General features: G+C 36.5%; 5 protein-coding genes and 1 non-coding gene across 7 annotated transcripts; 4 read left to right on the forward strand and 2 right to left on the reverse strand.

Moving 5' to 3' along the window:
- Window positions 1-17,676: 17,676 nt before the first annotated feature.
- LOC113288056 (DNA-3-methyladenine glycosylase 1-like) lies at window positions 17,677-21,405 on the forward strand. The gene is made up of 2 exons (XM_026537001.1): window positions 17,677-18,984; window positions 21,007-21,405. Exons 1-2 carry the CDS (start codon window positions 17,912-17,914, stop codon window positions 21,035-21,037), a joined length of 1,104 nt encoding a protein of 367 aa, XP_026392786.1. The 5' UTR covers window positions 17,677-17,911; the 3' UTR covers window positions 21,038-21,405.
- Window positions 21,406-21,926: 521 nt separating this feature from the next.
- Window positions 21,927-23,704, forward strand: LOC113288066 (ABA-inducible protein PHV A1-like). Its single transcript, XM_026537011.1, has 3 exons — window positions 21,927-22,295; window positions 22,490-22,566; window positions 23,017-23,704. Exons 1-3 carry the CDS (start codon window positions 22,051-22,053, stop codon window positions 23,583-23,585), a joined length of 891 nt encoding a protein of 296 aa, XP_026392796.1. The 5' UTR covers window positions 21,927-22,050; the 3' UTR covers window positions 23,586-23,704.
- Window positions 23,705-23,747: 43 nt separating this feature from the next.
- TRNAQ-CUG lies at window positions 23,748-23,819 on the reverse strand. Its single transcript has one exon. It is a non-coding gene; the product is annotated as a tRNA-Gln (tRNA).
- A 708-nt stretch (window positions 23,820-24,527) lies between these two features.
- LOC113288076 (protein RADIALIS-like 3) lies at window positions 24,528-26,126 on the reverse strand. 2 transcript variants are annotated; one of them, XM_026537019.1, is made up of 3 exons: window positions 26,027-26,126; window positions 25,600-25,906; window positions 24,528-24,861 (listed from the first exon to the last, which is right to left on the reverse strand). In XM_026537019.1, exons 2-3 carry the CDS (start codon window positions 25,872-25,874, stop codon window positions 24,834-24,836), a joined length of 303 nt encoding a protein of 100 aa, XP_026392804.1. In that variant the 5' UTR covers window positions 25,875-25,906; window positions 26,027-26,126; the 3' UTR covers window positions 24,528-24,833. The 2 variants fall into 2 exon arrangements, with proteins under 2 accessions (XP_026392804.1, XP_026392813.1); XM_026537028.1 differs by having other exon boundaries at window positions 25,600-25,890; window positions 26,027-26,109.
- A 5,819-nt stretch (window positions 26,127-31,945) lies between these two features.
- Window positions 31,946-36,515, forward strand: LOC113288091 (U-box domain-containing protein 5-like). The gene is made up of 6 exons (XM_026537038.1): window positions 31,946-32,345; window positions 32,450-32,524; window positions 33,141-33,326; window positions 33,948-34,055; window positions 34,167-35,359; window positions 35,494-36,515. The coding sequence occupies exons 2-6, from the start codon at window positions 32,468-32,470 to the stop codon at window positions 36,266-36,268; spliced, it is 2,319 nt and encodes a 772-aa protein (XP_026392823.1). The 5' UTR covers window positions 31,946-32,345; window positions 32,450-32,467; the 3' UTR covers window positions 36,269-36,515.
- Window positions 36,516-38,194: 1,679 nt separating this feature from the next.
- On the forward strand, window positions 38,195-38,776 carry LOC113316994. The gene has a single exon (XM_026565181.1). It carries the CDS (start codon window positions 38,195-38,197, stop codon window positions 38,774-38,776), a length of 582 nt encoding a protein of 193 aa, XP_026420966.1.
- Window positions 38,777-72,089: the final 33,313 nt, after the last annotated feature.

The raw sequence follows: 72,089 nt of genomic DNA on the forward strand, positions 1-72,089 counted from the left end.
TTACTTTGGTAGTTTTTGAATAGATAGATCTAAGAACCTGACAAAGGAGTTTATTGGGATAAACAGGAGAGCCTTTTCTCAAACTCATATCACGTTGTTTGAAAATAGTTGTTACTGAATAGATTTGTTGTTCCTTTACTGTTTGGAATACGAACCAAAGGAATTGTTCCAAGTGCGTGACTTATTGCAAGTTGGAGGCGCATGGATACTGAGGGAACTAGGTGAACTGTAGGTTTAGTTGCTTGGTCTCAACTATACGAAGTTGGTTTAGATTTTGTATAGCGGGTTAATTCTGAGGATATTCAATTCTGAACAAGGTCCTGGGGTTTTTCTGCATTTGCGGTTTCCTGGTTAACAAAATCTTGCTGTGTCTTTTACTTTTCTATTTCTGCAAAAAAAAATTGTTTTTATTATAATTAGAAGTAAAATACACAAACGTTAAGTCCTAATTACTTGATAGCAATCCTATTGTGTTTGGTTAAGTCTGAACCTATTATCAAGTAATCATACTTCGTAGTTGTATTGTCTCGATTTTGTATCCATAGTCAATCACGCAAGTTATCTTGTTGTAGTATTGTCTCGATCAGTCCATAGACAATCACTTTCGGAGAAAGAACTTATAGGTGGAAAAGTTTTAGATTGAGGTATATTTGGGTACCCTCGTCTTTTCACGACCAATTCCTTCCACACCTAATAACATATATTGGTGTCGACCAATTCCTTACACACCAAATAGCATATATTGGTGTCGACCAATTCCTTACACACCAAATATGCATAAAAGCTCGAAAGTAAGTAGATATGAATGAAGGAACATATCCTATATACCACAGATGGAAATTCTCATTTTCCAAACATACAAATGGAAATTCTTATTTCCCAAACAATTCATAAAGACAAACAAAGCATTACAATTCCTTTCCAAGCAATGGAAAGATTAAAAGAATCAACAGTACTTTCGGAATTTAAAATAAAACAATGCATGGAATACACAATCAGGCAATGCATGAATTTGTTAAACATAAACTTTTGTAAAAGGAAACAATAATCACAAAAGAGTTAAATGTAAATTCCTGCCTCTTTTGATGATAAGCCACGCCTACCTCGAGATCCACAATCCATTGGTTCATCCTTTGAATCGATCGTTGTTAATAAAGACTAAATGTTAATCATACAAGAACTCTAAGAGTTTAGCCAAAAAGGCTCACACAAGACTCATAACATAATTTCATACAAGTTACAATTATAAACTAAGTGAACTATCTAATGGTTCTAAGCCCAATTATGACTCTACACCTTTTCATTCTCTATCTTTAGCATAACTAAGGTTTACTAATTAAATTGGATTGGTTATATAATCCATTATCTAAGACTTATGAACATCTACAACTTTGTAGAAGAAACCAAAAGTTAATTCGTACCATAAGGGGTCCAAAATATCAAACTAAGAATACATGATACTAAACCCAAGTTTACTAAACCGGCCCATTAATCTAAAGCCCGGTCCAACAGTGTCAACTAACGGTCAATAACAGTCAAAGGGTCGATTAACGGTAAACGTCCGGTCAAGGTCAAGTCCTGGTCAAATGGTCAAATCTAAATCGGTCAACTCAGATCAAGACATGAAACTCAGTGGGTCAATACGATTCAACTCAGTCAGACAACTGAGTCAGCTTAACAAATTGATTCAATTAAACTGACTGGGATGACTAGTAGGTCTAAAATCAAATATTGATTCACTTCAACTCTAATTATTACAACTTTAACTCAATTTCAACTTCAATCTAATATGCGTCAATTCAATCATCTTAAATAACTATATAATTTATTTCCAAATACAAATCAGCTTACCTTTAGGTAGCAGTTGCAATCTGATCTACCTACAACAGTTCAATCACAATCTAAAACCAACATCACCACATCTACTTTAGTTCTGCAGTTACAACTCCAGCATCTACCAACTCATCTGCAAGTCTGAGTACTCTCATCTAAACATATCCATTTCAATCACCACTTACAACTTCAGTTCCATCCAGTGTACCTAACCATCACCTACATCTCAATCTCTTATCAGTTGTACTCATCCACATACTGCCAGTAAACAACTTAATTTCTATACATATTCAGGACAACACCATTTAAACACCACTATACTAGTTGAGTGGCTGCCAAATCTACAACTTCAACTGCAACTCATTTGTAATTTAAGTTACACACCTATTTATCCAACATCCACACATTCAAATTACAACAGTTGCAACCCTTCTCCACAAGCTACAACAATACCTTCATTTCAGAACCTCCACAACCTCAACTTATGCCACATATACACCACCATAAAGAACTCAACCATTCTCTACAGCTTCTGTTCACAATTAAACATCAGCATCCACCAACTCCTATGAATTTGTATTGCACCTACAACCATTCCCATACACAAACCTTCAACCAAACCCTAACCCTTCAATCAACTTCAACCACAACGAATCAGTTCCTCTATTACAAACGCCATTCACCTCAATACCAATCCAGCTCCATTTCAAAACACTGAACATTAACAGTTCACTCATAATCTTCACCTGCATCAATTCAGATTCATCTCTAAACACACCCATATCCTCTAACTCAATTTATTCCATTAAGTTAACTCAACACATCACCTCCATCTATAATTTCTAACTCAAGAACCCTATTCCTTTAGATAAAACATATGGATCATGCGAACTTAAAATCAAACAAGAAACCTAATTCAAAACCTATTAAGTTACCTTCCCGCTACTTCTTGATGTTCAATCGAGGTCAGAACCATCATCAATCCCTTCCTCTAAATATTCTCAGTGGAACCCTAACTTCTGATTCAATTTCTCACACAACTGAAATTAACCCAATACATTCGACTAAACTTCAACTAGGAGAAAACCCAATATTAATTCAATCCCCTAAAACAACAACTTCCTCTTTTGAATCTTCCTTGAGTTTCTTTAATGAAACCCTAACTCTACAATTATCGGATCATCCACCGCCACCTCAAATGAAACCTTCATCAGTTCACAAAACCCCTAAAAGTTTCTATTCGATCTTCATCACAGCAGCACCAACCTATTCTTTATAAAATACAGAAACTACGTCTTCTTGATCATCTACACAGCTTCGCCAATTAGTTTCCTCAAACCAAAACCAATTTCATCTCTTGAAAACACGGCAGAAGAAGAAACAGAGCAGAGCAGAGAAGAGAAAAAAAAACGAGAAGAAGAAGCGGAAGAACAATAAAGAAAAGATAAGAAAGAAGAATACTTCTTCCCGATTGATTTTGATGATAAGACCAAGAAAAGGAATCAAGGCACCCGTCCGTCAGATAAGAGCAACCAAACAGGATATCCTGAGAAAATCCCGATTTCCTTATAAGCCCTTGACTGTGAAATGATGATTCTGCCCTTTATACTATTATGATGATTTCTTCTTCGTATGGTCTTCGAATGACACGTTCGAGTATCTCATTTCGCATAACTTTTCAGATCTATCCAGTGATACTAACTTCGTATCTAGATCGTTGTTAGATTAATTTCTATTCATTAAAATCTATATTAACTAATCGAGTCATTAGCGTCTAAATCGTATCTTGATCAACTCTAGACTAGTCAAGTAGCGTTGACGAGCTTGAGGGTTCTTACATCGTTGATACTGCTACGATGATGATATACCTTATCCAGGACATGGCATCAGGCCCAATGCCCCTCCCTGCTGAGTGTGTTCGACATATATGTAAACTTTCTAATAGGTATTCGGAAATGATAAACATTGCAGGAAAGTGAGCGCATGCATGAATTTAAACCAAAATTGTAGAGTTCAAATACAATCCCTACGACGAGGGAGCCGATAATGGTGACCCAACACCCCAAGAAATTTTTTTCTTAGATCAAAGAGTTAAAATGTTAAAACCAGCCGAATTACAACCCCAGGAGATGAGAAAAATAGTGACACCGCACTACAAAAGAAGAGAATCATGCATCAGAAGTCTTAGTAGCCAAACCGAAGCTCTTAGCAGTAAACCTAGCCCTCCTTTCCTCCAGAATCTTCTTCACGCCGGCCTTAAGCTTCTCAGCAAGTTGTGCCTCTTATCTCTCGCGAGCCTCGTTCACCTGACGAGACAACTCAGTGGCAAAATTGGCCAACCCATTGTTGAGATGAGCCTCAGACTCCTTCAGCTGCTTCACTTGTTCCTCCAGAGACTTGACTGTCTCTTGCTCTGCTAAAATTACGAAATAAAATATGGTTACATTCACGAAGCGAGATAGGCTAAAACACATGTGAGGATATGAATGACAAATTTCAAGTTTTCTTCAAATTTAAGTAGAGAAGATTCAAGGGCGCAAATCTTGAAAACCATTTCATCATACTTCTGCTCATTAAACTCATTTGTGGGGCGTGCTCTTTATGCTTATTTGCTGAAGCTTGTTGGTTCTTATAAGTTATCTGAAGACCCGATAGTTGGAGCCGAGTCCATTCCCGATCACGACTAATCTGGTTACGATGTTCTAACTCAGAATTTAAATTATTGATGGTTGTTTCGATATTTGTTTTCCATCAGGAGAATCGGCGTCGGTCAGAGTGAAAATACTGATTTTGAAGTTCTAATGATGAACGCCTACCCTCTAAGTTCTGAACAAGAAGATATTTATCACCAACAACCCTATGTAATCGGGAGACCTCACCACGAAGCTGTACTATCTCATTTGAATTACGCTCAAGCCCCTCCAATCGAGAGAAATCATAACGAAGCTCTTCAATATCGCGAGCTTGGCGATCAATCTTGTCATCCTTATTGAAAATCTTTTGTTCATAATTGGCAACATAACTTTCTTGGCATTTAAATTCGAGTGACATGTGACGATATTCGGCGGCGAAATATCTCTTTAAACTAGCAATTTCGGCTATGGGGAAATACTAGGACTCGGGATATTGGCACTAAAAGCATCAATCAAAGCAAGAAAGGAAGATATAAAGTACCTTTTGACTCTTTCAACTACTTATGAAGCTCCCGAGATAGGGCCTGGTCCTTCAGGAGTTGAGTTTGGAGACGAGTCATCTCCTCCCGATCCTTCTCGGTAGAAGCAACACGAAGGCGAAGATGGTTATCCTCCTAGCAGAATGGGCAAAAAATACTCAAACAAAGAACTACAGAAGCTAAAAGATATAAGGGACAACAAAACTTACGATAAGGTCGAGAGAGATCTCCATAGAGGGACAATATGATGGAACAACTACCGACATCTCAATGGGAGGTAGCGAACTAAAGCTACTCGAGGCGAGAGCCCCAAGCGAGTCACAAGCAGCACCGAAGAAAGAAAAAACAGAACTGATAACCACATCCTTGTTTCGAGAGTTGATAGGCTACCTCTCAATATTCTCCACGTGTTCATCCCGAGGTTGCTTTTTATCTTGATTTCCTTGGAGACCTTGGTCGTCCTCACCATCAAGATCACCGTTAATTTGTTCCTCATCATCACCTCCTTCGTCATCAGAGTTGGCAAATTGGTCCATATCTTCGTCATCATCAGACAAATCGATATGCACTTTCAGCTCGGTAAGAATAGTCTTCTTACCCGATGTAGGAACTCCCGACGACTGGGTTTGGGGCACATCTTTTCTTGAGGTGGAGCACCCTTACCACCTTTGTCACCTTCAACAACAGAAATTATATCAGGTCGTGTACTTGATGACCCTTTCAATAATTGGACTAAAGTAAGGTTGTCATCGGGATCGTCACTACCTTTAACACCACCACTTCCACTTCTATCATCTTATTCACCCTCATCAGCTTTAAATCTCTGTCAGGAAGTTCCTTCGGATTCAAAAAAGGCACCAAATAGGGGAAAGTACATGTAGTTAAAAAAATGAAAAACAATTAAGTATTTGTTACCTTTAATGTCCCCTCATCAAGCTTATGACCACCGCCAATTCTCTTCAGAGTTTGTCGTCCCTAAGACTGCAAGATTAAAGACACAAAAATTTATTGCCCGAGGCGCGTGAACGAAGGAATCTATCGGGAGACATAACAAAACTTTACCTTAGACTAGTCGATATTGGAAATCCAGAGTTGATATGTCTCGGCAGAAAAATAAGGGGGATGAAGTTTTCCACTCAGAATTGGGCCATGAATGAGCAAAGAGACCCTTTTCGAGTTAAGGTCACTAGTGTTGTGAGCATGATTATTCTTGTTGACTCTCTTCTCGGGATCCTCATCCAACATCAACTTCAAAACCACCAGAGACACGCTTACGGTGTGGACTGGCAGCAAAGTTGGACAAGTTACTACCAGAAGATGTGTCACTCTTATAATTAGCATGAAAAATGATGGAGGTATACTTGTGCTTATCAGAAGGACCGTAGATTCAATGTTCGGATAGGGTGCAGATACCTCTTCCTCGCCTCTCCCATTCAACTATGAGCCGAAATGAGTTCTCATTCCACTGACCCAGAGTATGAGGAGGCTGAATCTAAGAAAAAACTTCGTATACAAAGGGACGTGATGGATGATAAAGAGGAAGGCGAAGTCCAACTTCGAGATGACCCTTGGTGATGATAGTCGCTTCGGCTGAATAATCAAAAAAAGTACACTTATCCTTCTCCAGAATACCCTTTTGACCCGAGAGTAGCTCAATCTCATAGTGGTGAAGATCGAACTCATCTTTTAGTTGGTTGATGAATTAAGAATCAGAAAGGTTGGAGTATTTGTAAACTCTCTTCTCAACCCTACAATCAAATAAAGCAGAGTTATCAGAAAAATAAAATCAAGCGCATGATGATCATGAAGTGATGGATCGACGGTGGAAAACAGAGAATCAATAAGAAAACTATCTTTATCAAAAAAACATATAACTTACACACCGCTTTTCAGTCATTAAGAAGTTGATGCCATCGATGATGATCACAGATTGATGATGATTGATCACGGGGTGATGATGATGATGATAATCACATGATAGTTAAGTATGAAAGCAATGAAAGTAACGAAGGAGTAGTAACTGCAACGATGATGAAGATGGACATCAACAACAATAAAAAGGAAAGGCGGAAGAATGAAAAGCAGAGAATGTTGGAACACTAATGAAGTTGCAGAAGAATGAAATTTAAGGCTGGCGAAGTGGTCGAGGATAAGAGGTACCGACTGAGGAGGTGGTAAGTCATAAAGATGAGTTTGTGGGAGACATGGCAGCATGGGAGATGACGTGGCACCAACTATAGAAGGTGAAGCAGTTTCTTCCCACCATGTCAACCACATAAGTGGAAAGAAAGGGGCATAAATGTAAGTGTGGATATTTGGCAGATGCACGTGGATACATCCTAAGCTATGAAGCACCACGAAATGAACAAAAGCAAAGTATAAGATCAAACCTATGGGTGTAGGTGTAGTAACTGAAGTATCTACCACATCCAATCAGAAGGAGAACTCGTGGAAGGCTCGATAAAGATCAACGGTTCAATTCGAATTAGTTGACAAGGAATTAAATGCTACTGACGAGGCATGCCCGATAACAGAAAGGTCAGATCAAGGTGGGCCCGACTGCATAAGACTAATGAGACACATGGTTCGTATCGGGAGACCCATTGTCAGCAAGAGAAGAAGCATTGGGACACCTATATCTCGAGTGGACATGAAGACCGGCGACAAGCATCACAGGAATTTTTCATGACCATCCGACAGGAACACCAAAGTTGATATGATAGATTAACACTGTAACTTTGATGTATGAAACCCTCTGCCCATAAATACCCAGCGAAGCAGTGAGGTAAAGGTAGGTTATGTACCTTTGAGCATTACCACCATTGTACCTTTGTGAGAAGTAATAAAGTTCATCATTATCTACCGTGGATGTAGGTAATAACGCTGAACCACGTACATCTTTGTGTTCTTATGTCTCCCTTTTCTTGTTTATCTCTATGAATTTCTTATTGAATGTTAGATGTAGGATGTTAGATTTTCTACAACTATACAGTCAACTAACCAGAACATTTCATTTCCCTTTAGGGACGTTTAGCTCGGGAGATACTTTCACGCGTGTCTCCACAGATACCCAGGTAAACTCAAGCTGATCAAGTTCAGTTCCGTGGTAGAAGAGCGTCAGCCGTCGGGTGTGCGTAAGCTCCACAAATCTACCTAAATGAGTGTTGGTCGGTGAATTTCAATTTCAGCGTCACATTATAACAAGTCGGTAAGTGTATTGTGTCAAAGACCTCACATCTCGCTTCTAATCTCAAAAAAAAAAAAAACAAAAAAAAAAAAAACAAACGTGCTTGTATTAATTTGTATAATGGCCATGTAAACAATACCTAGCTAATTTTAGGCCTATGACAATTATGTGAGGTCTGTCATTTTCTTCACCCACCTAGACAAGAGGGATAAGGGGCATGTAAAATGGCAAAAGTACTAAGTTACCCTCACTATTTAAATCTAAGAGTTTAAACCAAATTTATATTATTCCAACTTCTTAATTTTCCAGATTTATATAGAATCGGATAATCTAGATGTCCACATTATATTCAGTGTATGTAAATTCGTTTCTTGGTAAAAATAAATGTATGCATGATAAAATCTAAGTTCTTTTTTGCATTAGGTGTCTATCAGATATTTTATAATCTACGTATAAATCTAATAATTAGAAATATTAGTCATTAGAGTTGTACAAGAAGTTAGTTGGTAGTCGAGCGACAAGGAGCTCCAACACCTTTTTGAATGGTTACCCCTAGTCCATGAAAAAGAAAATTACCCACATTAACATTGACATCAATACTAGCTAGGCGATTTTTCAGTCTCTTTAGAAAAGTGATTATATCATCACCGAGTTTTCCAAGAGTGGTGAAAGCCAAGATACCAAAGTCGTATCCATGTGCATTGTATTTGTTGAGATATTTGTTGCGTTTACGAAGGACATCATTAGTGATAGCGCGACCTGAAATAAAGGTCCGAACACCGTCTCCAGTAAATGGTGAAAAACCGCCTCTATTAATGTAAATATTATTTTTATTGAGCAAAAACGACTTTAATATGTTGATTAATCAATGATTTAGTATTTTCTATTAACGTTTCTTTTTGATAAATTTCTACCTTAATCACCCCAAAAAAGAAAAAGAAGAAAATGAGAGAACTGAAATCAAAATTTGGGCAAGTCTAGACTCTTTTTTTATTATACTTACGAGGCCATTTATTTTGGTTTGAATCGATCCATTATAAAATCAGGATCTTACCTTGGTGGGTTAATGTGTTTGGTTGATCGCTAGTTTCATATGTATATATAGCTTCTCACTTGCACCCAACCTATATATTATGTTTATATATTTATAATTCAAAACTAGTCATAAAAATCCAAGGTGACCAAACTTGTGGTACAAAAACCCCACTCAAATGTTGAGATCCATTAAAACTCCATCGTAAACAAAATTGATACAAAAACCCCCAAATTTTTAAAAATTGATACAAAACCCCCAAATTTAAATGTTGGTTTCATCAAATTTTATTTTGGTTTCATCATAAAATTTGATGAAACCAAAATAAAATTTGATGAAACCAACATTTAAATTTGGGGTTTTTGTGTTAATTTTGTTTTGATGGGGTTTTTGTGTTACTTTTGTTTTGATGGGTTTTTTGTGGAAGGATGGTGACACCTCTGGGGTTATAGCTCGCGGACCTTTTATAATTTGTATATTATAATACAAAGCTTGGCTTACTTAAAAAAGATAAGGACGGATACTGATTTGCTCTCCAGTAGATTGATTCCATGAAATATGACTATTAGCCTGGGTCATAAGAAAATCATGTACTTTCAATATATATATATATATATATATATAAAAAAAAGGTAGTTGAAGCATTTTCCTTTCTCATTTTCTGTCTTCGTTGTCTTCTCAGTATTCAATGCCGTTACTATTCTCTGTGTTTCATACAAATTTTTTCACTTTCCGCTACCATTAATATATTCTAACTACGATCATAGAGAAGTAAAAATGAACACAAATATCGCACCATCAAGGAAAAGACCGAGTGATTGATAGAATCCACCCAGTAAGAATTTCAAATACCCTCAATTAGTTTTGATTAATGTTTTCTGCATTGTTCCCCAATTTGTATGGAAATGATTTTATGTTTTAAATATAAGTTGAGAAGAAAGATAGTAGTGGATCCTTTGTTTATATTCGTTTTTTTCTTCTTCTTTTAAACTGTGTAAGGAATTTTTTTGATTAGTAACTGTGAAGTTCGATCTGATTTGTGATTTTTAGATACAGGGACAAAGGATTTATGATATTATTTATGTGTTACAAAATATTGATGTTTAACTAGAAAATCTAAGAATTAGCATGCTTGGATTGGGTTTGTTGAAGTTCCTAAAAGGTAAAAGGATTTGAGATCAATTCCAGGGTTTCTTGATCAAGTATTGGGATTATGATTTAGAGGTTGGAATTCATGTAGCTGGAATTCTGGTTTCTTAAGGTGAACTTTAGCATTACTAAACCATTGGTTAAAAATTCATATATTCCTTCGTTAATCAAGGTTTTGTAATCTCGGAGTTCGAGATCTAGGTTGTAAATGGGGTTTCAATGTTCTCAAGTTAGGGTTTATCGGAGACCGAGTTAAACCGAGTCAATTTGTTCTCAAGTTAGGGTTTTAATTTCCGAATGCAACTGAAAATTTTGATCTTGTATTCAATTCTCTCAGAATTCAGTGAGGTTTGATCTATTTTCCTGGAAAAGAATTACTTGAATGAAATCTCATCTATCATGAAATCAACTACAAATCTTTCACTTATTGATCAGATAAAGCTCCGGGAAATATCCGATTTCAGTTTCTACACAGTAGCTAAGGAGGATCTTGATTTATTCAAAGATGGAGCATGGAGAATATCGAAGGTGTTCGATATATCAGATTTATTGGTAGGTAGTGGTTTGGTTTCTGATTTGTCTGATATTGTTTTGAACTTCAAAAAGGGAATAAATGTATAAAAATTCATATCTAAAGAATTTCTAGCCAGGTTGAGGAATGTTTTGATGAAGTATTAGATGTAGCCAGAAAAGTTTTTCTATACACTGATCCGTTAATTTCAAGTGATCATAGCGTGGAAGTGATTGACGATATCTACAGTGTTTTCAAAGATGTCCGCGTAATGAATCAGAACGTTTATGACGAGTTGTGCGACAAATTTGTGTATGAGCTGAGTGTCGTTTGTTCCATAAAGCAACATTTGGATTTTCATGTAATATTTAAGCCTGCAATGAAAAGAAAACAACAGATCCATTAACTACTTGTAACATGTTTATCTTGGGCTTCTTGTAACTAAAGTATAGTAGTTGTTGTCCTAAAAGCATAAATTGTAACTAAAACGCCACTTCTAAGATGCATTGCTCAAGTCTAAAAGGATGTCAGAGTATAACAAACACATGAAGGATTAATTCTCTTACGATGTTTCATACCTTACTGAGCCAAACCATAGGTCAGTATCCAACAATTTTCGATAATAAAATTTATTTAACCTTTCAGTAACAATAACCAAGAAAACCTAAACAATCATGTCATGTACCTGGATGTACAATGACAAGATTAGCTCAAGAACAAGGGTTATAAAAGCTCCAAAAGTTGTTCAGAAACGCAAATAAATGTCCATGAAATTGATTCATCGACAAATAACTATACCACTATGTTATCGTTTTTACTCTTCTTCACAACGACGTTTTTTATTAAAAATATTTAATAATCTCTGGTCCTCTATTTAGAAAATAGTTTTTTTTTAACATGTGGACACTACTATCGACATCCTATTGTACCATATATTAGAAATCTTATCCAACCTTTTTTTTTTCATATTTTCATATTAATTTTCTTTTAACAGGTGAGACACATGTTAATAGTTTAGTTAACATCTATGCATATAGTAAATATATACATTAAGGTATGCACATCAAAAAATCCTGAAATTAGTGTTAGATAATTGTCGGTGTTTTGGAAGGTTCCGGAAAATTCCGGAACATACTAGAAATCCTTAGTGTAGAGAAACACAAGGTTTCCTAGTTTAGGTTGATTTCCATATTTAGATAGGTTACCTAAATAACAACAGGTTTCCTAGTTGGTTAGAGTTTCCTTTTCCAAGGAGACTAATACTTGGGAATCAAGTTTGTGACTCCTATATAAGGAGGTCTAGGCTATGTGTTTGGACATGGAATTTTAGAGGTTTTCTAGAGAATTAGAGAATACACAATGTAGTTCTCTAAGGTTTCTAGGGATTCCATCCCACCTCTTGGGGTGGAGTTTAGAGAAGAGAGAGAGATCATTCTCGGGTGTTGTAATATACACCGTTGGTGTTGAAAGAGTACATCGTTATGGTTTTATGAAGATGTTGAAAACATTGTTTAGTGAAGAGAAGATCGCTTATTCGTATGATGGTGAAAAAGACATTGTTGGTGTTGGAAGTGACATCATTTAGAAGGAGATCATCTCGTTATGTGAGATAAGTATTATCTTGTTTGGTTAGACATTATTTGGGTTTATGGAGAGCTTTATCCAAGAGAGTTATTTTAGGGTTTATGATCAACACAATGTTGGATCGTAGTTTGTTAATTGATTCGTACGTCAATCGTTAAGTGTGTAATTCTCTATTTAGTGGTTCCATAATAATGAAGAAGTCGTAACCGTTTTGGTGGATGTAGGCATATTGCCGAATCACGTTAAGTCTTGTGTGCTTTACTTATTGCTTCTAATATGTGTTTGCATCGGTTATCTTTCATTCTACGTCGATCCAAAGATCTAGTTTCTTGTGGGTTAGTTCTTGTTGGATTTTTCCAACAAGTGGTGCGGTTAGTTTGGCTATCTCCCACAATAATTAGTACTACTCAGGATATTTGGAAATTTGATTTGGAAAAAAAAAACACAGGGTCATTAACTAATTTGCAACATCTCCTTAAGTAATCTTAATTAGTCAATACCTCATATCAAAATTCATTTCATTTTTTTGTTATTAGCTGACTCACCGATAGTGTTCGGGTGACAAATTCAAAATCAAATTTGGCAAACTACCCAGACTACCCTCATAGTTTTCTCCTTTAAATCTTAAACTTCATTGTGTAACTTGGAAAAACCGAATCTTGTCTTTATAGTTAATTTAATTCATATATTTTGATCAATAAATCAAAAGTATTTTCATATACTACTTAGTAATAGGTCTTTCTGAGTGGGTTTTAAGAACAAGGAAACATAGGGTCCATAAAACCAAATATAAAAGCATAGTTTAACTAAGGTTTTATCTTATCTTAGTTTTGTTTTTTTCTCTTCATATCTTCCTCATGTTATTAGCTTCAAGTGAAAGAAATTTCGCCTAGAAATCTCTAAGGTATTCATTTTACCCTCAGCCTTCTTCTTTAATTCCTTTTCTAAAATTGATTATGCTAGTTGTCTTAGTTGAGTAATCTTATACAAATTTTTTTTAATATTATATATTTTATTGAAATTCGATGGAATTATATTATGTTTTGGGTTGATTTGGGATTTTTATTATTGAAATTGTCTTTTTCATACTAATGGCCATGAAATTTGTTTTTGAGAAGTTAGGGTTTTGTTATAAGATTTTGTGGCTTATGCCTTATAGTGGTAATCATAAATAAATCGAGTGTTGAGGATCTGGAGGAATCTAAAGTTTTAGTTTAAAATGCGTGCGTAGTATTTGAAGTTTTCGTGGTTCTTTGATTTGTTATTGCTTCTGTGGCTATTTGGGGTAGGTCTGTATTCTTTTGTTGAAAGGTTCAATATCAACCAAATTTGTGCACCTCCTAATAAACCAGGGTGCGTATATCGGCCATGTCTATTGGCTAAAATTACTTTCAAGAGTGGTTTTTATTTTCTTCCCAAAAATACTTTAAAAAAGTAAAAGAAATAAATGGTAAATATTATTGATGCCATTGGCACCTTTTTCGTTTTTTCTTTCCTTTATTATACTAAAACCTCTTTTTTCTACCTCCTTTGCTAGTATGTTCTCTATTCCCCAGTAGAATTTTATTTGTTAAACAAACAAAAAATGAGAGCAGAATATATGAAAGTAAGGTTTGGAAAAAAATCAAATCTTATATATACATAGTCTGTTCTCTAGTCCTCAGTAGAATTTTATTTGTTAAACAAACAAAAATGAGAGCAGAAGATATGAAAGTAAGGTTTGAATTATATATATATATAGATAGATACAAATATAGTTTGTTTAAATCTTTTGATCGAAAAGATGAAGTGTTTCCTTGGTACGTTACCCCACTAGCAAAATCGAGTAATAGATTATTCAAGTTGATGAAAAATGGATAATTTTCATCTCTGAAACTTTAAATCTTAATTTTGAAAAAATGAGTAATGTTATGTCAGTAGCCAAAAAATAATAATACAAAAGCAAAAAGGATACTTTAACGCTTAAACAATGTATTGTGTCTGATAAAATGATACTATGATGCAAAATTAAAAAAATGCAAAGAAAATAAATGGGAGTTTCATTAGAGAATTAGATCATCTCAACCCATGAAACTATTGGTTTAGTAACGTGACATGGTGAAACTTGATTTTGTTTAATTTTAGGGTTGCAACATATGAATAAAATTTGATTTTCTATAGGAATTTTGTATTCATATACTCAATTATTATTTCTTCTATATTTTTTTAGAAAAAAATGAATTTGAAATGACGAGGGTACCAAGTACACCACAATCTTTCCGATATCAAGCTATATGACACACACTTTCTGTGATCTAATATAGACAAGACTGTCAAGAAGATAGCAACCACAAGGTGCACACTTGGTATATATGTTAGAGCAATGCTCGGTTGAACCCACAAGCTTGTTGTCAATATTAGATGATCAAAACTATATCTTGATTTCTAGTCTGCTAAAGTCAAGTCTCATACTAGTTTAGAATTTGGTAGTTGAGTATCAGACATCACCCTCGAAGATTGAAGATCAACCGAAGACATTTGAAGAACTTCATCAACAAGAGGTATGGGTTACTGATTTCATTTGGACTCTTATTCAATTATACCTTTCTAATCTATCGAAACAAGTGCTCACTCTATGGAACAATTCCTATGACGGTGAACATGCATTTATCTATGGACTTGATAATACTTGAGCCATGGCTTTAGTGATGATGACCTTTGTCCCTGGAAAGGTCCTTATGTTGTAGTGAATGATCTTACGAGTTCGACGAGCCAAGAATCACTCAATTCCGAGTTATAACGAAGAAGTTATGAGTAATTTATTAAAGCAACACTTATTTAGTGTTATGGTTCGTGAATAGGAAACACTCCACAAATTTTTTGTAACGGTTTACGGACTTGAGCTTGAAAACATGACTAGATGCCTTTTTTGATCAAGTTTTCGATGTTTCCTTATTTAGGCAAGATGGTTATTCTTCCACACACAATTAATTACCATATTAAAGTGTATCTGATGTTTTTAAACTCCTTTCCTAAGTTAAATAGTAATTTATTCTATAAAAATACAATTTATGCCAAAGTAGTTATTTATATAATTATTTATGCAAGAGTTGTAACTTAGGAAAGACTTTCAAAATAAGGAGGGTCTTTGTAAAAGGAAATAGCTCACGAACTTTCTTAGATTTCAAGCAACTGTCACTATAAATAAAGGGTTCATGTAAGCTACACAATTCATCTCTTGGAAAATTGGTGTAAGCTTCGTAAGGTTGTTTTCCACTACTTTTATTCTTCGCGAACAAGAGTGAGACAATAAGTCTTTGCATTGGGCATCGCAAAGCCGAGTTGGTAATAATCTCATTGATCGTTACGCAACTTGTAATCTAGGTTAATCAATAATTCTTGTATATTCTAAGGTCATTTTCTTCCGATATAAGGCTATTCAAGGATTGTTGATCATAAACCCTAGGTTTGATAGATTTCAGTTCATGATCATATACCGACACTAGTTAGTCGAAATTTGTACTAGAAAGAAAACTTCAATTGAGGTGTCTCATAAATTCCTTAAGAAGTTTTAACGAGATATCTCTACATTTATTCTAGTTGTTCTTGTTGTAGAATAATTAGGTTTCCTTCCAGTTTTGAAGAGTATAATAATCCCAAATCTACAAGTTTGTTTTGATATTACTTATCTAGTAGTTATTCAAAACAAACACAAGATTTCCAAAACCTCGATTCACATCTAAAGGGAAATTAAACCGATGTTTTGTGAAAGCAAAATATCAAAAAGTATTAACGGTGTTTTTGCATATTCTAAAGAGAACTAACGTTCCGCTAGAGGATTTTTCAAGTGCATCTTCTAAAGAGAATTGGTATTCTGCTAGAAGATTTTCGAGAGTAGCTTCTAAAGAGAACTGGTGTTCTGCTAGAAGATTCACAAGAGAAATTCCTAAAGAGAATTGGTGCTCTGCTAGAAGTTTGATGTAACAACTTGTGTTCAAATCTGGACGAGGTCCCGGGGTTTTTCTGCTATTACGGTTTCCTCGTTAACAAAATTTTTATGTGTCTTGATGTACTTTTTACTTCCGCATTATATTTGTGTTGATGATATAATTAAAGTAACAACAATTGATTCGATATTCAACCTAGACAGTTTTTAAAACTGTATTCGGTTCGTGTGCTGTTTCGGTACATACTAGGTTGTTCTTGGATATTGATTTTTGAGATCGCACAAGAGTTCTTGTATACAATCAGGTTCACGGATCTTTGATCTAAACTACTGATTGTACAAGAAAGATAAACCGTATATACATGTTGTTCAAGAATCATTAAGTTGGTCTTGCTATTGTATTAGGCTTTGTCTTATAGGCCCAAACAAAAAAGTTGGTGGTGTACTAGGTAGCCCCTGCGTTTTCAATTTCTATTAGAGCATACAAACACTATAAAGACCTAATAAGTCTGTGTTTGTAGCGATTTGACCTATAGGCATATTATCGTATATGGAACACACATGATTTGATTTTGTTGAAAATTTGAACGTAACAACTGAGGGAATTGTCGCATCTAAATCAATATCTAAACATCCACATGAAATCACCTCGCATGAATCTACTAGACTAGTTTCTCTTGTTAATGATGTATAAACTGTTGATGACTGGGAAACACACCTAGGAAAATAGTTGGATGAACTTTTCTGATGAAGGTGATTCAGATATTGATAGAGATGTAGATGAGGAAATCTCAGAGTATGTCGAGATGTTGAAACCTTTGGCAAAGAAAAAGTTGATGACTTTCTGTCTCACACCTTTGCTAACTCCTCTCTGTCGAGAAAACAAAAAATTGAGAAGGGTTTACAGAGGTCTTTATGGTTGGAATCACCATAACAAATCGATCCTCAAAGATTGTGAAGAAGACCTAAATAAAAGATTTCTTTTTGTTGAAAGAAAAACTTGCAGATTCTGAAGCAATGATTAACTCTCAACAAATTAGTTTTGAAGACAGAGAAGTGTGTATATCTATCAAAAACGCCTTGAGGCTGATCTAACTGCTGCTTTTAGTAAAATCAAGATGTTGGAAGAGGACTTGAAAAAATTCCATACTAGCTCGAACAAGTTAACCACGTCACTATTCGGAATTGGCAATCTCTCTATTTTGTCTTGTAGTGGGTCTTCCGCAAACCAAAAGGTGGGTGTAGGCTAGCGCAAACCCCATCGTCCTTTTTTGTTACCCAGTCTCCCCTTCTGCGTCTCGTTCTAACCAAAAAAAAAAAAATGGCCTAAATTCTTCGTTATTCCTCTCGATAATAAAGCAGAAAAAAGCACAATCTTCAGATCGAAAATTAATCAAATTAGGTTAGAATTAAGGTCCGATTTCTGAATCTACAACCACCACCAACAATGCTCTTCTTCTAAGTTTTGATCATCTTTAAACCACCACCATCGCCATTACCTACTTCGCTCCCACAAAATGGGTGAACAAACACAACCCCACCACCACCTCCCTGAATCCTCCACAACTACTCAACCACCAGTAATCGACACTCCATCTCTTCCTCCTACTCAAAATCCCACATCTTCTAAACTCCCATTTCGACCTAAAAAGACCAGGAAACTATCTGCAGTCACTTCTTCGGAAAACCCTAATGACAAATCTCTTGAATCCACCACCAGCACCACATCCGACGCAGCTGCCGCCACCAGCAACAAAAAGAGTAAAATTGTTGTTCAAAAAGTAATCCGAGTCTTACCAAAGATCACAGCAAGAGCATTATCATGCAAAGGTGAAGTTGAACTAGCTTTAAGGCACTTAAGTTCAGTTGATTCAAACCTAGATCGTTTAATAAAATTACATAAACCTCCAGTGTTTGATTCATTTCAACCACCATTCCTTGCTTTATCAAAATCAATACTTTATCAACAACTTGCTTATAAAGCCGGCACTTCAATTTATACTCGTTTTGTTTCACTTTGTGGTGGTGAATCACTTGTTTTGCCTGAAGCAGTTCTTTCTTTTACCCCTAATCAACTTCGTCAAATCGGTATTTCTGCGCGTAAATCTAGTTATCTTCATGATTTAGCTAATAAGTACCGCAATGGGATTTTATCAGATTCTTCAATTGTTAATATGGATGATAAATCCCTCTTCACTATGCTAACAATGGTCAAGGGTATTGGCCCATGGTCAGTACATATGTTTATGATATTTTCCCTTCATCGTCCTGATGTTCTTCCTGTCGGGGATGTTGGTATTCGGAAAGGCGTTCAGCTTTTATATGGTCTTGATGAATTACCTAGACCTTCACAAATGGAAAATCTTTGCGAAAAATGGAGACCTTATCGATCCGTTGCGTCTTGGTATATGTGGAGATTTGCTGAAGCACAGGGTGCTTCTGCAACAGCTGCCGCCATAGTACCAGTTGATGAAAGTGCAACCCCGCTACAACAGCTGCACCAGGAGCAGCAGCCATCTTTTCCCCAGCAGCAACCATCTTTTCCGCAGCAACAGATTATCGATCCTGCTACCAATATTGCGAATCACGGGTGATAATGTCTTTTCGTTGCAGCTAATATAATTATCTAATTTTCATTAAATCTGTTTATTATGGCATGATTGTGTTGGTATGTATGTTAGAATGTGGTGGTTAATAGTTTATGTTCTGTAAGGTTAGAAATCATGTCACATAAACAACGCTTCTAAGTTCTAATAATATTGTATGTTGTAATTTGAAACTTGAAACTGCTGTTGCTTGAATTTACGGCTGTGGATTTTGGGAATATCAGTTGACAGGATCTTTAAACTACTATAGGACAACTTGGAATGAAATAGTCAGTGTCATGGCAACGGATGAATATTTGAAATGTGCAAATTGGAGTACGACAAGATGGTTTTGCTTGTGAAAATAGAAATCCAATCAACCACTTTCCATCCATGTGTGTGGACAGCTTTATATCTACTTACTCTATGCTCACTGAATACAGCCGAGTGTTGGATAAACCCATAGTCTTCTTTGCTCCCTTTTGTGGTTGGCAATATTATTGTTAGCAAGTGTCTTTCAACCTCTAGTGTCACTGTGTCATCTACACAGTTTAGGGATGTTTTGGATCACTGACTTTTACATATTTAGTTATTTATTTGGATTAGTTCTCTCATATCAGTTTGTTGACGCTTTTTGTGTTTATCTCACTGGTTCAGAAACCCATGCTGTCAAAGTTCGTTTTGGCTATTGGCTTTTATGCCTAAGTTAAGATTATATTATCACGAGTCACGATCCTTTAGCTTCGTAGCATATATGTGGAACTATTTACGAGATGTGGGGTTCATCTATGAGGTCTTATGTCTAAAAACTAAAGTTGTTGTATTCCAGAACGTCTACAAATGCGGATGGGTTTTCACGTTGAATAATGAAAGTTGTGTCTGTTAAGGTTACCCGGAAAGTGTTGGGAAATCACTAGAGTAGAAGCATTACTGTTTATTGCCAACAGGTCCCCCCTGCCATCTCCTGTGGAAATGTAGTCATTTGGTTTGGATATTATTAATAGCACCTGACTTCTATTTGTCTGATATGTACCAAGATACTAGCACACAGTATGACACTCATTTTTTAGGCATAGCTGAGCCAATGGAGAGGCTTCATATCACAGATGTGCCAGAAACCTAGTGTCTGTTTAGGTTAAAACTGCGTAGTACGTCTACACTGTGGAGCAATGATAAATTTTCTTGGACTGATCTAACTTCTAAGAATATTGACACTTCTAATCAAGTGCAAGTCACACACTACACTGATTCACTTGCTTAACCTACCTTGGATGTCGCAGTCTGAGTGATTTGAAATTTGTCTTTTAAATTTCATTTTGCAAGGCTGTCAAAGTAAATCTTTACAGGAGGGTAGTGATCATGGGGGAAGGTAGAAAATGTAATTCTTGTCTCAAGTAGTCCCTTGCTGCTGACTGATGAATTTCTTAATTTCAGGTGGAAAATGTAATTCAGCTGCATCCTGTAGTATAACATATTAACTGTCGGTACATGTTATGCATAAACAATGTTCATTTTCGTCATCACCATTGACATGTATTTTTAAACGTCATTCTGTGTTTACCCTTTCGTTGGTGATTGCTTAATAATTACAAGATCTAGTTACATAGTCTGCAACCTTGGGATCCACCATTGCTCATAAACCTACTTCCACTGCTTCCCTGACGACTACCTGGTGAATGAAATGGCCTTCATTTTCTCATAGCACCTCTCAGTTTCACCTAATTTTTATGCTGTTTGCAACTCTTTAACCTATGCATATCTGCTTTGCGGCCATCCTCGTTAGAGTAGGTTGTGCGTAGTGCATAACCTCCCTGCTGTATGATATGCAAAATTTTCTTTCTTGCAGTGCTTTGCTTCAATGTCTGCGAGTCATTTTCTTTCTATTGCTTGTTCTGAAGTGACTTTTGCTTCAATGTCTGCAATGTTATTTCTTTCTACTGCCTGTTCTTACTTTCTATTTGTAGATGCACTTAACCTTACAGTTAATCTAGAACTGTTGACTTAATAAAAGCTTTATGAATTTTCAGTTTGTGGAGGTCAGTATGGGATCCTTTGTAGGCGAACAATGTTTAGCTTGATCGTCGTTGTTGTGGTAAATCGTCCTTGACGATTCTTATACAGCTGCTATTTATGCTAGCAATTGACAGAAAATTCCTTTTTACGGAGAGAAGAGAGATTTAGTAAGCAATTATGAACCCCCTCCCTTTTTTTCTTCTTCTTCAAATTGTGGGATATAATAGATTGCAGTTCATGAAGGCTTCCCTTCCCATTTTTTTTTTTCCTTCAAATTATAATCTAGCTATTTTCTCATTTTCTTATGTAACTAGTTGAAGATGGATACAATTGTAGATGCAGTTTATGGGCAGATTTTGCAGCCAATAATTAATCAAAATTCTTTCTCATTCCCCTTGGAACTGAGTTCAGTATAACTGAAATCAAGTCCCAACAGAACCCCCGACAGAACTTTCTGAAGTGCAACCAAAATAAACACTTCATTGTAGAAGATAAACTTTGCAGGCTCCCTTCAGGGAGGACGCTGCAAGTTCGACCTTCACCCCTTCATAGGCCTTCATAGGAGTTTTACTATCATAATCCTGATCCACCAAAGTTTCCCGTCATAGAGATGATCCATGGTCCATCTCTAGTTGCCCATCTCCGAAATCAAAATTCACGTGATGGCTGAGACAAATTGTACTGTGAGCTAGAGCTGCGTCAGTTGCAGGTTGCCGACAGTTCAAAAATTAACTGAAAAGTCAAGGCCCAAAAATGGATCATCCTGCCATTTTGCTTGTCTTTTATTTAGGAAAGAAAACGAAAAGAAGGTATAGCCAAACATAGATCGCGTTTCACTGAGAAATATGACACGTATCAAAACACAAAGGCTTACGTGTCAAATGAAGCGAAAAGCAAGTCCCATGTCCATCCACGTTATTATCCATCCCATCCCTGTGCAACAACTGCTTCTGAAATTCTAAGCTCTTAATCCACTTTTTCATTGCGGAATTCATCATTTTGCTTTGTTAATTTGTACCGTGTTCAGTTCCGGGTTGCAAAAAGAGAGACAGTAAGAAATGGAGAAGAGATTGGTGTTAGTAGTAGCGATATTAGCGTCCATGGTGATGATCATGGAACGAAGTCATAGTTGTTGTTATGCAGCAGATTCAATAATAGGAAATGCGAAAGAGAAAGTTAACTTAGCGGCAGATGATGCAAAAGTGAAAGCAGGTGAGATGAAAGAAGCAGCATCAGATACCATGAAGGGTGCTACGGATACTGGTGAATCTTGGGTTGCCTGGGCGCGAGAAAAATTAAATGAGTACTCTCTCTTTCTCTCTTTGTCTCTCGGATTAACTCATTGAGCTCGCATTAAGATCATGACTGGTTTGATTTTTGTGGGAAATCTCTTTATTCCCATAGGCATCGAAAACACTTGATTATCATACATTATCATGCTGACGAGTTACTTGTTTTAAGACTGATAATTGAACTTCAATGTGCATATGAATTCAGGGGACTTGGAATCAAGACAGATACGGCCAAGGAGACTGCCCAGGATATGATGAACAAAGCAGGAGATGCAGCATCTGGTACGCATACGTCAAACCTTGGTTGGTTGCAGTTTCTGCTGATTTGGTTACTCAGGTTGCACTTTTCCCCCGCGGGAAGTCCTATGTGCTAGACAGTTAGATTTCCCTGTAGATTTTGGGTAATTTTATTTTTATAAACGCCAAGGGATCCAAGTTTGGTATCCCTTGAGTTTCCCACCAAGAAGTTGGTAGGGAAATATGGTTGTACCAATTGTCAGGTAGTAGATGGCCGAATCCAGTCTCTTGGCTGTTAAATCATTTTGCCAGGGAGGGTTATTACATATTATGCCTCCATATTTGAAAGATTTCTTTTTGGAACGGCTCATTTAGCAGATAGTATATAGAACTGGAGAAGGCTCAGTCTAGAACTAATTTAACATAGATGCCTGTGCCAGGTCGAACAAGTTGAAAATATGTTGGATTCCGCTGAATATATGATCATGTATGCAGGAGCAAAAGATATGGCATATGATAAAGCAGGACCAACGTTAAAAATGGCTTCACAAAAAGCTGGACAAGCATCAGACATGGCTCGTGAAAAAGCTGGTCAGGCATCAGAAATGGCTCAAGAAAAAGCTGCTCAAGCATCCGATATAATCCGTGAGAAAACTGGCCAAGCATCAGGAATGGCTTACGAGAAAGCTGGTCAGGCCTCAGACGTGATTCGCGAGAAAGCTGGCCAAGCATCAGAAATGGCTCGCGAGAAAGCTGGTCAGGCATCAGAAATGGCTCGCGAGAAAGCTGGTCAGGCATCAGAAATGGCTGGGGACGCTGCAAATTTAGCTGCAGGAAAAGCAGGAGAAATGAAGGAAACAATGAAAGGGAAAATGATGGATGGTAAAGATTCAGCAAATCAAGCTTACGAAGATGCAAAACAAAACGTAGGAAATATGTATGACACTGCTGCTGCGGCTACTGGTTCAATGAGTGAGAAAGCAAAGTCTAGTTACGAAACTGCTAAAGAAAAAGCTTCTCAAGCTACCGGTGATTTAGGTGCCAAGATGAGAGCTGAACTGTAAATTGTTCACCACTTCTTTGTTTACTCATTTTTGCTGCCATGTTTTTGATAGGGTTGCTGTTGTTGCTGTTCTTCTTTCTTTAATGCTTTTGATGGATTGAAAACATGCATTAGGTCCAAGTTGGTATTGTTTATAATTAAAAAAGATGGCATAGAAAAAATTAGGTTCTACCAAGACTTGAACTCGGGTTACTGGATTCAGAGTCCAATGTCCTGACCACTAGACCATAGAACCAATTTGCCAAGGGATGAATATTTAAAATACAAACTAGTTTCCTGTTGAGCACCGTAGGCTCAGATTTCTTTTATGGAATCATTTTCCCGCCTCCCCAAACAACTCGGATCTTTTCTAAACTCTTGATCCAAACCCTAAAATCCTCTCGTTATCGGTATTTTGTTCGATCAATGTCGATTCTGATTTTGGTAGTGTACCGCCATGTGTATTGTCCATTCATGGTTCTCTTGGGTTTGGATGCTGGATTTGACGATGCAGCTGATTTAAGATCTTTACCTCGGAATGCTCTATGCGGCTTGCGGGATGAAGCTCTTGCTTCTATGCTCAACAGGTTAGTTTCGCCTTCGAAAACCCTATTAGCTTTTTTTCATCATGAAAGCCCTAATTTGTGATTTGATTTTGCAATTCTTCTTTTATAATCAGTGCTTTTTTACCTTGTTCAACTGTTCAGCATTGTACAATTTGTTAGGTTGGAATAAAGTTATTTATTCATATTTAAGAGGCTTATAATCGCTTGAATAATTTGATACTGATTGTAGTGTGGAATATCCGTATGTTCTGTTATGTCATGAGTATTTTGGTCAATTATGTTGCATGACTGCTTTTGGAATGTTTCGCTTTCCGTTTTCCGATCATTTGCATGTGTTCCGCTTTCGTAAACATATTTGTGTTCGTTTTAAATGGAGTAATCACTTGATCTCAGAGTCATAGATAAGTAGATAATGCGTCGTATATATATATATATATATATTACAGTTACATTAGAAATGATATAAGAAGGAGAAATCACTGCTTAGCTCGTTCTTCCCTGCCGTTTTTGCCGTACAGGCAAAGGCTTAGGGAAGAGTAGGAGGTGAAAAGAAACACACAACAAGAAATACTGGAAAATAAAATACTGGTGAACAGTATGAGAGTGATTCTCATCTTCATGCCACTCTACATGTATGTCAATATGGCATTGACAATTCTGTTAAGTAGATCTGCACTTATTTAATAATTGCTAAGGTTTGGATTTCACTTGAGCTTCAGAAACTTGATAAGCCTGTGAGCAGAAAATGAGAAATAAATGTGTTAGTACATAAGGAATCATGACATGATCTGAGAGGCTTTGAGAACATTAGCTAATCGTACAAGGAATATTATACGATCTGTTATCAATGTGTGCTCCAAATTGAGAACATCAGTTAATGGGAATCTAGAATAATTCTGGAGTTCCCGCGTCAGGAATCAGGACAACTAGGATTTTATTCAGTAAATCTAGGAAGAAATTTAAGAGTGTACTCAATGAAGGAAAACTCGAATTGTGACTTTTGGAATAAGATTGTACAGGATCAGGTATTCCGGTAAGTTTCATAAGTGGGATCAAGTAGACGACGGATAACGAACTGCACTAAAAACCTCATAGTGCTCGGTTTGGTACATGAAATGCACGGATAAGTTGCACCTTCAAACTGTTTATTGGCTATCCAAACATTAGAGTAATGATTGTGTTAGCTGGAGTGATCATAAGACTGTGATTTGAAGTGGTTGTTTCTATAGATCCTTGTGCCGGTGTTTTAACTGGTCATGGAGTAAGCTAGTAGCTCTGGGAGAAGTAACGTTAACGATGTTGTTAGATATTATCGTCTCTATATCTTCAATGGCTATGTATTACACCCTTAAACATAAATAAAGAAAAAATGTAAATAGAGGGGGCGTAGGTACACGAATTCAGTAACCCAACAGCCAAGTTAATAGCAGTAATAACATGTATAAACAATAAAATAATTGCTAGCAATACCTCGCCTCTTCATCACCAAGATTGTGTCCATTGCTTGAACCAGTTGGTCTATAGTTTGGGAATGGAACTTGACCAGCCTCTATGCGCTTGAGGTCATCTAAGAGGATTCTGTAATGCCTCTCCACTTCTTCTGCAGATTTTCCTCCCACAGCATTGGCTACATTCTGCCAGCGGTCAGGTGTGTCCTTGTCATATGTAGCTAGGGCCTTCTCAAAAGATTTGTTTTGCTTCAATGTCCAAGATGAGCTTGAGCTACGTTTTGAGCTAGATGCCATTGCTTACCTGGTTGTTCTAATAGACAGTGGTTCTGAATCAGAATCACACGAGCAAAAATTAATTTAACAGAGTTAGACAAATATACAGGAGAAAAGAAGTTGATAGAAAGATAGGATGTTGTTCGGTAGTGAAGATACAATATAAGCATTACCTTTTAATAGAATATATATAGACTCGTGGCAGAGTGGAGATACAAAGAGGAAGAGCTGCACAACAAACCTCTTACTCTCCAAGATTGATATGAGGAAGAGCTGGTCATATGATCTCTTATATAAGCACAATTGAGGTGGTGGGGTGGAGCCAGTTGAGAGAATATGAATTTTGAAGAAAATAAAGGGGTATAGTTTTGTTAGGTTATCCACCACAAAAAATGAAGCTTGGTAGGAGCAGCAAGATGGGAGAGGAATCAGTATCAAAGCACTGTTCTTTTTTTTTCCTTTATATTTTTGAAGCCCTCTCTTTTTCCTTGAAATTATATCTGTATATCAGATGGTACAAAATCTGTAGCAACATACGGGCATGATATATACCCTCTTCCTACACTCCTTATACAGCCAACTAAACAATAAGTTCAAGTTAGACACCCATGTGTTTAAACGGGTGTCAAGTCCAGCTGGTTGGTGCCAGTAGAACTGTAAAACCAAGAAATATTCACCAAGTTGAACTGAACCATGATTGTTATTTTATTATCTATTTCGTGGATAAATAATCAGTTATTACTGTTTGCTAGTAAGAATGACAGAACAGCCCAACAGAATGATCACTTATCACTGCTAGCAATGGCTTGTCCAATTTTAGTTTTTCTCTATATTACTCAAGGTGGTTAGCTGTTTGCTTTACTTCATGCCGAGGGAATTAAAAGTTTGCTTCTGACAAGCTTTCCTTTTTGTGGATCAAACATTGGTGGCTGGTGAAGGTAGTGGAAACTGGAAAGTTGATAATACTAGGTTTGTTTGCTGAATCAGCAAAGTCAACAGGTGTTTTCTCATGTAGGAAGGAGGTCCCTGTGACAGTCATCCATTAATAGGTTTTTCCACATTTCACCAATTATTTACTCATGCTGACAAACACCTTTCTGTTGTCCAGATGGTTAATGACCAAGACAACTGAGAAATAGTGGCCTAAAGTTACTTGGATCAGTTGGTTAGAGTTAAAATTGTTTTAGCTGGAAATGTTCTTTTTTGTTGCGTTAAATGGCAAAATTAAGCTGTGGATTAGCAGATTTTAGCTTCTTGATAGTGCTTCCATATGATATTATTTTCTTATACTCACCCGAGCTCTTTTTCCTTGTGTGTATTTTCATCATCACCTATCTCTGCTTGCAGGGACTCTAGTTTAATCTGATAAAAAGAAAAGAAACTAAGATCTAAACGGGTATGTTGGTGTGCTCTAGTAGATACACAATGAGGCGAAGTCCTTTATACTCGTAGTTGTACTATGTGTTTGTAGTGGCTTTCGGACCCAAATGAGGATGCAGAGGTAGCTGATTTTGAGTGTGGATCTTCTGCTAATCATCCGAATTCCGTAATTAGTTTATCTACAGGTTTCCTAACCCCCATTATCTATGATGGAGAATTTAGGATAAGATAGCAATCTCAACCGCCTTTTGATATCCAATCACGGGATGTCTGAGGTACAAGTTTTAGAATGACTGATATTCATGAGGATGATTTACAAGTGGAGAAATCATCTTCATCCTACATAAGCCTTCGATATGTGGCCCTGCAAACCACTTTGAAGAAAGGATGCACTGTAGTTTGCATACAAGTGACACACAACTACAGGTGTGACATTGGCAGTGTCCAACTGAAAGGCCACCCCAAAGCGAAAAATACGTGGAGAGTCCCGTGAAAGAAACATCTGTGAAAGTTGTGATGAATAATCCAACCATATCGTCCATGGCTGTTTGGAAGTTTGTTGTAGTTGAATGGTCCAGAAAAAGATGTGTTTTGGATGGTTTCAGTATCTGATTTTGGTCTTCCTTCGACATCCGAATAATCTTGGATACTTCATTAATGATTTGGTTCATGTCTGCCTTGCTATAGTGGAGGAACTTGTTGATATAATGAGCATCCTGAAAGTATAGGCTTCTTTTTTATGTGTGGGTTCTCTTTTCTACCGCAGTAGCAAACACAATGGGAACATGCATATTGCGGTTAGCTCTGTGACTTGTATTTCATTATCCTTGGAACTTCTGATTCCAATTTTTCGCTTCTCACAATGTCATCCCCAACCAGTTTACTATCATTTACCTGAAAGGTGCTTGCTTTAATTAATCGTCAAATATAATAGGGTTTGTGGTCGACACACAAACATGTGTTCAGTTGCTTGTTCTTTTTGAAGTCATTTTCCTTGGGTCCGATCATACCTAAATCATTGATATTCCTTTCAATATTTTGATATTTGATTTTTCTATTATTTCCAGATATGGAATTATAAATGATTCCTGATTACGGCTTTATATTGGAAATTTCTTAAACAATTTCTACTTCAGGAATTAACTGTTTACTGGTCTTTGTACTGTTTGGTTGACAATAGTTATCTTATCTTTTGTTCTGTCTTCTCCAATTGGTGGTGCGAGAATTTTCTATCTATTTAAAAAATATAATTGAATTTTGTAGAAATTCTTGAAGAACGATAGCTGAGTTTTTGGTCTTGTAATTGTGCTGTGATTCTGTTTACTATACTGAAAAAGTTCTGTCACCCAATAGATATTAGAATCCTTATCATCATCATCCTAATAATCTCAAGTCTCCACCTCTGGAAAGCCAAGAAGAAGAATTCTTGGAATCCCTCTCCGTGTTGAATGGCTAGTTTCTCATTAGGAGTTGGTGGTGGTCCTCCTTACAAGTTGGAAGAGTAGGGTCAGAAAGGTTCTGTTAGTGGACTGCTATATAGACGTTCAGGAAAACTACTTTTTATCAAGAATCTCACACTGTAGATACTATCATGGGATTGTTCAGCGGATAAAAGACCTCTTGTTTTCTAGTTCAGGTAAATAAAATAAGAAATAAATTGGAGAACTAATGCCTTTTCACGAACACGAAGAAGTCCTTACCCCGTACCCCTGGGTCCACAAATCTTGGATCAAAAGCATGAGATCCAAGCTTTCTGTGGAAGATTCTTTTAACAAAACCAAAGTCAATCTGAAATGAAAAAAAGATGACAAAAACTCCACCTTTTTCATCTACTTGCAGAAAAGAGTAGAAAAGGATCTTATCAATGATGGTAACCTTACCTTGCTGAGGATAACAGGTTGCATAACTAGATTATGTTACAGAATGATTCATACACCTAGCCAATAGATTAACGTATTATTCATTGGAGATGAAATTAGTAATGTTCTTTGTGTTAAAACTGGGAAATATTTACTAAAATGGCACTGTATACTTTTATCCTTTACTGGTAAAAGCTGATAACAACAGACTACACCATTTTGATAAGGTACAATGTAATGATAAGGTGGGCAAACAAAGGATTGCTTTACTAGAACTTTAAATTAAGCTTTTTGAAATGTTACATGGATTCCAGATTGCTTTTGAGTTACTGCCTGTAGTTTTAGAGATCCAGTATGTTGATCTTGCATTGATGTGTCCCATGTTTCTTGTGCTAAGAGCTCCTGGGTGTGTCTCATATGTGTAGGTTGTGGAACTTATTATCAAGGCATTCAAGTCAGACCTGACTGAAAAATCTTTTGTATTGGAAAACGACAAATCTAGATAGATCATCAGTTGTCCGAACAAACTTTTGCATGAGTCAGATTTCCTTAATGTTCTCAAGAAAATGGGACATATCTAGATAGATCATCACTTGTTACGCAAAAACTTTTGCATGAGTCAGATTTCCTTAATGTTGTCAAGAAAATGAGCTGAGCCTGAATCTGAAATACAGCCTTATGCTTTGAACTTCGATTCCCAAATCTTATTTTGCATCTCTTGAATTATGATTCTCAAAACTCTATAATACAGGATGGAACAACTTATGTTTTTTTTTTGTTCGGCCCAATTAATCATAGACCAGTCATACTCTAACCAAGGGTTTAATTCTTGGTTTATGTATGCTCACCTGGCATACCGTGGAGATAATGTTCATTTTACTACTGTAGAGATAACCCTGACAAAAGAACAGTCTGTTTCATCATTGTCCGACCAATTCACGGTAGACTGTTGTTACTCCTATGTTACAATGGATGATTCCCGCCACTTCATATCAGCCCTGGTCCAGTATGAACTTGGGTCTTGTTATGAGGTTTTAAAGACCAGGTTACAGGTACCAGCATTACCCATTATCAGGAAGAGGATCCTGGTTAAAATTAAATTTTGGCGTTTTGCATTTTTCTATTTTGTGCGTGGGTGTCAGAATCAGTGTTTGTAGGTGTATGTTGGATTCTGTTATGTGGGCTTCAGTTGGTCTCTTGATGAGCCTTACAGTTGATTGCTTTAAGTTCTGGTACTGGGCTAGACCACTGAAAATGATAATTTTTCCTCTGTAAGCTCAAGAAATGGTGGGAGTCCATTGTGTGAAAACTATAACAACTCATCTTAAGTGTGTTTCGTTGATGTTTAATGCACTCTCACTTCGGTTTTATATCAATTCATCCAATACGATTTGGTAATGCTTAGGAAGCCAGCCAAATATTTAGTTGAGGCGCATGTATGCGACTAGGATTTATAATTGAGGGGGCTAAAATCATCTGCAGTGCAGAAATTCGATATGGTAAAGAAAATCTATGAAAATCACGTGCTAGATCATTACCATGTTGATTTACTCAGGCCACTGCGGCCGAGATCCATCTAAGGTCCTGGGATATAGGAAGTCAAGTCCATTAGCAGTTCCATCCCTTGTTAGTTGTACTGATTTAACCCAATCATTGTGCTTGATAAGTTGATAGTTTTGTAAAATAGTTGGTAGAGTTTATTAGGAATGAGTCAATCTTCTGGAATGCATAGACTATGGTTGGAGTTTTCAGGTCAAATTAGTGAAAGAAATACTGCGTGGAAGAAAGCTACCGTTTACCCACTACTACCCACTGCTTTCTTCTTAAAAGTCTATGTAGTACTTGAGACTGCCAACTAAAAAATATTAGTGAAAGAAAGACATACCTAAAACAAAAGATAAGTTCAAACGTTAGGCTAATGTATTTGTTAAGAAATCCGCTGGGATTTGCATGAAATAATAATAAGGATATGAAAATATAACTTCTGAAATTTTGAAAGCACACAGTTGACATTTTAGGTTCCATTTTAGCTTAACAAAAGCTTTGACGTTGACACTAGTTTTTGTTTCTGTCCTGACTAATTTTTCATTCTACAAATTTTAGTCTGAGCTTGTCTATACAGTGTTTTCCCATTAGCCTATGGTAGACCATCTGAAGCTATTGTTATGAGTTTCTGCCTTTTAACCTACATATAGTCGATTTTACTTTTTATCCTTTTGGTTTCCATGACATGATATGACCCTTTGTGCAGATCAACATGACACCCTTTCTTTTCACTATCTTTTATCATTGGTTCTAAGATCTTTGTTACCATTCTCTGATTATTACATTTCAATTAAAATATATGGTGTAAAGAGCTGAAATTAATATCTGAAGTAACTCCTAAGCATAAATTAGTGCATAAAAAAGTTGTAAGCATAAAGTAAAAACTAAATGAATTTTGCTAGTCATCCCACATCACCTCTTTGTTTTTTCTTTTCTCTTCTGTAGATATTTTATTTTGGGATTTTGGAACGAGATTCTGTTTTTCCATCAACAAAAATTAAAAAAAAAAGAGTTCTGCTTTGTATATTTGTCGCGGGAGAAATTGGGTCCATTACGGAGTTATTTAGCTTATTTTAAGTTTTAATAGCGCTTTGGGTTGTTAATACAGTCAATTGCACTATCTTTTAAAAGAACGTAAATTTAACTCGGATGTTTGTGCTTTAATTGGGACCATAGACTGCGTTTGACGACGCAATACTTGTTATATTGTTCAACAAGGACTGCTGGAAGGGAGAGAGAGACCTAATGAAAGAGAGAATCTCTTTCCCTTCATTCCTCTATTCTTTCTTTATCAGTGTATCTCTTATCACACAGTTTTGTTCACTTTTCCACCTGCCAAGACCCCATGAAAAATAAATAAAACAAATAAAATTAACTTCTTGTTCCACTCTTGTTCCTTTCTCTCTTTGGCTACTTTTTTCTGCTTCTCCTTTTCTGGGGTTTATTAGGAATCTAATCTTCCAAAGAAGAAAGAACAAAAGTTGAAAGAAGTTCTCTGGGTTGCTCTGTATTTTCTTGTTGTCTTCTAGCTTGATTAGTCTTACTCCAAGGATCAACAAATGAAAACCCAAAATTGTATTCATTGAGATAGAAATTCTTGAAGGTGTATGCTTAAGTGTTGATGATATTCTATTTCAATTGTTCTCTCTGGTAAAGGAGAAAGAGAAACTTTTGAAGTGCATGATCAAGACTCTGACCATAATATTTGGTATGTTATCCAATTGAAGCTTTGTTTCAAGTTCTGTAAATTAAAATTAGTTAATAGCTGTTTGAATCTTCATAAGACATTAAATTTATTATCTTAATTTTCAGATCAAGGCTACTTTGTGAATGGAGAATGTGAAAGCCAAAGATGCCCAGAGGCTGCCTTATTCGTACGGCGTGAAGGTAAAGATAATATTTTGACTTTAATACCCCTAATTCAACACTCTCCATTGTAACTTCACAAATTTCCAGTTTTCATGGAGGATTGAATGCAATTTCTTGAGATAGATATCTATTTAATTTTTCCTTTCATTTTCATTCCTCAAACAAAACTACCTTTTGGTAGATTGGGGGTTAAGGGGACCTTAATCTTGCAAGAAATGAGATTTTAGTTTAGCTGACGTGGTAATAAGATTGTTTATGTTGAATACATTATTCATGAAAATGCAAACTTTATAAGGTGGAATATATCTCACAATAAGTAGCTAGTTTAAGGTGTTCGTAAGATGTTGCTTTTTTTAAATGGCAGCTGTAAGATCAGCAATAACCTCAAACTATAAAAAAATAGAAAATCCCTATAACACTTTGGCCTATAATTTTGGGATAGACTTATTATTCCCATTAATGAGGTTTGGGTATCTTTGTTGAGTTGTGGGGAAGGTACAAGGAGCGTAAAAACATGAGTTCCAATCTCCATATGCACTCTGTAAAGCCCATGAAGTTTGCTCTTGCACATTCTTTTTCCTATTTTTCGTTTAGATATTTTTCGTTATTTATTAGTTTCATACTCTCGCTGCAGGTGCATCGTACTATGTGCTTTGAGCTCTCAAAATATGTTGATAGAATCTCAAAAATATTTCCAGCCATAGAATCAGCTCAGCCACGATGTGCATCAGGAATAGAAGCTCTATGCTCTCTAAACGTTGCTATGGAAAAAGCCAGTTTAATTATCCAGCATTGCGCTGAATGTAGCAAGCTTTACTTGGTATGTATTTGAATAATTATGGGTTAGACGCATTTATAACAGCTTTTTACATTGTTAGGCTTTATCATGTAGCTGTCAGAAAAAAATGATCAAGTGTTCTCTTTGCAGTGAAGTTGGACCAGAAATTCTGCCAGATGATTTATCTGTTTAGATACGTCAACTTGTTAGAAAACCCTAGATTCCCACAACAAACAAATTAGAGAGTAGCACAGTCGAGTTTCAATAAAATAGCTGCAGAATAGTGCAAATGTTCTATTACTCATTCCTTACTGATCATGCGGATCTTGGAAGAACTAATATTTATATGCGTTTATCTATATTTTGGATCAAATAGGATGATATGTACTGATTTACTATTTCCATAAATTAGTATTAAACTATTAATATGCAGTGACTAGACTTTTGGACCGTCACAAAGCCCTGCGCCTATTTCATGAAGGAATTTACTCGATTAATTAAGGAATACTTGGATGGTAGGAGGGGAGGTCAAAATTTGTGGTGGTCACTTATATCAAATTCTGGAGGCTCTGTTGTTTAGTATGATTGACTAATTGGGTTATGCTCCGTTCATGAAAATGAGTTTCTATTAATTTAACAACATTGTTTCCATAAATTATTCAGGCAATCACGGGAAATACAGTATTTTTGAGATGCGAAAGAGTACGAAAAGCGTTAGAGCAAAGTTTATGCAACATTCAGAATATGGTTCCAATGCTTCTGGCTGCAAAGGTTTGTGAAGTTTGTGCACCTCTTCCTTTTTGCCATCCTTCTACCAAGTAGAGCTAGTTTCTGGAACTTGCTAGTATGTCATCTGAGAGTTGATAATGAAATATTTGACAGATCTCTAGAATTGTTGTTGACCTGAGGGATGCAAAATTTGTCATGGAATCTTCTGATGAAGTGGCTGGTAAGGTTGTATTATCATTGATCCGCCAAGAATCAAATTCAAGCGAGGCTTCTGAGTTTGAGGCTTTTCAAACTGCAGCCTTAAAATTGCATCTTACATCTCCAAAGGCTCTTTTGATAGAGAAAAGATCTATTAGAAAGTTGCTTGATAAAGTCCGTAATATTGATCAAACAAAAGAGAGAATTCTCGAGTACCTCCTATACCTTTTGAGGAAGTATGGGAGCTTAATTAAGGTTGAGCAGACAGGGAGTGACAATGTTCAGTACGAAGATTCATGTTCAAGAACGAACTCTATTCCTTTGTTAAGTGATAGTGTATGTGATGAGTCAGTTGAACCGGAATTGGGGGAACAGCTCAGGCAGAATGAAGATCAAACTGATGGTGCTAGTGAAGTCACTCCTCCTGAGGAATTCAGGTGTCCCATTTCTGGGAGACTCATGTATGATCCTGTGGTCATAGCTTCTGGGCAAACATTTGAAAGGATGTGGATAGAGAAGTGGTTCAGTGAGGGTCACGATCTGTGCCCAAAGACTGAAAAGCAGCTTCCCCACTTTTCTATAGTTCCAAATTCTGCCATGAAGGATCTTATTTCGAAGTGGTGCATAAAACATGAGATCAGTATTCAAAATCCATGCTCAGACCCAATTCCCGAAGCACTACTCTCCTGGAATTCGTCATCTTCCTGTTCCATCACTAGCTTAGGTGGTTCTTTTAGTGATGTGCAAATGCCTACTCCAACTGATTTAAGCTGTGTCTCCATTGGCTCTTCAGATGTTAGTTGGGTATCAGATTTGCCCCGGTCTAAGATTGTAGATAGCGTAAGTTTGGGTTCAGCACAGGCGAGTGATGATTCTCATACATATCAATCATCTGCAGCAATTAGCAATGCCATGCATTCAGACAGTCTCTTTGAAAAATTCACGGCACTCCCTTGGGAACTACTTTGCAAAGCAATGGGAGATGTAAAAAACCAACTGATGGAAAATAATGAAGCATGCCACTCGATGCTGAATGATAATTTTGGTGAGTTGCTAATTCAATTTTTGAAAGAGGCATGTGAACTGTGTGATGTGGAAGCACAGCGAGATGGAGCTCAGGTGTTCTTGGCATTCATGAGAAGAAGCGGGTAATTATTTCATGTTTTCCTTTGAGCCTTTTTCGGTCACCATGTTGTGTCGTGTTACCTTTTCATATTTTGTGGAGAAAGTACTCTATCTTAAAGCCAGTAATAACTAAATCACCTTCTCTTGTGCAATGCAGAACTGGAATTCCATCCTTATCTGAAGATCTATTTCATGTTTTGGCCTCAGTTGTTGATTCCGAAATCGCTGAGGAAGCGCTAGCAATCATGGAAGTTTTGTCTGCTGACGAGTATTGTAATTCCAAAATTGTGGCCTCTGGAGCTCTTCCTACCATCCTACAGATTCTTGATTCAGATATGGCAGAATATTATGCTCCTACTGTGAGAATTCTTCATAATCTATCCTTGTATGGAGACATCAGGTTCCACATACTACAGACAACATGCCTATCGAAGGTTATCTCATTTTTGTCTGATAGTTCACTGGCAGAGCATTGTCTAAAGATTTTGAACTATTTATGCGAGACTGAAGAGGGTAGGATTGCGGTGGCCGAAGCCAAGGGTTGTATCACTTCTATAGCAGAACTACTTGAAATTGGCACTCATGAGCAACAAGAACAAGCATTGTCTGTTCTTCTGTCCTTATGCTCTCACCATTTTAAGAATTCTCAATTGGTGCTGAAAGAAGGTGTTATCCCATCACTTGTAAACATATCTATCAATGGAAACTCCCACGGGAAGGAAACTGCTATGAAATTACTCCAACTTTTCAGAGACATCTTACATAACGATACAATGGAAAAAACTGCTCCCCTTTCTACTGGAGCACCACCTGAATATCAAGCAGGTTCGAGCACTTGTTCTGCAGAAAAGCGGTCACCTTCAAAGACTCCGGGATATTTTGGAAGGAAAATCATGAGATTCAGGAAACCTAAATCCGTAGCTCTTGATTGAGACAGCAAGAACTCGAATTACTTGCATTTTTGTAGCTGGCAGGATTCTATGTGTATATGTACCTAGTCTGATAACTAATACATGGTGGGCAATTTTACCGCTTCTGCCATACTGATGGATAGATTTGCTGAAATATTCATGATTCTTTAACTTCTCATGCTTCCGACTCTGGACCCTCAGTTGTGTTTACAATTGTTTATTATTTTCTAACAAATATTTAAAAAGATGTAGAAAAGAAAATCTTTGACACCGACTTTTTATAGTGTTTTTCTAATATTCGTCAATAGCATCAGTGGTGGAAGGTTTGATTTTGAAGGGTATCTTATCATTCTCATCTATAAGTGACAGTGTCTTTTTCGAGCTAGGCTGACTTTTGGAAAACTTCCCCGGTCATAATTTATAAATTAGGCAGAACTAGAAAATTTCCTCACTTGTTAATAAAGTGATCATAAATCTGGTCCCTTAGAGCAACTGCAGTGGTGCGAGTATAACCAAAGACCAAAGAGGAAAAAAAAGACCAAATTTTGGGTTTAATCTGGTGTGTGACCCTACGGTGGGAAAACTAAATTTGGTCAGGCGGACATTATACCAACGCCTGGTGTGGGGCGTAGAATATACCAACGCCTGGTGTGGGGCGGGGAGTATACGTTCGCCCGGTGTAGAAAAAAAAAAATTAAAAAAAAAAGAAAAAAAAGTGGGGCGGAGGTATTATGCCCGCCCCATGCATTTGAAGTTTGTAAAGAGTGGGGCGGAGGTATTAAGCCCGCCCCACACAAAAGATTAAAAAAAAAAAAAAGACGGGCGTGCATTATACGTTCGCCTGGTGTGGGGCGTGGACTATACGTCCTCCTGGGGTGGGACGTGGACTATACGTCCGCCTGGTTATGGGGCGTGGACTATATAAGCGCCCGACTATATTTGGGTTTGGTCTTGGTCGCAGACCAAATTTGGTCTGGATTTTAGTCTTTGATCAAATTTTGATCGATGGTCCGTCCCACTACGCCTATCAACTGGACACTATATTTGGGTTTAGTCGTCCATTGTGGACGCTCTTAGAAGGATGGTGGCTTATAACGTTGTTTTCCAACGTTGCTCATAAATTCACCGTCGTAAGACTTGTCTTAGGCCGGTTCATATAGGCATGACAAAGCCATGAGTTTGTCGCTTTTGTACCTATTATGGGCGCGACAAAGTGGCAAAGCCAGGTCGAGTTCCTACTTAGTGGTAGAGTCTCGACGTTCGGCGTAATCTAGACCCGTCGGTCAAGAGTCGACCGCCAGCGGTGTAAACTCGGTCACCCGCAACATCTTATCCAACCGTCATCAATTCATCCTATAAATACAATATCCAATTTCATCTTTCACTCCACAAATCCAATATGTCAGTTCGAGGTCGTAGATTTAGCTTAGCTGAAGATGAATCCATTTGCAGGAATTACGTTCTTGTTACACAAGATATGGTCAATGGTGCACGATAACAACAACAACTTACTGTATGGCGGGACATATTTCAGAGATTTCGAGAAGAAACGTTTAACCTCAATAATCGAGATGCAAATTCATTGTGTCATCGCTTCGGAGTAGTCAGCAAGGATGTGATCTTGTTGTTGCGCTTATTGAAGGCAATCGAAACCGGGTAAATGGTCAAAACGAATTTGATGTGGAGCAAATGTGTCGGGTTGAATGGTGCAACAGAGTGGGAAAAGATTTTCAATTCGATAACTGTTATCATATCTCGAGGGTGTTGCCCAAATATGATGCACTTAATCAAGATTAACATTTGTATGATGCATTTAATCAAGATTTAAAGTTATTATCAAAGTTTACTTTTAAGATATTATTAATATAAACTAGTGCATCTTTCATTAAGTTTGATAATCTAATTTTCGAATTTTAATTTACATTAGTGCCTCTTTCATTAATCTAGATGATAAGATATAAACTAGACAGATTGCATAAAACTATTGGCCATAACCAGCAGATACCTTGTAGCACTCTACAGCCCAATGCACCATGGACTCCACCCAAGCTGCCTTTTTTAACCATAAATTGTGATGGTTCATTTGACCCCAACACAGGACTAACTGGAACTTCTTGTATTTTGCGTGACTTTGCAGGCACCTGGAGAGGATGCGCAGCAAACTGCTATGCAGAAATAAGGGATGTTGAGCAACCTGAATGCCTGGCGCTTCTTGCTGTCAGATGGAGTAAAATGATGCAGCTTACAGATTTGATATTCGAAACTGATCTAAAGAATATAGCAGACTATATTAATAAAGCTTCACCAGTTATAGCATGGGAGAACGAAGGCATCTTGCTTGATGTTTTAGTAGTTTTAAAGTCATTTCAATGTTGGGAATGTAAGTACATTCCTAGAGTCTGTAATAAAGTAGCGGATATGCTAGCTAAGTTTAGTAGACGGTTTAGGATCAGTAAGGTCTGGTCAGATGCTCCTCCTAATATTATAGAGGAACAATTATTGTTGGACAATTTACACTCTCTGGCTTAATAAAATCTTCAATTGTTCGCAGCAACAAAAAAAAAGATATAAACTAGACATAACTTACAATAAAGACTTTATAAATAAAAATTGGGAACAATGTTCTTCACCTTGTTTATCATCTTCATTTCACCAAACTTCCAATCAATACGCTCACGAACGGAGTTTCCTTTGTTTATCTTCTTCTTTGCCTTCAAATTTTCCTTGCATTGAACTTCTCTTTGTGTTTTCTTAGTTTGAGTTTTTATTTGGTCAATATCCAAAACTTGTAGACTTCTTTGGTTTTTACTTATTTCTTTATAACCGTCACATATCTTACTAATAGCGGTTTCAAGCACTACTTTCGAAAAATCAAGTTGGATAGCCAAGTCAAGTTGGGATTCAAACTTTGTAATTTTGTAAGAAAAGATAGAAATTTTTTGTGTAAAAATTTTGGTGTAAATTTTGTATTTGAATGTCACATTTTTATAGCGATAGAGAATGAGCCGTTGGAGGTTTAAAATCTACCGAACGGTCGAGACGACACCATTAGCGGTCGAGGTCGGTAGAGACTCAACCGGTTAACCCTTTTCCCATAGTGGCGCGACCAGTTTGGCGGGCCAGCTGGCATGACGAATGGGTGGGTTAGCCATCCCCATAAGAACCGGCCATAATGATGCACGAAACCTAGGAAATGCAAGGTAAAGAACCCACATTTGCGGCATATCTCCACAAATTGGGGATACTAACAGTTATATGGGGCTGGATTTTTGTTAAGAGATTTTTTTTTTTTGTGATGAAATGTCAATACTGCCTTTTATCCTAACAAAAACTAAAAAGAAAAACTAAAAAAACCTAAATCATTGTAAATTGGTATTCCGTATCCCCTCAAAACCGAGTGCTTCTCTTATTTACCCTTTCTTCTTCTCTTCTTCCATAATTTCCTCATTTCATCGTCAATTAGTCGATGATTTCGAAAATTTCTCCGTCAATTAATTTTCATAGTGTTGTGATGAATTGTTTAGGTTTTAAATCAAAAATTAGGTCAAAGAGTTACAAAGTAACTGCCGGCATTGGTTTATGTATGAATGCGATGCTGATTGTTATTGTCGGCATTATTTTGTGGATGAACCCAATGCCGACAATTTTAGTGGTATTGCCTTTTCGTTGAATGCTATGCCCACTGCTATGTTAGTTAAATGGGTTTTCTACATGTTAGGAGCCAACATAGTCGATTCAAATTATATCAGTGATGATTGTTGGTTATTTTTGTCGGCATTGTTTCAAGATTAAATTGCAAATGTCGACTGTATAGTTTTCTCTCTTGTCCCATTGTTTCAAAATTGCATTTCTCTGCTTCGAAATTGACCACAATCGACATTGTCGGAAAACAATTTTCAACTCCGACTGTGAACTTTACATATGCTGACTATTTGTTTGACGATACCGAATGTTGGTGTTTGGGGTTACCAACAAGACGTCTAAAAAAGCGGGGGTCTAACAACCTCACCCAATATTTCGCATAGCAATCTGTATGGACTAACTCCAATATACTTTTAAGAGAATCAACTATACAGTCAGACTCAATCTTAATAAAAAGTATATCAAAGAGTTATATCTCAATTTCTCGATTCAATCCGCAATCAAGCAAATAGAAATTTGCGAGCCTGATTGAATACAAGAGAAATAACTTGAACGGTACCAAATACCAATGTTCAAGGATCAACCAATTTCAATCAACAACCAAAATTTGGATTTACCAATTGATCGATTCAACGCACAACCTGTAATATTTCAATAATATAACAAAATATAATGCAGAAAAGAAATAACACAGACACCGGAAGTTTTATTAACGAGGAAACCGCAAATGCAGAAAAACCCCGGGATCTAGTCCAGATTGAACACCACACTGTATTAAGCCGCTACAGACACTAGCCTACTACAAAGCTAACTTCGGTCTAGACTGTAGTTGAACCCTAATCAATCTCACACTGATTCAAGGTACAGTTGCGTTCCTTAAGTCTCTGATCCCAACAAGATACTATGCACTTGATTCCCTTAGTTGATCTCACCCACAACTAAGAGTTGCTACGACCCAAAGTCGAAGACTTGATAAACAAATTTGTCTCACACAGAAAAGTCTAAAGGAATAGATAAATATGTCTCTCGCAGAAATACCTACGAGTTTTGTTCCGTCTTTAGATAAATCAAGGTGAACATGAACCAATTGATATACCAGACTTATATTCCCAAAGAACAACCTAGAAATATCAATCACCTCACAATAATATTAATCGATTAATGAAACAAGATATTGTGGAATCACAAACGATGAGACGAAGGTGCTTGTGGTTACTTTTCTATCTTGCCTATCGGAGATATAAATATCAAGCCAATCTTACGATTGCACTCAAACAAGATAGAAACAGTAAGATCAGATCGCACAACTACAGAGAAAATAGTTGGGTCTGGCTTCACAATCCCAATGAAGTCTTCAAGTCGTTAACCTACATGGTTTCGTGAAAAACCTAAGGTTAAAGGAGAATCGACTCTAGTTTATGCAACTAGTATCACACAGGAGGTGTGGGGATTAGGTTTCCCAGTTGCTAGAGTTCTTCTTTATATAGTCTCCAAGTCAGGGTTTGCAATCTAAGTTACCTTGGTAACAAAGCATTCAATATTCACTGTTAGATGAAAACCTGATTAGATTCAAGCTAATATCTTTCAACCGTTAGATCGAACTTAGCTTGTTATACACAATTCAAATGTAACTTCATTTAGGTTTGGGAAACCGTACCTAAACGTGCACTTAGTTGGTTAACAATAGTTAACCAATGACTATCCATATGAGCACTTTCATATCAACCTTATTCATCTTCACCATAACTAGTTCAAATGACTCAAATGAACTAGTTAGAGAGTTGTTCAATTGCTTAGATCTTATAGAAGTATACAAGACACAATTGAAGCAAAATCGATTTTGATTCACTCGAATCAATTCATGAACATTATAGCCACGGTTTGCAAATATTGCATTCCTTATTATATAAATGTTTTAGTTCATGAACAAACCGACTTTAGAAAGTAACCTACCTAAGTATGCAAACGGGTACGCATACTTAAGTAACCGGAATGAGTTTGTCTTTTACTTTCAAACTCCAGCAGAAATTCACGGACGTGAACTTTCCGCCAGTATGTGATGTAGTTTTTAAGTGGTAGTAAAGTTTGTTCAACTCGGATTATGTAGACTCGATTTTAGACTCAAATTAAAATAGAAAACTTAAAAAGAAATTGTATTCAAGTTTATAAAAAGCACTGAGACTTTGGATTCCACCAATCTCCAATTTTTATGTGATTTAATCTAGTCAATATTTATGCAACTCTTTACGTTTAAGTGATTCTAATATTTTCGCCTAGACAAGTAGATTCTCAAAACAATAGTTGTAAATCGAAAGCATGCACCATTAAAAGATTTAACCTAAGCATGACCCATCAATTGAGAACACAACCACTTAATCAGAATCATATATTCGATTTCAGTTCAGTGCAAATAATCATAAGAGAATTATGAAAATTAAATTAAATAGAATTTACCACATAATAATTGGAAAAATGGCTTCCTCCGTCGCCTCAGCAATGGGGTTTAGCTCCTCATATTAATCACTTGCTCAAAATACATGTTTATAGCCCAAAAGTTGATTAAAAGATGAAATAGTGCTAAAGCAGTGAGTTTAAGACTGCCAGGAAGGGTCACAGAAGAACGATAAATTAAAAGTGATGCCACGCTGTTGTTTTAAGACCGTCAGCAGCTGGTCGTAGTCACTGTTGAAGAACGACTGTCAGCGTGGGTCTGTTCTTCGTGTTCTTCAGCAGCAGCAGCAGCAGAAAAATATTTTGATCAAACTCTGATTTCTTCTTCTATGGCTCTCCTAAGGTTCCCAAACTTTCAACACCTCTTCTATATGACCCAACCAATCTATTTATATGAAAAAGACCGATTAAATCTCTCCAGAATCTTCCAAAATCTCTTCATTTCTCTTCACGGCAAAGTTGCGGCAATTTCGTGTTTTAGAGTTTCTACGCGTTTCTGAGCTTTCCTTTTGATTCTAAACTCTTCCTTAGATATATATGAATCTTTGGGAAGGTTTATAGCTCTTTAGTCTCTCTAGAATTTCCTAAAAAAAGTCACACACGTGACTTTCCATATTTTGCTGTTGAGGTAAAAACCCGTCGATTGAGCCCAAGTTAATCGTTTCCAACACCCATATTAGATTCCTAGACCCATAAGGAGTCTATCCTATGAAAATCAGAGGTTTAGTCGACCTCAAACTCCTCCAAATCACGCACAACAAATCTTCCAGAGATGTTTCTCTTTTCCCGCCAATTTCAAAATTCAAAAGGTGAAGGTGACATCCCCCTAGTAATTAGGTTACCCCTTATCCAGGGTGCTGGGGTCCGCATAACACTTGTCCCTTGGGTGACTTTAGTAATTTTTCTGGGATGTTTTCAACACTTTTTCGGGGTTCCTCCGGGGTATTTCTGCGGTGTCTCTGGCGTACTTCTGGGGTGCTTATGGTACGTTATCTACGGAGGTTCAAATGCCACATTTTGAGCCAATTTCGCCGCAAAAGCTTATTTCTCCAAAAACACCTACAAAGACATAAAATAACCAAATAAGTACAAGATCGAGCATTAACAATATATACAATTGGGACAAATTAGACACATAAATGCGTCTATCAGTATGCGTACGGGTACGCATACTCACCCAGATTTCCAACAACCGCAACCCGGTTTTGGACTTTTACACAAATGTGAGAACACACTATGTTTATATCCAAAGATGGTTACATGTTCTAAACTCTCATTTCAATCATTGAAACTTTCTTAGAGGATGTTATATAGTTGTTATTCACAAACTATTTTTCATCAAAGCGATTTTCAAGTTATTGAAATAATCAACATGACTTTCGTCACGAGTAAAGATGAACTTGGCCAAAGCGAAAGCTTACCAACACATATTTCGAGAAATAGTTAAGCGAGATAAACTCGGCTCGAAATAGCAAATGTGTATAATCGAAGTCCATATAGCAATACGACTTTTGTCTCAAAATAAGAGATAAAATAGATAGACTTTTGAGTGATAAATAAGTTCAAGTCTCCATATACCTCTTTGTTGATGAAGTTCCACAAGTTCCCTTGAGTAGTTATTCGTCTTCAATCGATGAACGTCGTGGAGTCTAGAGTTCAACTACACTTACTATCCTAATCCGAGACTTAGCTATAAGTAGACTAGAAATCAAGACTTATAGTTTTGGCAACTAAACTTGACAAACAAGCTTGAAATAGCAACGCTTGCGAGTTCGATCGAGCAGTGCTAGAAATCAAAACTTATACTTCGTAATGGATTTTTTTGTTTGTTTGGAGTATCCCCAAATGTGGGTCCAAAACAAATCGGGTCATTTTGAGGTAACATCAACAATTCCGTGCGGACCTTGTCCATGTATTTTACTTAAACTGCCCTTATTTAATTTGTGGTTATTATAATTAGTTTAGTTTGAGTCTTAGTTATACATTATTAGAGAGAATGTGTTAGTGTTAGGTTAAAAAAAAATGGCAGGGCGACTAGGTTTTGTGATTGCAATAACAAAAATGGGCATTACAGTGACAATAACAAAGCTAATAGTTTCAAAACATAGCAACATCTAAATAATTCATGATTTTCGAGATTTTATAACCTAAAATCGGTAAGATTGAAATTCTTTTATCCTGATGATTCTTTTTAGTCTGTCGTTAAATAAAGAATTCTTACTGATTCTAGGAACAATATTGGTTAGAAGTTAACCAGTGCAATTAGAAAACAACAATATAATTACTTACCCATTGTTGCATGAAAATTGACAGAAAATATGTTCCATACTCGGTCTAAGAATAGATCTAAATTCATTCACAATCTCAAACCGAGTATGCGTAGTCTCAAAAAAAAAAAGGGAATACATTAGAATCGACATCATGAATATCAATTAAAAGTTAACCAATACAATCACTAGGTGCGTGATCGTATATCCTGCCGATTTCAATGTAGCCCAAAAAGTTAGCGAACCAATCAACAAGCGATAATATACCTGTTCATTTTTGTAATTTTGGGAGACAAAATAATGGGTGTATACTTCGAGATAAATCGGATTGTTTTTACGAAATCCGTGCCAAATATTCATGGTGTTCTTGATAGGATTCCACTCTCGATATGAGAGTAAGTATCTCGGGTATTTTGTTGACCCATCCCATAAAACAACCTAAATTGATTACAACTTTAATTTTTCTCATTTTAAAGTCTTCTTTTCCTATACAAAATTAAACAATTAATACCTCGTGATTGTGATTAAAATAAAAAAGTGAACTAAAATTATACCGGCTAAAACAAATCAAGAACGACCGGATATTAATTCCAAAATCGATAGGTTACGTGTTTCGATCCCGCTGGTCCTAAAAAGGGTAACTTAGTTCTTAAAACCTTTAGATACCCCTTAACACGCTAGCCCGATTGGCTTTCAATTTAGCAGTCACCAATTAGGCGAGTATAAATAAGTGAATCGAAATTTTGTTTTTGAAAAAATTATCTTTCCAACCGTAGTAATTTTTTTTCCAAAAAAATTGAGTAAAACCAAGATACAGATAATATTTGATAATTCACAAAATTGGTTAAAAAGACCAAAATCAACAATTTTTGGGTGAAAAGGACAGTTAGATTCTGATACTGTTTAAATGGACAAAAATTTAAAAATAGCCAGGATGTAAACAGTTTCATCCTGCCCATTTTCAAATATTTTTTCTTATTTTTAATTTACACAGGATGTATCCAGTTTCATCTTTGTTATTTTTTAAGTTTAAGTCAGGATGAATCCAGTATCATCCTTGCTATTTTTTTTTTGTGTCCATTTCACCCAAACTAATTTTTACTCGTTCATTTGAACCGTGTTTTAAAAATATTTGGACAAATAACTCATTTTCCGTTGATAATTTAACACATCAAGATATTACTAGTTAACAAAGAAGTAGTCAAGATAATACTAGCTAACAAAAATGTATTTGACGAAGGGTTAAGTAGCTAAAAAGCATGATAATGAGAAAAATCCATGTTACCCATCCTTGACTCTGAAGGCTATTAAAAATAAGACTCAGACCATTTTTGATAACTATCTAAAAATAACTACAGACAAAAATGAGTTTTCTTTTTTGGAAAATAAAATAAAGACTTAAGATGAGTTACTGCAAGCCAAGTCCTGGTTAGTGAATATTGAGCAACACCCACTGGCCAAAAATTAAATATACAATATAGAGAAATTTTTTTGTGGCTGTGGTTTTTTTTCCTCGCGTTTTTAGGGGCCACTCAAAAGGATTTAGGGGCCAACAATAAAACAAAAATGGTCACCCAACGGGAAAATGTAGCCAGCCTTTATCTCGCGTAATTCGTAATGGCGAAATTACTCTAATATATTCGGAGGATATGATAACATTGTTACCCTCCGAATGCAATCGGAAGCCAAAATATTTCCCAGACTTCCGATTGTAGTCGGTGCAGTATTTCTTGGTTCGCGTTTTGGATTCAGCGTTAATCGGGAGTTAAATATATTACAAAACCTACCGATTATAAGTTGCCGCAAATTCAAATTTTGAAAGCTACCATAATCGGTAGATATGCTAAATCCAATACCTACCGATTATTGGTTTCTCCACATTCAACTTTCGTCAAATTAGCCGTTGGAGTTTTTGGGAAAAACAAAAAGAGCCGTTGGACCCTAAACCTATATGAAGAAACTCATATCTATCACCCCTATTGCACCAAACTCTTTCCTCTCTTCAATTTTAATTTTCATAACAAAAAACATGGATATTGCTTTTGCCGAAGAAGAAGATTGTGCTATTTATAGAGCGTGGGTTATGGTAACTACTCATGATCGTGTTCACAAGCTCCACAAATCGGAATCCGAAGAGCAGATATGGAACCGTATCTTAATGGTATTTGAGGCCTTAGATGGTAATCGAATTCGAATATCATCCAATGACATTAAGATGAGAAAGAATGCGCTCGATAAGGAGATTGACAAACTTGAAGATGAGGAACGGTTTGTTAGGAACGCTTTTCCTTGGTGGACGTATGAAAAACGAGTAAGTATCTCTGTAACTCCAACTCACATTAACAAAAGTTAGTACTAACTTGTTACTCATTCGTAATTTCAGAGAAATCTTGCGGATCGCCGGTATGTGGACCTCTACGGGAAACGATTTGAACATGAAGGATGCTACAAAATCAAGAGGGACAATTTCTATGGTCACTGGAAGTTATGATCTGTTTTAATACTTTTATGGTCAATTAGGAGTATGGATTTAGGTGCTTTTGACGAAATTGTAAGGTTAAGGCCGTTTGAATTTTATGTAATGGATGTAATCGGAGTATTATTAATATAAAAACTAGCCGATTATACGAAATCGGTAGATTATTTTGTTAAACAAACTACCGATTGTAATATTCGGTTATGTTATGAGTCAACTTTCTTTCCGATTATGGTGTTGTTTGGTTCCGATTGTAATATTCGGTTAGAATAATCGAAAGGGTAATAAAAACTAAACTTCCGATTATGGTTTGTTTTTGAACTTGTAATATTCAGAGGATAGGTATTTTTAAAGTTCCGAATGTACGATGGCCCAAAAATCAGAATTTGGAAAAACTGATACTTTTCAAATTTTGAAATTGAATAATCGGAAGTTAAACAGTTACCAAACTTCCGAATATGGGTTGTCTAACCTTCTATATTGGCCCTTGAACCACCTAGAGCCATGCGTGGTTTGTTTTGAACTTGTAATATTCGAGGATATTTTTTTTTAAAGTTCCGAATGTACGATGGCCCAAAAATCAGAATTTGGAAAAACTGATACTTTTCAAATTTTGAAATTGAAATAATCGGAAGTTAAACAGTTACCAAACTTCCGAATATGGGCTGTCTAACCTTCTATATTGGCCCTTGGAACCACCTAGAGCCATGGCGTGGTTTGTTTTGAACTTGTAATATTCGAGGATAATTTTTTTGTAAAGTTCCGATGTACGATGGCCCAAAAATCAGAATTTGGAAAAACTGATACTTTTCAAATTTTGAAAGAATAATCGGAAGTTAAACAGTTACCAAACTTCCGAATATGGGCTGTCTAACCTTCTATATTGGCCCTTGGAACCACCTAGAGCCATGGCGTGGTTTGTTTTGAACTTGTAATATTCGAGGATAATTTTTTTGTAAAGTTCCGAATGTACGATGGCCCAAAAATCAGAATTTGGGAAAAACTGATACTTTTCAAATTTTGAAATTGAAATAATCGGAAGTTAAACAGTTACCAAACTTCCGAAGGCTGTCTAACCTTCTATATTGGCCCTTGGAACCACCTAGAGCCATGGCGTGGTTTTTTTGAACTTGTAATATTCGGAGGATAATTTTTTGTAAAGTTCCGAATGTACGATGGCCCAAAAATCAGAATTTGGGAAAAACTGATACTTTTCAAATTTTGAAATTGAAATAATCGGAAGTTAAACAGTTACCAAACTTCCGAATATGGGCTGTCTAACCTTCTATATTGGCCCTTGGAACCACCTAGAGCCATGGCGTGGTTTGTTTTGAACTTGTAATATTCGGAGGATAATTTTTTTGTAAAGTTCCGAATGTACGATGGCCCAAAAATCAGAATTTGGGAAAAACACAAATTTTGAAATTGAAATAATCGGAAGTTAAATTAGTTACCAAATCTTCCGAATATACACACAAATCATTGTCATTTGAACTTGTCTAACTTAGTTACCCAAACAAATTTCCGAATGTACAACAAAAATCATTGTCATTTATCTGCTCTTCTTTACTTTACGACCGTGACTACCTCCCAGTCCTGCACGACCACGGGTTTGAGCACCTTCAGTTGGAGCACTTCAGTTGGAGCATCTTCAGCGCTCGATGAAGCTCGAGTTCTTTTACCCGTCTTTGATACTGCCACCTTGGGCGATGCCTCTTCGTGACTTTCTCCCCAAACTGGGCAGCATAATCTTCGTTATCCATATTATCAACTAGATCTCTAGCCTCTTTGATCTTCTCAGCTGGCATGGGATCTCCGCTCTTCAGGCATGCAGTTAACATTTTGGAAACACGCTTGAACCTATTCACCTGTTTTTATACGTAATGACATAACATCAAACGGTAATTACCTAAGATTTATAGGAATATATAAAATGAACAAAAATATAAGAACACGCACCAGTCTATCATAACCAGCTGGTTTGTCTTTGATGATACAATTATAACTTGAACCCGCCGCAGTAGTGTTGGATTTGATTTCACGGATAACCAAAGGATGTGATACCTTGTTATACCAACTCATATAGTCTGGAGAATTTCATCACCTCGGTGGTTCGTCTACCAGTGTCGATAATGAAGTCATTCCTCTTATCCCAGTTATCAAGAACAGTAGGTGGGCCTGTGTGAACAATCGTAATTATCACCACTAGAAGAGCACAACTCCAACTCCAATTTGTAGTGTTGTTGTATATACCCGTGTTGTCGCATCACCCTAGAGGGGTTATACATCACATATCCTGTGGGGTGCCACAATGGTCCAAAATAAAGGACAAGTCCGACCGAAATTTATATGCCCACTGGCTCGATCTTCCTTGTATGGATCAAAGCATACGTCCGAGGCCTTCAATTGGTCCAAAATCTCCCTCATGCGAATCAACTGCTGCTCTTTTGTCCTAGAACGGTTGTCTTCAAATATACTTTGTTCCTCTAGGAGTACCTTTGCACCACCCCGGGTTCTCTCCGGCCAACTTCAGGATAGGGAAGTGGTCATAGATCCATGCCTATATATAAGAAACAAGTTTTAGTAAATAGATTGTGTATATTCGGTAGTAATTTCCAAACATAATTTCCGATTATATTAATCGGAAACAAAACTGAGTACCTATCACCGAATACCAACATTCGGAAATAGATATGGATCATTTCCTACCGAATATGCGTCATTTGGAGTTCAGTAACCTATAGTTTTTCTGGCCTGTATATTCGGTAGTAATATCAAAAAATATTTCCGATTATATAATCGGAAATAAAACTAAGTACCTAGCCACCGAATAACAAACATTCGGAAAATAAGATGGATCAATTCCTACCGAATATGCGTCATTTGGAGTTCAGTAACCTCTAGTTTTTCTGGCCTGTATATTCGGTAGTAATATCAAAAAATATTTCCGATTATATAATCGGAAATAAAACTGAGTACCTAGCCACCGAATAACAAACATTCGGAAATATAATGGATCATTTCCTACCGAATATGCGTCATTTGGAGTTCAGTAACCTCTAGTTTTTTGGCCTGTATATTCGGTTAATATCAAAAATATTTCCGATTATATAATCGGAAAAAACTAAGTACCTAGCCACCGAATAACAACATTCGGAAAAAGATGGATCAATTCCTACCGAATATGCGTCCTTTGGAGTCATATTGGAGTTATGAATATGCATCATATGTATTGTCTACCAATACTATAGAGTGAGTTATAGAGTTAAAGAAAAAACCTGCAATAGAGCCACGTTCCCGGCAACTTGGCAGGTTCCTAGCCTCGACGCCTTTCTCAACTCTTCCATCAAGAATGCTAGGCATGCCGTGCCCCAAGAATAGTCACCGACTTCATGGAGAGGATCCAAAAGTTGTATAAGGTTGGTGTCGATCCGGTTTCCAGAAGTATTGGGGAATATGACACATCCCAATACACAGAGGAGATATGCAGTGGCAGCGTGGTTCACTTGCTCATCAGTTAACGTTCCATTCTTTTCCTTCTCCAAGGTGCCTCGGAACATATTCATCAAAGCTGTAATGTTGATATGTCTTGTTCTATAACTGGCATGCCTCCTAAACTCTGTTGTTGTTGTCTCTTCATCCCAACCTAAGCACTTGTTAGTTAGAGAATAAAGTTGTGCCCAACTTAACTGCTTTGTGTAGTTAAACTTCACAGCTGTGCCTTGGTCGGGAAGGTTAAGAATCTGCACAACATCATCCGGGGTGATCATCATCTCCCCAAACGGCATACGGAAAGTATCGGTCTCAGGATACATTCTCTCCACGAACGCCGATATGGCCACACGATCATGTTCCAACAATGAATTCTCGGCGGCATTAGCTAACCCCGAGTTGGCAACAATTGTCTTGAACCTTTCACATTCACCGGATAAAGGCCACGCAAGAATTTTTGTTGGTGCGGCGGTAGGTTTGAGTAGACGGACCGCATCTTGATGATCCTATTAAAGTACATAAAAAAATCCTTAATACAAGTATTACGATATAACACATAGACAATACATTAATAAAAAATAGTAATTTTATTACCTCGGTTTCATATATTTCTCTGGCCCATGAGTCTTTGTATCCAAATAGCAATTTTCCTCCATCCGCTGGTAGTCCAAGGATTGTACCTGCTGGAATACCCTTCTTCTTCAAGTGCTGAGGGACAAGATGTGATGCTTTCTTAGCAATATCCTTCCTTACAACATCTTTTCCTTTTTTGGATTTTTGGGTACCACTTGGTTGTCCTTCTTCTTCTACTCTTGCCACTGGATCAACTGGTTCAACACTTGGTCCTGCACTTTGTTGAGCGGCTTGTTCAACACTTGGTTGCACCCCTTGTTCACTGCCTTGTTGTTCAACAGTTGGTTGCACTCCTTGTTGACTGCTTTGTTCTTGTTCGCTTTGTTGAGCACTTGAATTATCTTTGGCACTCCTTTCCCTCCTAGCACTAGCTGTCACTTTCTTCCTCCCTTCTCGACTTTGTCTAAACAACAAAGAAAGGAACAATATTTACAAACTATACAATCGGAAGACAAAGTATGGAAATATAACCCGAATGTACACATTCGGACATAAGAAGACACATATTGTTCCCGAATACAAAACAATCGGAAGCTAACTAAACATATTTGCAACCGAATATACATCAATTGGAGTTCAGAAGCTGTAAAATTTTTCATCCTACACAATCGGAAGACAAAGTGCACATCTATAACCCGAATGTACAAATTCGGAAGTAAGAAGACACATATTTTTTCCGAATGAAAAACAATCGGAATATAACTAAACATGTTTACAACCGAATATTCATCAACTGGAGTTCAGAAACTCTAAAATTTTATCCTACACAATCGGAGGTATAAAACATTATATTGTCTTCCGAATAAATACTGGCCCCAAAATGGGATTTTTCCTATATCAGAAATTTTGAGATTTTTTCAATATATACATTCGGTAGTGAGTGTTCTTCCGAATACTTTGTGTCTACTTAAATATATTCGATAGCCAAAAAATTCATTAAACTACCGATTATTAGCAGTTTGTATCCAGGAAGATATGGCCACCAATATTCGGCAGATAATCATCAAATCTTTCTCCCGAATACTGCCGATGTTCTTGAGAAATGAAGAACACGACTACATTCGGAAGTAAATAAGCATGAATATCGCCCGAATCTGGATAAATAACCGAAAACCCTTGAAATTTTTTTCTCGATTCGTCGAATTAAAGCGAAATAAACCCCAAAAATGATAGATTCTTACCTAATTGGGGCCATTTGAAGTTGACGAAGTGTTTGAGTCTCGGAATCGCCACCACCGACTACATTGCCGGGTACTTCTTCTTCGCGTTCTTCGCGTTCTTCTTCATTTGCAGCAAGAATTTCTTTATTTCTTGCTAAAATTCCAATGTTTGGATCGATACCCCGAGCAACATTTTTGGTTCTAGGTCTGTGGGTTTCATTTCTCTTATCCATTATTTTATAATCGAATCGACGATGTTTTGATTTTACTATTCGCGGCGATGTTTCGGTTGAACGAGGAAATTTTTTTTTTCTTCCACAATCGGAAGATAATATGAAACTGGAAGAAGAAGAAGAGTTGAAATGAGTAGAATTGTTTTTGATTTGGTTTTTATACAGTTTTACCAGAAGGGCATTTATGTAACTTCAATATCATATAAGGTACCCTTTAACTAGAGTCTTTGGCTGGGTATAAATTGATGGCCCCTAAATCCTTTGGGGTGGCCCCTAAAAACGCCAGGTTTTTTTTACTATAATTTGGATTTGCATCCAAGCTATCAAATTCTATGGTGTTTGGATTCTTAGAAATGAAAAGTTTCCGTCCAGATGATAACATACCGTCGAAAAAAAATTTAATCTGATATATTAGTTATTATATGTTCTATCTTGCCATATTAGTTATTATATGGCAAGCTAAATCTTGCCATAGTAAATTTTTTTGGCCATAATCTTGACATAGACTCTTAATAGTTCTATCTAGAATTCTTTTTCTCTTGTCTCTCTGGAAATGCTCATAATCTTGACAAAACATTTGCATGTTTTGTCACCGATAACGCCTAGTTTCTCCCGTTAACGACTAGTTTCTGCCGATGCTCAATCGGAAATCACACTTACTATCATAAAATTTTGAAATGTTTATGCGAGACTGAAAAGGGTAGGATCGTGGTGGTCGGAGCCAAGGGTCTATTACTTTTACATCAGAACTACTTGAAGTTGTCACTCATGAGCAACAAGAACAAGCATTGTCTGTTTTTATGTCTTTGTGCTCTCATTTTTTTTAAGAATTCTCCACTGGTGCTGAAAGAAGGTGTTATACCTGTTGAGTAATATGATGAAATGTGCATGCGCACAAATATTGTGCATCCAACTAGTTTACCTATCATATTAGTATGCAAGAAACTTTTCCTCTTGTGCATAAATGTTATGCACACAGTCGATTAGTACTACATATTAGTATGTGCCTATTTTGTAGTAATAGAATTGTATGAACATAACTAGTCCAGACGTCCTCTTACCTTTAAGGTCTTATATCGACCAAGTAAAGATAGAGAAACGCAAGATAGAAGGAATTAGTAAAGTGAATGAAAACTAGTGAGAAGAAACCATAGAGTTTCCCACTTCCAATGTCACCAAATCCTTCTTAATTTCATAACAAATTCATTCAATTCCCAACAATACCAATGAAAATTTCGACGGGAAGTAGACTACTATGAAATTACGCTAACTTTCCAGAGATATCTTACATAATAATACCCTAGAAAAAACTACACCGCTTTCTACCGAAGCGCAATCTGAATACAATCAGATTCGAGCACTTGTTATTAAGAAAAACGATCATCTTCAAAGACTCCCGGATATTTTGGAAGGAAAATCATGATATTTAGGAAACCTAAATCTGTAACCCTTGATTGAGACGACAAGAACTCGACTTGCACTTTCCATAGCTGGCAGATTTTATATGTGCATATGTACCTAGTCTGATCACTTATACGTAGAGAGTACCATTCTCATGTTAGATTAGTGTAGTTTGTATTTTTCTCACTTTGTTGCGCAATTTTACTGCTCCCACCATATTGATAAAAGGATTTGCTAAAATATTCATGTTTTTTTAGCTAGTTCACTGGCTTTGTTAGAAATGAAACTCTGTGGATTATTTGGTTGGTTATATAGTGCGATAAGCTTCTCCTGCTTCTGAGTCCGGACCCTACGTTGTGTTTATATTTTCTCAAACCAATTTTCAAAAACAAGAAGAAAATTAAATCTCTAACGGAGGCCTCAACAAGTGCCTTTTTAATATTCGAGAATAGTATTAGTGCCAGTGGTAGTGGATAGTCTGATTTTGAAGGTATCTCATCATTTTCATTTATAGATATTAGATTTCTAATAAAGTTTCTTAAATTAGTGAGAAGATATTTGCTTTTATCTTGTTTTAAAATTTTCTAAAAATAATAAAATTATGCGATTTTTTTTAATAGAAATATTTATGGTTATAAATATTAGATTCCTAATAAATTTCAAAAAAATTATGGGAAGATATTTAAAAAATTTAAAGATAATTAAATTACCCGATATATATTTTTTAATATATTACACATGTTAGTTATAATGTTAGTAATAATCTAGCATTTAATAAGGGTAATGACATTTCCTCTGGTCTCCTTCATATTTTGACTTAGTCAAAGTGGACAGATAAAAAAAGACAGAGGGAGTAAGAAAATTAGGCAAAAACCTAAGCAGCATCAAACGGAGAGCTAGGTATTACATCAATACTAATAAAAGAGTTTTGAAAATTACAAAATAACACTCTAAAAATATCTCCAATAGTGGGTGCAAAAAATACTCCTTAGAGGTGTTATTTAAACCTTTATTTATGAAAGTTTATACATTTTGCAAAAATGTTACTTTTTGATTTATAACCTCCAATAGCGTAAGGTTTTAACCTTAAGATTTGTTGGTTGTTATAAATAATTTACAAACTAAACTAATTTTCCTTATTATTTCTATCGGCTTGTTTTAATTTTTAAAAAAAATTTAGTTAAATTGATGACATGGAGGTCATTCTAAAGGTTTAGTGAGACATTTTTGAAGACCTTTATATCTATCTCACCACCCCTCGTATTTTTTAGGACCTATTATTTGACACGGATTTATTTGAAGTGGAGATGTAAATTATATGTGTTATGAAAAAACAATAAAACTTCAACCTTCTATTGAAAATGCTCTAAGATTCTGAAGATGTCAATTAACATGAGATATGATAACATATTTTTAATTAGAAGGATCGGTGGTTGTGGTGTCTTTGATGACACTCAGATTAAAAATGGTAAAAGAACTTTGATGAATATTGTCCTTATTACCACTTTGATAAAAGATTTATAATTTTTTCTTTAGAGTGGTTACATCTTCAACTGCAATTCAATATTAATCTGTTGTATTTCTTCGAACCCAGGTAAAATATAGTTTAGCTCCTCCCGAGATCCCATGCTCTCCACCATCTTCTAGATATCCTCTTGTTCCTACGCAATTTCCTGTAAAATCAACATCTATTAGATTAGTGTAGAATCGTTTATTTTCTGAGTCTTGTATAATGCATCTTTTTATAATAGCACCAAAAGGCTCTATAACATTAGAGGAGTACAACTGATTTTGAGTTTTATTATTTCTTATATAATGAGTATTGTTAAAAATATGTCACAGGTTATTTTAACTTTGTTGTGGGAGCAGAGATGTTGTTTGATTTTGGCAGTCAAATCAGTATCAAGGTCATGCTATTCTGAAAATATGATCACATCTATCTATCCAGATAAACCAGGAAGCACAACCATATGTTTTTATCCAATTCCTTATGTTAGGATTTAATTTCACCAAACGAAGAGTTAAACTAATTGCATGAAGCTGGTATTCCAAATTCAGTGTCGTTGTTACAAGCAACCTCTGTCAAACAGAGGTGCCAAAGTGGCAATCTATAAGGAGGTGTGTCATAGTTTCTTCTCCATTATTAAAAGACTTGCACATATGATCAATGTATTAAAGAATACTAGTAACATTATCATTTTTTTGAAGAATTCCATAAACATATTTCCACAAAGAAATAGTTCAATGGTAGGAGAGTATTCAGATCTTATTTCAATATTTAGATTGAGTATCATTCTTCTACTTGTTATCCATTTTTGCATTATTTATAGATAATTTTTTCTTCTTTCTTAGTATGTGTATTGGTATTTCTAAAAGTTGTTAGAGCACTTCTCAGTCGAACTCGTAATTTTTTCTATCTCAAGCTTGTCTTCAATATCAGGAGCACAAAGTTATAGCTTTATTTGTAGTCTACTAAAGTCACGTTTCAAACTAGGTTAGTACTGGTAGCTGAGTATCATACATCACTGAATAACCCTCGAAGATTGAAGACTGAAGATCAAACAAACACATTTGGAGAACTTCATCAACAAAGAGATATGTGAAGACTAAACCATTCTATTTACTCACAATTATTACCATTCTATCTATATGAGACTATGTCGTGTGACTTTTAGTAAATATTATAAAGAAGAGATTTTGAGTCAAGCTTGCCTTGTTAAACATATCGAAATATGATTCAAGCAATAGTAAGTTCATATACTTGACAAACTTAGTTAAGAAAAATTCACTGTTTATGAATAATGATATTTGGAAAGTTTCAAATCGATTAAAGGGAGAGTTTACAAAACCACTGAATTTTGGATACAGGACAGTACACATACCATTGTCATCTGAGTTCCGGAATAAGGGTAGATACACGTACCCAATATGCATACCCATTAGTTCTGAGTTCGGCAATGGGTTGAGGTACGCGTACCTAGTACACATACCTTAAGTTCCTGAGTTTGTGGATTGCCTTAGGGTACGGATACCTGGTACACGTACCCTGGCCATCTGCATTCATGAACTGGTCCATAGGTACGCATACCATTTTTCATACCTACCCAATACGAACTAAAGCAGATGCATTCAGACTATTTGCTGAAATAAGTTTGGCATTTTTATGACTCTCATAAACACCTCTAAGACATCTTGATCATTAAAACACATTGTGTATGTGCATCATGATTCAAATCTTAAACGTTTAAAGGACCAAGACTTTGCTTATAAGTTTGAAAGACATATTTTCCAAGAACTATCATTGTACACGGTTACAGTACCTTGGACCATAGTGTATATTCTTTTATGTGATCTCAAGAAGAACTTCTCACATATTTATATGAACTCCTATCAAGTGTTTTACCTAAACAGAGAAAGTGTTTGCTTGAATCTCAAGTTATCTTAAATTGAATTCTAAGCAACCTTAGTCTTGGAAAATATATAAATAGAAAGACCCGTTCAACTGGGAGATTCAAACCCATACACTTTTGTATCTTATTTGATTGCCTCAGTCATCTTCTATTGACCTAGGTTTCCTCTGAGAAACATAATTAGGTCTACGACTTAAAGACTTCACTTAGGGATACGAAATCCAGGTCTGACTATCTTTACTTTAATAGTTCATGTATCATGATCATGTTCTTTATGTTATCGAGGTTTTAGTAATATCTTTTAGGAACAAGGTAGATAGAAATCACAAAGTTCTCTTCGTCTCAGACTTTATAATTCCTCAAGATAGATATTTGTAAATTATTCTTAATTGATTAGTTCACGATCGTTCTCTAGAGGTGGTTAAGAATCCTGCCTTTCATCTAACTGAGTGTAAGTGTTATGAATTTGTGAGGTTTGCTAGATTTGTCTATTGTAAACATATTTTCAATCCTTGATCTATTCGATCTAAAGTGAAATCAAATATGTTAGAGCATTACTCGGTCGAACTCGCATGCGTTGCTATCTCAAGCATGTTTGTCAATGTTAGTGATCAAAACTATAAGTCTTGATTTCTAGACTACATAGCTAAAGGTCTCGGATTAGGATAGAAAGTGTAGTTGAGCTCAAGACTACATGGCAATCATCATACAAGAAGAAGGACTACTTAAGGAACTGGTGGATCTTCATCGACTAAAAGGTATGTGGAGACTTGAACTTATCTGTCACTCAAAAGTCTATTTACTTTATCTCCTACTCTTGAGACAAAAGTCGTTTTGATATATAGACTTTCATTATACACATTTGCTATTTCGAGCCAAGTTTATCTCGCCTATCTATTTCTCGAAATATGTGTTGGTAAGCTTTCGCTTTAGCCGAATTCATCTTTACCAAGTGACGAAAGTCATGCTATGTTTCAATCACTTTGAAAATTGCGCTGACGAAAAATGGTATGTGAGTAACGGCTATATAACGTTCTCTGAGAATGTTTCAATGATTGAAATGAGAGTTTAGATTACATAACCATTGGTGGATATAAGCATTGTTGTAGAAACACATATATGCATAAGTCATATTCCTTGAACCAAAGTTTGCTAAACTTTGTTGATCAGGAGAAGTTGGAAGTGGCGTGAGCCAAGTCCGCGAACTCAGTTCGTGAACTTGCGGAACTTCTCGGCCCGAGATTTTCTGCTGGAGTTCGTGTACTCCTTCCATGAGATTAAGTCCGCGAACCCAGTCCGCGAACTTGAACATGTTATATCTAAAGTCGGTTATTCTTGAACTAATGTTTAAATAAACTAAGGAATGCTTTTGCAAACCGTGGATATAAAGTTCATGAACCGATTCGAGTGAATCAAACCGATTTTGCTTCAACTGTGTCTTGTGTAGTTACATAAGATTTCCTTGCAATTGAACAACTCTCTAACTAGTTCATTTGAGTCATTTGAACTAGTTATGGTGAAGAAGAATAAGGTTGATATGAGAGTAATCATATGGCTAACCATTTGGTTGACTTAGTGAACCAACAAATATTAATGTTTGGGTACGGTTCATAAACCAAAAATTGGACATTTCACTTGTGTGTGACAAACTAAGTTTTCGATCTAACGGTTGAGAAATATTAGCTTGAATCTAATCAGTTTTTCATCGAACCGTGAATATTGAATGCTTTGTTACTAAGCTAACATTGATTGCAAACCCTGATTTGAAAGTGTATATAAGGGAGAACTCTAGCAATTGGGAAACCTAATCCCTACACATTCTGTGTGATACTAGTTGTGCTAAGCTAGAGTCGATTCTCCTTTAACCATTGGTTTCTTCTTCTAAACCAGGTTAACGATTTAAAGACTTCATTGGGATTATGAAGCCAGACCGATACTAGTTTTCTTGTAGTTGTGTGATATGATCTTGCACCTTCTATCGTCCGATTACAATTGAAATAATTGGCTTGAGATTTTATATCTCCGATAGGCAAGATAGAAAAGTAATCACAAACAAACTTCGTCTCATCGTTTGTGATTCCGCAATATCTTTTTGAGCTGCGTCGATTAAGATTATTGTGAGGTGATTGATAATACTAAGTTGTTCTTCTGGAATATAAGTCTGGTATTACTGATTGGTTCCTGTTCACCTTGATTTATCAAAAGACAGAACAAAACTCGTAGGTATATTCGTGGGAGGCGGATTTATCTATTATCGTAGACTTTTCTATGTGATACAGATTTGTTTATTAAAATCTTCAACTTTGGGTCGTAGCAACTCTTAGTTGTGGGTGAGATTAGCTAAGGGAATCAAGTGCGCAGTATGCTACTGGGATCAGAGGCGTAGGAGCATAACTGTACCTTGGATCAGTGTGAGATTGATTGGGGTTCAACTACAGTCCAGACCGAAGTTAATTTGGAGTAGGCTAGTGTCTGTAGCGGCTTAATACAGTGTGTGTTCAATCTGGACTAGGTCCCGGGGTTTTTCTGCATTTGCGGTTTCCTCGTTAACAAAATTCTGGTGTCTGTGTTATTTCTTTTCCGCATTATATTTGTTTATATAATTGAAATATCACAGGTTGTGTGTTGTTCAATCAATTAGAATATCCGACCTTTTTGGTTGTTGATTTAAATTGATTGACACTTGGATATTGGTCTTTGGTACCATCCAAGTTATCTCTCTTTGATAAAGACTCGCAGATTTCTATTTGCTTGAGTAAAGATCAAATCGAGAGATTGAGATATAAACTCTTTGATATACTTTTCATGATTGAGTCTAACTGTCTAGTTGATTCTCATAAAAGTATATTGGAGTTTGTCCATACAGATTGCTAAGCGAAATATTGGGTGTGGTTGTTAGACCCCCACTTTTTCAAAATAGGCTTATCTTTTAGAGACATATTGGTATCAAAATCCCTCACTTAGGGTGAAGCAACTCTTAGGTTGTAAAGGATGTCAAGTAATGGAATCAATTGCGTAGAGCCTTACAAGGGTTGAGAGACGTAATGAGCATGACAATAGTTGAATTGCTTGGAGGGTGAATTCGATCTCAACTACGTTCCAGTCCGAAGTCTTGTAGTAGGTTGGTGTCTGTAGTGACTTAACACTGCTTGGTGTTTAAATATGGAAAGGTCCCGGAGTTTTTCTGTAATTGCAATTTTCCTCGTTAACAAAAATTCTGGTTTCTTTTGTTTTCCCTTTCTGCATATATCGTTTATCTTAATAATATGAATAACACAAGTAAATCAGATAATTCATCTTACTTGTGATCGATTGCGAGACTCGTTCTTATAGGATTCATATCCTGAAAGATAACAAGTTTCACACTTGGCAGAATTCAGATTCAATTATATGGATATGACTATATTGATCTTGGATATTGATTTTTGAGATCGTCCAAGTACTCTTCCATGCAATTAGGTTCACATAATTTATTATCTTGACTTTCTGATTGTGAAGAAGTAGAGATATAAACTCTATATACATATTTTTACGAATCATTAAGTTGGTATACTTGCAATTATATTAGGTTTTTCCATACATGTTGTGTAGGATCAAAATCTCGCAACAATAATATCTTAGCGAAATTATCAAGAACACAACACAACAGCGTTGCAGAACAATTTTATAAATGATGTAGTAAACGACATCAGCTAAAATCATGAGAAAGATATGATGATTCTGCGAAAATTAGAGAGTTGCGAGATTAACATTTGTAAGGTTGCGAGAATGTCGCAAGCCATATCAGAAAATAAAGGACATATTAGCTGTCATCCACTATGTATTTCCTTATAAATAGTCGTTCAACTGTGAGGAAAGAGAGAGATCTTTTTGAGTAAGAAACAAGTAAATAGGAGAGAGAAAGTCTAGAGCAGAGGTCATTCTTGATTCTTTTATCTTTTCTTGTAAGAATATTCAAAGATTTATAAATAAAATTAAGAGTGTAAATATAAAATGAGTTGAGTAATGATGAAATCATATGAGGGGTGTAGTGTAGGATTTCCTGCAACTACATAATGGCGCTAGAAACAGGGAACTTGAAGATCGAAAGTGGAAGATTGTTGTTGAGATTGTTCAAATCAAGAAAGTGATTAAATAAATCAGTGAAACAGTTAAAAGAAAAATGATTAGAATCAATGAAGATGACAAAAGATTTGAGTGTAATATGATAACAAAAACGATGGTTAATGAATTCCATGAAAATATCAAAGGAAGAATACATAAACGAAATTTTGAAGAAAGGATGGTTATGGTGGTAGAAAGGACATCACCCTTGAAAGATTGGGGAAAGCAAAAAATTACATTCATGGCGGAAGAAATACCAAAAGAAAATTTGAACCACACATCTCCATTGGTTATAACAGTGCCTATTACGCGAAAAGAGAAGGAGACAACAATAAAATCCACGGGAGAAGGATATTAAACAGAACCTTAATCGATACAGGAAGTTCAGTGGATATACTATTTTATCATGCATTCCGGAGAATGGGATTTAAAGATGAAGAAATGTCCAGTTCAACATATTTTGTTCACGGCTTTGGAAAATCCACAACAAAACCTAAAGGAGAAATAGTGGTACGAATTCCACTTGGAGAGATCGAAACACACGTAACACTATGCGTGGTGGATATGGAATTGCCATATAATATGTTGTTAGGAAGACCATGGATACATGCGATAAAAGTTGTAGTATCAACGTTGAATCAATGTATTAAATTACCCACACCAAATGGAATAGGTGAAATCAGAGGAGATGTTGACAATAGGAAATTATGTCATCAAATTGAAGTAAAGCATTATGAAGGAAAAGCAAAAAGGAAACAATTTCGCAGAAAGTTAGCAAAGGAGGCAAAGAAAGAAGAAGATTTTAGAGTATATATGATAAGGGCAAAAGAAGGCAAGGGAATACCCAGCGAAATTTCGGAAGAAGGAGAAGGACCTGTGAAAACAATAAAAGAACCAACACCAGTGGGAGAACCCAAACCCAGTTACACTACCGCAGAACCAACAAAAGAAATAAACGTTGGGACTACAGAAGAACCTCTAATATTGAGAATTGGAACCAAGATGGATGCAGAAGAAGAAGAAAGAACTGTTAACCTTTTGCGAGAATATAAATGAAGCATGGATGAGATACCGGGAATAGATCCATCAATTGCATGCCACAAGTTGGAGATTAACAAAAATGTGAGACCATTTAAACAAAATATAAGGAAAATTGCAACAACTTACCATTCCCAAATAGAAGAAGAATTACATAAAATGCTGGATGCGGGAATCATAAGAGAAGCTAAATACCCATAATGGATAGCGAATATGGTCATTGTTCCAAAGAAAAATAAAGGAATAAGGATTTGCATATATTTCACTGATTTAAACAAAGCTTGCCCTAAAGATAGTTTTCCGTTACCAGATATTCCTCAAATGGTGGAATCCGCAGCGGGAAATGATAGGGTATCGTCTTTAGATGGGTACAAAGGGTATAACCAAATCCCTCTCGCTGAAGAAGATCAAGAACATACTGCTTTCTTCGCCCCTAGAGGTTTATATTGTTACACGAAAATGCCATTTGGTTTGCGAAATGCGGGAGCGACATACCAAAGAATGGTGGAGAAGGTGTTCGCAAAATGGATACACAAAACATTAGAAGTATACGTGAATGATATGTTAGTAAAGAGTAAAGAATCTAAAGACCATGTACAGGACGTGAGGGAGATTTTTGAACAAACGCGGCAGTATAACATTAAATTAAATCCTGAGAAGTGTACTATTGGAGTTGCATCGGGAAAAATTTTAGGCTACATTGTATCAAAGGAAGGAATACAAGTTGATCCAGAAAAAGTGCAAGCAGTTCGTGACATGCCAACATCAACAACAATAAAAGATGTACAGAAGTTGAATGGGCTTCTAGCTTCGCTGGGGAGATTCATTTCGCGATCATCAGATAAATACAAATATTTTTTCGATATACTCAAGAAGGGTGCGAAATTTAAATGGACTGGTGAATGCAAAAAAGCTTTTCAAGGGATCAAAGAACATCTTATGAATACAACTATTTTACAAAAGGCAGAATCAGGAGAAGGATTATTGATCTATCTTGCGACGACATCGCATGCATTAAGTGCTGTGTTATTGCGAGTGGACGCAGGAGTGGAGAAACCCATTTATTACATTAGCAAAACTTTTAATACTGCCGAGAAGAATTACTCAAATATTGAGAAGTTGATCTTAGCATTAGTTTATGCATCATTTAAGCTCCGCATATATTTCCAAGCACATAAGATAAAGGTATTAACAAATGTACCAATTGAATCAGTGATGAATAATTCTAAAAGATCAGGAAGAGTGGAGAGATGGAATGCACAAGTAGGTCACTTTGATATTAAATATGAAATTTTGTCTTCACCAAAATCACAAGTTGTTGCAGATTTCTTAGTAGAATTTCCTTTAGAAGAAGATGAAGCGGTAGAAAAAATGATGGATATAGAAGAAGAACACGGAGATCCAAAAGATTTATTAACATAAAAAATGATGGGAGATATTGGTAGACAGATCGTCTAATGGAGAAGGTAATGGAGTTGGAATTGTTTTAATTTCGCCAGAAGGAATAAAGATGGCTTTTTCATTCAGATCAGAATTCGCATCCACTAATAATGAAACGAAATACGAAGCTGTGATACATGCCTTAAAATTCGCAATAGAAATGAAACTAGAAAATGCCAGGATCACTAGTGATTCGCATCTAGTTATTCGCCAAATAAAGGGAGAATATACTACAAATGAACCATCCTTGAAGAAATACAAGAAGCTCGTTGAAGAATTGTCAGCGAAAATCCCAAAAATAAAATGGAGTCACATTTCAAGAAAGGATAACAGACTCGCATACGCTTTTGCTTTCATCTCAAGCATGATGACAGATCCAACTGTGAGATGCATAAAAATACAAACACTTCTGTCACCATAAATCAATAAAGAAGAAGTGGATGTGATGATAATAGATAATGAAGAAGAAGGACAAATGAACAATATCGCAGATTGGAGAACGGAACTTCATGCATATTTGGCGAAAGGAGAAACACCAAGAAATAGATTGGAAACACACAAGTTAAAAAGCCGTGCAACGAATTATGAATTAAGAGATGGGTTGCTATACCGAAAATACTTTAATGGACCATCACTCAGATGTTTGACACGAGAAGAATGAAAAAAAGCGCTAAAAATGTTACATAGTGGGGATGCTGGCAATCATAGCGGGGGAAGATCTTTGGCACATAGAGCAAAAATGCAAGGCTATTACTGGCCATACATGCACGAAGATGCAAAAAAAAATATCAAGACGTTGCGAAGATTGTCAACGGCATGGAAAGAAAATACATGCACCTGGAGCACCATTATCATCTTCAACCAGTGTGTGTCCTTTTGGAAAGTGGGGATTAGATATTGTGGGGCCATTTTTACCAGGTTCTGGACAAAGAAGATATTTAATAGTCGCAACAGATTATTTCACAAAATGGACAGAAGTGAAAGCAGTACAGCATATTCGCGACAAAGATATCTTTACATTCATATTCGAAAATATCATTTGCAGATTTGGAATTCCTGCGCAGTTGGTATATGATAATGGGAAACAGTTTGAAGGACAGAACATAGAAATGCTACTTAATGCATTCAAGATAAAATGTGGAAAGTCTACTCCTTTGTATCCACAAGCTAATGGGCAGGTAGAAGCAACAAATAAAACAATTGCAGATATATTAAAGAAGAAATTGAAAGGGAATCACAGAGCATGGTGGGAACAAGTACATAATGCAGTATGGGCTTATAATACAACTAGAAGAGAAGCTACTGGAATGTCACCTTTTTGTTTAACATACGGAGTTGAAGCGGTGTTACCAACAGAAGTTGTTATTCCGACAACAAAGAGAGAGTCTTGGGAGAAAAATCTTAGTGCGGGTTTGATCTTAAACAAACTTGATGAATTAGAAGAAAGAAGAGAAAAAGATTTACAACATATGGAGAATTATCAGCGAAGATTAGCCCGAGAATATAATAAACGTGTCAAAGTACGCGAATTCCAACCAGGAGATTTAGTTCTGCGAGAGACACCAATATATCAGAGAGAAAATGGTGGAAAATTAGCGAAAAAATGGGATGGACCTTACATCATTAAGGAGATAGTTGGAACATGCGCTTATAGATTAATGGATCCAGAAGGTAGAGATGTTGGTCATAGACTTGACAGACCATGGAACAGGTTGTACTTAAAAAGATATTATCCGTAAGAAGCTTTGAGAAGTTATGGATTCTGAAAGAATAATTGCAAGATTATTTATATCGAAACAAAATCATGATGTGCGAAATTTTTGCAGAGATAATCACAGAACAATGACATAAAAGAAAGGGGCGAACCTTTATGGCGTACACCCTAGTTCGCCAATAAAATTTCGCAAGAGGCAAATATAAGACCTAAAGTACGTCATATAAGGGGTTACCTGTTGCATGGCTCAGGGAAAGGCTACACCGACACCGGAACCTGAGTCATGGAGATTCGGGGTCAATAAAGCCGATCCGGGAGAGGCACCTCGGATTCTCAGCTTAAGCGTATGACTTATGTTGGGAGACTAAGGTAATAAGGACTCTCCCAAGGAGTGCAGATCTGATCAAGGCGCCGAGGTACACGGTTGAGTCAAGAGTGCCAGGGGCGTTTGAAGCGTACCTTTCCATTCTTGACAAGTCATGGCTTATACTGCACTCGGCCTGAAGAAAACCCCACTTAGGGTGCAGACTCGTAACCATAAGCCCTATAGGTAAAAGGGATAAGAGGCTGCGAAAACAACTGGTTGTTGTTAAGACTGGATGGGAGGAGATAACCTTGTATGGTAGAAGTACGCCTCCTTGAAGGGGAAACCAGGGGGAAGATAAGGGCGGCACCCTCCATTAGGGAGCTGATAAGTGTCTTAAGACGCAAATGTCATGAGGCTTTTTATTCGCAAGAGTATTAAGGCTTGTCATATTTGTGCAACAAACCTGAAGAGGAAATAATACAAAAGAAAAAGATAAGACGAGATCAATGGGTTTTCGCATGAAAGTGCGAAGACGTCCTGCGATTTCGTCGTAAGACGGCAATGTCATGGTGTAGATGGTGGATTTTCGACAAGGGCTAAAATCGTAAACTCATAATTATACGAAGCTCTGATCCAGCAATCAGACGTGAGTATTGAGACACGGGTCTCTCATCGAATTCTCAACGGAGAGTACTTTCTCTCAGAGTACATGTAGATATGTAGTCTCACGACTGGACAACGGCATATCTCATGAATACTGAACACTTTCAGTGATTATTTCTATATAGTATCACGAGATGGAAGGCTCCTAGACAGCTTGCTCTGCTAGTACAGAGCGATAACGTCTTTAGTAACAAACAACGAGTTTACCCTGACTATATAAAGGATATGACTTACCGACAAGCTCATATCGGGATAATTAATGCTCCTAGACAGCTTGCTCTGCTAGTATAGAGCCACAAAGTTAATTATTCCTAATTAAGATTAATTCTGCCGTGACATTCACTACTGAATTCCCAGAATAATCTATTATTGCTCTTATTCCATGGTCGAATCCACGACTGGTCCCATGGAATGGCAATAACAATTGCTCCTATCCCATGGTCGAATCCACGACTGGTCCCATGGAATGGCGATAAACAATTGTTCTGATTCTATGATCGAATCCACGACTTGATCTCATTGAATAGCAATAACTATATTATCTCATTACTCCGATTTCATGATCGAATCCACAATTGGTCTCATAAATGGTAATAGGTAAAACTTAATTACTCCGATTCTATGGTCGAATCTCCGATCCCATGGAATGGTAATGCTCACTTTATTATTCTGTATTCGTAGTCGAATCCTCAGCTGATCCTATGGATTAATAATAAACATCTTATTACTCAGTTTTGTGAATAATTCTCCACTGAATTCCACAATTAGTAATAAATAATCAACAACCGGGCGTCTGAGCTACCTCTAAGGAATACCTGATTTATATGGTGAAAGTGTATTCAACGACAATGCACTAACAGTCACCGCACGAACGAGTATTTCAAAATACAACGAAACGATGAACCTATGCAAAAAAAATAGGGAAGAAAATAATAAATAATTAAAAATATTGACCAGGGTGTTGGGAGCACGGACACACGACCAATCGACCGTGTGGTGGTCAATCCCACGCAAGTTTTATATTTTTAATGCATTTTTATTATTTTCCATGATTTGATGAAAATTCTCTCGTTTTATCAAATCTCCTTCGTCTCGAGGAAACTCCTCGGCTTCATGGTGTTTTCATAAACCCATGAAAATAATATAAAATTAAGGAAAAATAGTGTGGGGCGTGACCATTGGCCAACCGGCCATGCATTGGTCCCAGCCGGCCCCACACCTTATGGTTCCTCATTATTTTATTATTATTATTATTATTATTATTTCTCTAATTTCATGAAAAAACTCCTTGATTTCATGGTATTTTTTGCACAAATCATGATATAATAATAAAATAAAATAATGAAAACTTGTGGGACTGGGCCACTAGCCGGCCGGCCATGCCCTAGCCCGTCCCACACGCCCTTTGCTTTATTATTTTATTATTATTTATCCTATTTTTCCTTGAATTTATCAAATTCATTGATTTTATGGTATTTCTCTCAAATTAGGAAAAATTCCCTCAAATCATCAAAAATACCTAAAAATATTAAAAAATTATGAAAAACTCGTGGGACCGGTCCATAGCCGGCCGGCCATGCCTCCACGGTCCCGCACGCCCGTGTTTTTATTATTTTAATATTTTGCTTCCATGAACTCATGAAAACTCCTTCAATTCATGGAAACTCCCTAAATTCATCAAATTTCTCAAAATTCATGAATTTTTCATAAAATCATCAAAATATTATAAAATTAAGGAAAAGGCACCACGGGGCCGTGGTCACGACCGTCCGACCATGCCTTGACCACGGTGGTCCCACGCCTCCTCATTCCTTATTTTATAATTATTTTTCATCATCTCATGGTGTTTTCCTCAGTTTCGTCGAAACCCTAATTTTGGCATATTTTCTCGAATGGATGCTCAATTGCACGCCAGAAAATATCAAAATTCGCAGGACTGAGACGCGGACGCCTTGGGGACACGAGCACGCTATCTTGACCAACCAAGATTGTCTCTTTGGCTCACGGAAGCCGGTCCCATCAATTTTCACAGTTTTGGCCTAATTTGCACAATTGCTCGTATTAGGTCCAAAACACTTCCAAACACTTTGGATTTTCATGAAGTGATCGTCAGACGGTCACGTGACAACCCAGGGACGGTTTCATGACTCCATGGTCGGTCTCTTGCCTCGTCATAATTAATTAGGTTTTCTCACCTAAGTCTCAGACGAGTATTTTGAATAAATGATTAAGCCGACATTTAATCATTATTCCACCAACAAATCGTCAACTCTTCAGGAGTTCTTCGTATTTGCTCACGTGAGCATATGGACACTACATGGTTGATCCACGGTCCCATGTAGTCGCTCCCTCCTTCGTCCCATGGTTGAAATTCTGACGAACCATGAATTGATCATCAATTGATCAAATTAGGGTTTCTGAATCCAAGGATCATCATTCCAGATTCCAACCTTAATAATTTTACGACGATCTCATGGTCATTAATTTTATTAATTATGCTCGGTTCAACGACCAGTATTCTAATTAATATTTTTGGTACGCTGCCAATAATCCATCAGATGAGCAACACATGCTCAGACAATCAAATATTCAACAGTTCATCACATGAGCAACACTTGCTCAGATGATAAATATTTGCTCAAACCAAGGGATATTGGTTCAACAATCAATATTCAACGATCCATCGAATGAGCAATACTTTCTCACTTTATCGTAAGAACTGTACCTCTGTCTCATGACATGTTCAATTCATGAGTTTCAGAACATCATGTTCAACTCAACAACTACATGGACTCATCGTCCCATCAAACCACGAAGTCATCAATTGACTAACAAACCACGAGACGTAAATCGTGTCACTTGGGGGATATCACTTAGGGTTTTGGTCTGGTGTTCTACGACACGTGTGTTCAAACACACGATGAAATGTGAGCAAGTCGTGCAATCAGTTGAAGGAATTCACGAGGTAGTGGGTGGAAAATCGACCAAGTCTCCACACGTTGAGCAACTGGTTTCAAACACGATCTCCACTTCCCCACTCCTTGATTCCATCAACTGTCACACTTCATGGAATCATGGTGTCTAAAATTCTAGCAATATAAATAAGTTTCTGAATCATGATTGAATCATCAGCATCATCAGTATCATCAATCTCATGTCAAACTGACAACACGAGATCATTAACTCATCAATTGAGAAACTACTCTCAGTTGAGAAATTTCAATCACCCAGAGCTTATCGTATTCAGAATTCACACACCCACAATCTTTGATTGCCATTGATTCCACACATTTCTCAGCTTCCCTCCTACAGATCAACCCATCCTCTCTTATGACCGATTTTACTCTGGAATGTTCATTGTCTTGATTTAGGCCGGAGTACTATAGATTGATCTCTCGAATCTAAAGCACCCCCTTTGCAGAGGTGCATCTGTGTGAGGTTTAACATTTCGCTCGGTTCGAGGAGTCTCCTACGTACGGTCCTCTCCTCAATTCCTTAAAAACCAGCAAATCGTTTTTCCCCATCTACACATGGGGCTTTATTTTCGCAAGAATATTTAGGCCTGTCATATTGTCGCAACATTCCTGAAGAGACCATAATACAAAAGAAAAAGTTAAGGCAAGATCAATGGGTTTTTGCATGAAAGTGCAAGGACGTCCTGCGATTTTGTCGCAATGACAAGAGGTGGCATAATAATACATTTAATTAGGAAGGCAAAATAAGACCACATGACAAAACAAAATATTTCTAAGTATTCATTACAGATTATTTTTCGCAAGAAAGATAATGAGAGGCAAGTATGGGAATCAGTAAACAAGAAGCATTATCTTTCTCATCAGCAAAATATTAAAAGGAAAAATTGATTCCAAAATTGGTTGAAGAATATTATTCGCAAAAAATGATAAAGATAAGACAATTCAAGAAGATAAAACTAGATAAAAAGCTCAAGCTTCAGTATTAATTCCAGTAGAAGGAGATAACAGACGTTCTTCGCCAATGTTCTCAATATCGCAAGCTTCTCCTTCATTTTGATTTTGATCTTTGCCTTGATTAGCACCTTGATTTTTGCCAGCAATTTCTTCTTCAGAAGAGATTTCTTTTTCATTCTCATTTTGATTAACACCAGCGGATACTTCCTTAGAAGGAATTTCTTCTTCATCTTCCAAGAGATTATCCTCTGCACCACTTTCGTAATCATAATCACTATCAGTAGGACGAGGAACTTCATCATCATCTACTACCATAGGTTCGATTGATGTAGGAGGAAGAGATTTAGACAATAAAATATCATTTACAAGGACTTCATCTCGGAGATGAACTTGACGAAGAAGTGCTCTCTGATGATTCCTATCTTGAATATCCTTAAAATAAGCAAAATAATCAAGTCTTCTTTCTGCTCGATCGCGAGAACCAGTAAGGGAAGAAACGAGCAATGCATTTTCTTTGCGAATTTTGGCATATTTAGCCTTCAGAACAGAAATGGAGGAATGAAGATTCTTCTCAGACTCTGCGAAAGGTAGAATACAAAATTTTAATAAGATGAAGAACTCAGAAAGATATGACAAAGAAAAGATAGTTAAGGCAGTTAAACTATTATGACTACCTTCCTTTTGCGAAATAAGGTGTTGAATCAATGACAGACAACTATTCTCCCAACGGTCCATCGCGTCATCAAATTTATCTCCAACTAAACCTTTAAGTCGAGACTGAAGATTTTTCTCTTTAGAAATAAGAAAGGCAGATTTCTTTGCAAGAGAAGAATAAGATTCTTCTAATTTGGAATATTTTTCTTTAAGTTGATTCGCCTTTACACTTAAAGCCATTCTACCTTGAATGAGTGTATCTCTTTCAGCGATAAATGACTCTGTTACTTCTTTAAGTTCATTTCTTAAAGAGAGAAGAGATTGCTCTTGGTCATCACATACTTTCTGAAGAATGCCAAGTTGTTGCGAATATATCGCCATCTTGTTTAAACAAGTTCGCTTCTCTTGAGATAAGGTTTTATTCTCATCTGATAAAGTTTTCATCCCTAAATTAGCTTTAGTTAAAGAATAAGAAAGGCGAGATACTTCATTACTTAATAAATCTTGCTTCTGAACTAATTGGGTATTTTCATTGGTAAGATTATTTATATGATCAAGAGAATATGAATAGAGGTTATCTAATTGGTTATATTGATACATCAAAATTTCTTTATCAACACCGGCTTCTTCAACATCAGATTCAAATTGATATCTCTCCATTATTCATTTCTGATTTAAGGCTTAACATGCGAAAGAGGGATTTCAAGGATAATTAAATATGGGAAGGATAAAACCATTAAAAAGGCAAATTGAAGACACAAATAAGAAAATCATACCTCTCAATTCATCATTCTTCTTGCGAAGGTTGTCACGATCCAACAAAACATT

This window comes from Papaver somniferum, chromosome 1, assembly GCF_003573695.1.
Source record: "Papaver somniferum cultivar HN1 chromosome 1, ASM357369v1, whole genome shotgun sequence".
Taxonomy (NCBI): domain Eukaryota; kingdom Viridiplantae; phylum Streptophyta; class Magnoliopsida; order Ranunculales; family Papaveraceae; genus Papaver; species Papaver somniferum.

What these genes read in the sequence shown, in the direction of transcription:
- LOC113288056 (XM_026537001.1), top strand. Translation starts at nt 17,912, where the DNA reads ATGGGTGAACAAACACAACCCCACCACCACCTCCCTGAATCCTCCACA. An exon ending in ACCAATATTGCGAATCACGG is followed by an intron (nt 18,985 to 21,006) that starts GTGATAATGTCT and finishes ATGAATTTTCAG; the next exon opens with TTTGTGGAGGTCAGTATGGG.
- LOC113288066 (XM_026537011.1), top strand. Translation starts at nt 22,051, where the DNA reads ATGGAGAAGAGATTGGTGTTAGTAGTAGCGATATTAGCGTCCATGGTG. An exon ending in GCGCGAGAAAAATTAAATGA is followed by an intron (nt 22,296 to 22,489) that starts GTACTCTCTCTT and finishes ATATGAATTCAG; the next exon opens with GGGACTTGGAATCAAGACAG. An exon ending in AGCAGGAGATGCAGCATCTG is followed by an intron (nt 22,567 to 23,016) that starts GTACGCATACGT and finishes TCATGTATGCAG; the next exon opens with GAGCAAAAGATATGGCATAT.
- LOC113288076 (XM_026537019.1), bottom strand. Translation starts at nt 25,874, where the DNA reads ATGGCATCTAGCTCAAAACGTAGCTCAAGCTCATCTTGGACATTGAAG. An exon ending in CTTGGTGATGAAGAGGCGAG is followed by an intron (nt 24,862 to 25,599) that starts GTATTGCTAGCA and finishes TTCTGCTCACAG; the next exon opens with GCTTATCAAGTTTCTGAAGC.
- LOC113288091 (XM_026537038.1), top strand. Translation starts at nt 32,468, where the DNA reads ATGGAGAATGTGAAAGCCAAAGATGCCCAGAGGCTGCCTTATTCGTAC. An exon ending in AATGTAGCAAGCTTTACTTG is followed by an intron (nt 33,327 to 33,947) that starts GTATGTATTTGA and finishes TAAATTATTCAG; the next exon opens with GCAATCACGGGAAATACAGT. An exon ending in GCATTCATGAGAAGAAGCGG is followed by an intron (nt 35,360 to 35,493) that starts GTAATTATTTCA and finishes TGTGCAATGCAG; the next exon opens with AACTGGAATTCCATCCTTAT.
- LOC113316994 (XM_026565181.1), top strand. Translation starts at nt 38,195, where the DNA reads ATGATAAGATATAAACTAGACAGATTGCATAAAACTATTGGCCATAAC.